This window comes from Oryzias latipes, chromosome 7 (assembly GCF_053564925.1).
Source record: "Oryzias latipes strain Hd-rR chromosome 7, Olatipes_Hd-rR_3.1".
Taxonomy (NCBI): domain Eukaryota; kingdom Metazoa; phylum Chordata; class Actinopteri; order Beloniformes; family Adrianichthyidae; genus Oryzias; species Oryzias latipes.
The window spans coordinates 24588361-24660449 of record NC_136243.1 but is presented as its reverse complement, the minus strand read 5'-3'; the positions used below and the strand labels follow the sequence as shown (position 1 = coordinate 24660449).

The window sequence follows — 72089 nt, the reverse complement described above, 5'->3', positions numbered from 1 at the left end:
CATAGGTCTGGGGAGCAATTAGCAACATGCTGCCATTAGAGGGGAGGTGTTATTCACAAGCACCTGATGTGATCCTGTGATTCACTGCTAAACTCACTGGGGCAAAAAAATGCAAATAATGCATAACAGTTGTGAGAAATGTTGAATTTTTAGGTTCTGTGCAGAGGCTCAAATATGGAGAAAATAGTCTATAAGCAGAGATAAATACGTAAAGACAACTTTGTTGGAGAAAATTGTTATGCAACCACATTTAAACGGGATACTCCTTAAAAACATATATATTTTTATTTTTTTTGTCTTTTAGCAAATTGCGTACACAAGCTGCCGGCATCCGCAGCAGACGCACGCTTTTCTCCTGCCGTTTGTTTCCACAGCAGCTCGGACGCAGCGCACGCATCAATGTGCGTGGATTCCCGCAGACATGAGTCGCGTGGGAGCACAGGCAGCCTACCTCTGGGTAACAATCCTTGGCCAAGACTTGCAGCATTGCCGTTTTTCCGCATTGAACGTCTCCAACAAGAACCAGTTTACACCTCACCACCAGCGGCTGTGTGTTCCTCCTTTCCTTCATAGTGCAGAGTGCAGAAGCCTTTGTTTTTTAATCTTCTTCTGGAAATCAAGCAGCCCTTAAACAGTCCCGATAAAAAGCGTCCCTACTTCTGTCTGTCGGAGGATGCCCGCAGTTGATCTGATTGAATTTGCCACTGCGGCTCTTTATACGGGTGAGCCGCAGCCAATCAGAGCTCATTATGCAGCATCACCTCCCCATCCCCTCCCGGAGAGCATCAAGCACTTCTATAACCAACACGATGAGGCACTGACGATGCTAAGGCTTGGTATTGTTTGCAAAATATTTACATTTCTGCACATCAATTTGCGTTAGCAGAAACATTTGTCAGTTGTGTCACTTAAGCAGCCGAAAGCGATTGATTTAATTTTCCTGGCTGGCTGGATCAATTTTAGATCTCTGTAGGGACAGTGTGGCAGACAACTAATCTAAGCTGGAGTAATTAGTTTATTTACTTCCCATGCATCTCAGTTGATTTGTTTAATGTTTTCCTCTCACTAAACAGTTATAGTATTTCGACCAAAACTGTATGTTAACAATTATTTTACATTTTATTCTGAAAGTAATTTCATTATTTTAAGGTAATTAAGTTTGAATTTTATGTCTTCCTTGGATTTATGAGGTATGAGTTATGTTTTCATTTATAGTGTCAACATTTGGACCTTGAGTGAAAACTATTCTATTCTATTCTATTCTATTCCATTCTATTCTATTCTATTCTATTCTATTCTATTCTATTCTATTCTATTCTATTGACACTAAAACACTCTGTGTACCCTTTGTAAAGACCCACCCCGATCATCTTGTGATCTATTGTAAAAGCATTCCAAGCAATCTATTAATTATAATAATGCCATTTTTAGCCTAAATAAAATAAAATAGTCATGTTTTCTAGGACATAGTTTCAGCAGAGCAGCCAGAGTTTATTAAAAATCTGCCTCTGAGTTTTTGTTTGGGACTGTTGGCATGTAGTGAGGCCGCCAACACTTTCCATTATGTTTACATTCTCACTAGCTAGCTTCCATCCCCTCAGAAACCCAACCTAACATTACCTGTGCAACAAAAATGATGATCAACATTGGGGCTTTCCATCCGTAGAATTTTGAGCCAGATGCCAAGACAGATGAGGAAAATAAAGACGAACATGGATCTATTGGTCTGCTAGTGGATGCATCAAAATGGTGCAGAGCAGGGAGCTTGTGGCTTGCTGTTGTAGCTTCTACGTCACACCTACAAGCTTTTTCCTACCCCATTTTTTTGACTGCTCCGGATTTTACAACAATTTAAATAAACTCGGAAATGCAATTTTAGGATTAATTGTCTTAACATGCATCCTCCATCATCAGAAAATTCCCCAAGAACAATGGCGTGGGTCTTAAAATCCCCAGAATTTGCATTGATGGTCCTACAAGTGGCACAGTGGTTCTCTGATCTGACAGATAAACATATGGTTTTGAATAATCATCAGGCACAAAGTGACAACTTCCAATATGGCTGGTTTGACAGAATCAAGGTTAAAAGTGGGGGGTTTCAGACAGAGGAGTCAAGGGGAGAGTGACTGCCAGCAGGATAGAGAGTTTTTTTTTAATCTTGTTATGTGTGGAAACCATCACACTTCAAAATCCACTGACAGGTCTGCTAATTAGCATCAGCACAAGGAGGAAGTGACAACAGATGGCCTCAGGAAAACAAATAATGGCTCAATCAAGAATCAGGAGGAGAGAACTGTGCTGTGAAGTCAGAAGGGGATGTTATCACACAGACTTTAGTGTAAATTTGACACAGGATGATCCAATCTGCTTCTCATACCTAATGTATGACACTTTAAAAAATGTGAATAAAGTTCATTTGAAAACATAATTTACCCATAAAATACAGAACACATGACTTCATATTTTAGCGTTTTTATTCACCCTGGCTTCACATGTGTTATTGAGAAAGATGCACAGATGCACCCAGGACAAAGATTATCATCAGACTTTGCTGGATATCACTTCTTCGTGTAATCTTGTCTGAAGTACTGACACCATCAAATAACTTGTTGAAGACTGGAAGTGCATTCAGGTCAAACTTAGAGTGTTTATTGCATTGGAAAGCATACATAGAAATGATAGTGCAATTTTACCCCATCAAAACTGAGGAGAGAGATTGATAGTCTGAGCTTGTGTCTTGTCACTTTGCATTGTATTTCACTGAAACACACACAATATGAAATAATAATAATATTTATAAAGAAGTTGTGCTTTTTGAAACCAAAACCATAACAACGTTTGGTTGAAAATTTCGGCAAAGAAAATAAAACATAACAGGTTGAAAGTTTTCTCTTGAAGAAGGAAATGTGCTCTTAGTGTTTCACAAGTTGGAAGCATCTGATCTGAAGCTGAAAGCTTCAGAGTAGAGAACAAATGTCAGCGGAAGCCATGTTCTTACAATGGTTCTGGATAATTACTGCATCATTTAAAAATCTGAGAACGCTACATATAAATGCATGCTTTCTGAGGCATTAGATACAGAATTGTATACTTTGCCAAAAGAAAAAAAATGCTCTGAGCTTCCATCATATTTGCAGCATTGTTGTGCAGTTTGTTTACCTTTATTTACAACATTTACAGCTTACCCATAAGAGATATGTAAGTGATAATGCTGATTCACTTTGCTGAGTGACCTGCTCATGTGAGGATGAGCCTAAAAAAGCCCTTCTGATAGAAGCAGTCATGCAGTTATAACTATTATTAAATGTGTGCTACACTAACAGAATCATGTGCATTAGCGCGAGTTAGAAAGTTGCATTTGTCTGATACTTTCAGAGCTTACTGAGATGCATCGGATATTGAGGGGTGTTAAGGTAAATTAGGGAGAGATGTGGTGATGTTGTCACTACGCTGTGGAATAAAATATGTTTTTAACAAAAAATAATAATAACAGAAGAGACTTAATTGTATTAAATGTTTAAAACATAGATATCGGTTATCTAATGTGTTTCAAAACATTGGCATGTAAGATCTTGGCATATAGAAATATGCTTCCCTTTATTGATCTACAAATTTTTATGTCACCAAAATATTCTAAAAGAATCCATTCCCCTTAATAAAACAAACAAATTGTATGACAATACTAGTAAACACCAACATTTGCACACTAATTTGTAGTTTTTGTCTGATTTCATACATTTTTAACATTTATTCAGAAACTTTACAACCCACTTAACAACTGAAGTATTTTTTTTACTTTTACTCAAGTATATAGTGTCATTAATAACCAAAACCAAAATCTGAGATGTGTTTTAAAATCAAAGTTTCTGTTCATGCAGCTTGTATGTAGTATTTTTGTCTTCTTTTTCTCTTCATTGCACATGAATGAATAGGTTTTTAGTATTGTATGCTGTTGATTTCTGAATAAAGACAAACACAATGAAGATATGAGCAAATTGTTCTTGAACCTATTGGCTGAAGATCATAAATTGATAAAAAATAACTTTAAAAAAGACAAATGTTAAACTGTGCTAAAGGCTTTTGAAGCCAAATGGCCCAGGGTTGCATTTCTGCAAAATAGCAAAATGGTATTGTTGCTTTCAGATATCTGCCCTGTTGCAAAAACCAATAATCCGTAATGCACATGGGAACATTTAACCTCATATTTTCATAAGCAGCAGTGGGCTTCCTCATCTAAGGAGCTCATTTAAAATCTGGCAGGGTTTTTTCTTTTTCTTTTTTGGTAGCTTAATAAACGGATCTGGGAGGATTTTTTTTTTTGCAGGTCTCTGGAAAACCTGCTTGTGCCACAACAAACTTGCTTAAACCTATGTGTCAAGATAGTTCCTGTTCTCTAAGTAAAACGCAAAGTCTTCCCCCTGAGGCAAATCCTAAGGGTTTGTGTGTTACTGTTTTACAATGATATGTGATACTGCAATATTTTTTCAAACAAAAATACAAACTTGTATACCGGTAATATCTTTAGCCTCATTTCATCAGAGTTCATGTTATTTGTCTGAATTTAAGATCTGATGTCCAATTGTTTCTTACAGGTAGAAGTAATCATCAGCTTTTCTGTCACGGTGCCTCGGTCAGCCCCGCCCCCTCAGCTCTGCTCCTGACTTCCACCAGCTGTGACCACTTCATCTCATCAACCTGCCTACACTTAAGGAGATCCAGCCCATTCATCGACGCCAGTTCGTTAACTCCTAATGGTGACTACGCCTGGTCAGCCTGCTCAAGTCCCATGTCTTTGTCCTGCCTTGCTCTCATGTTCTGCCTCTCTGTCTCAGGATTTACCCAACGAAGGTCACCTGTGTGGAAGTCTGCCGTCACTCACCTGCCGTCCTGAACCGAGCTCGGAGCACTCCAGCCGCAGTGATCCCTCCAGCCTCGCCACGAGCCACGTCTGGATTCCCTCCTGTCAATGGATTACTCTCAGCAACCCCTCCTGTGATTAAAACTCACTTACCAAGTCACTTACCTGTCTGATCATTCTGAGTTCCAGCGTCTGGGTCTGTCTCGCCTGAAAACCATGACAGAACGAACTGGCCAAAATCCAGACCCAGCTGACTCAGATGATCTGCGCCACGCCGTGAGCCAACAAGGAATCTTCCTGGGACGCCAAGCTGACGCTCTATCCCAAATCGCTTCGGCTCAACAAGACCTTTTTCGGCGTCTGTATGGTATGTCGCAAACATTATCAGAAATCACCAGTCAAGCTTCCATTCCTGCTCCTACAGTTCCGGCCGCAACATCCGGCAACAACCTTTCTTCCGCTGCCGTCATGACACCTGAGAACTTCCGTCTCCAACCGGAACCTTTCCACGGCGACACGGAAGCCTGCGGAGGGTTTCTCCTTCAATGCCAGTTACTTTTTCAGCAAGCACCACGATACTACCTTTCCGATCACAGTAAGATCACGCTAATCATCAATTCACTTCGCAGTAAAGCGCTACAATGGGCTCAGGCTTTCCTATCCGCCAATCCTATATCCCACCTACCTTTTGAACGATTCATAGATGAATTCAAATTGGTGTTTGATCAGCCCCGTAAGCAAGACGAAGCAGCACGCAAACTTCTTACACTCCGACAACGTAACCGCTCCGTTAGCGAGCATATCATTGACTTCCGCATCCTGGCTGTGGAGGCTGGGTGGTCTGACCCAGCGCTCCGAGGGGTTTTTTACCAGTCCCTCAATGAAGCCATCAAAGATCATCTATGTACCCAGCTGGAAGCTAACACTTTTGAGGAATTAGCTGCTGCTGCCTTACGTTCCGATATCAGGCTACAGGAACGTAATGTGAGTCGGAGCCATGCTGCCAAGAAGGCTACTACGCTAACACCCCTCGTCACTTCCATGGACTGTAAACCCGTTCTCCGGTCAGAGACTCCTCGCACTATTCCAGAAGAACCTATGCGTATCGGGCATTCAAAAATCACAGCCGAGGAGCGGCTAAGACGTCGCAACGAAGGTGCGTGTTTCTATTGTGGTGAAACAGACCATCAGATTAACCGATGCTCCCGTCGTTTAGACTCCAGAACCCCTCTGCTAAGAGACCGGCCGCGGGGGGACCGTTCCGCTTCGCTTAAGGATTTTTTGTTTGTCCCGGTCAAGTTATGTCATCAATCCAGAATTTTGGACTTTCAGGCGCTGGTCGACTCTGGCGCTGAACAGAGTCTAATCGATCAGAGTATCGTTGATCGTTTAACTTTACCCACCGAACAACTCCCATCTCCTGTCCATGCTGCTGGTTTAGGGGGACAGCATTTGTCCGTTATTTCACACCGTACCAAACCTGTTTTGCTTGTTACCTCCGGGAACCACCGCGAGTTCATTCAGTTTTTTGTCACTCGCACACCCCAGACTCCTGTCGTTTTGGGGTTCTCGTGGCTTAGACTCCATAATCCCCATCTTGATTGGAGCCGTGGTAATATCATGGGGTGGAGTGACTTTTGCATGGGTCACTGTCTCCAATCTGCGTTATCCTCCGTTTCCACGCCCTTGAGCTGTGAACCCGAAAATATTGATCTTTCTAATATTCCGGATTGTTACCATGATTTAAAACTCGTGTTCAGTAAATCGAAGGCTTCCTCCTTACCACCTCACAGACCTTATGATTGTGCCCTCAATCTTCTCGAGGGCGCCACCCTTCCCAAGGGAAGATTGTTTAACCTTTCGGGCCCCGAAAAGAAAGCTATGGAGCTTTACATTCAGGAGGCCCTAGCTCGGGGTCACATTCGTCCTTCCTCTTCCCCAGCCGGGGCCGGGTTTTTCTTCGTCGAGAAGAAAGACAAATCACTCAGACCCTGTATAGATTTCCGTGAACTGAACCAGATAACAATTAAAGATAAATATTCTCTCCCTCTCATCAGCTCGGTTTTTGATTCCATTCAGGAAGCACGCATATTCTCAAAACTCGACCTTCGTAATGCCTACCACCTCGTGCGAATGAGAGAAGGAGATGAATGGAAAACCGCGTTTAACACTCCGTTAGGACACTTCGAATATCAGGTTATGCCGTTTGGTCTAACCAACGCACCCGCCACCTTTCAACGCTTGATCAACGACGTACTCAGAGATTTTTTGAATCAGTTTGTATTCGTGTACCTGGATGACATCTTGATTTACTCCAAAGATCCCAAGAACCATCAGAACCATGTGCGTCTAGTCCTTCAGAGGTTAGCCGAAAATCAGCTATTCGTAAAGGCCGAAAAATGCCAGTTCCACTCTACCAGCATTCCTTTCCTCGGGTACATTTTTGAAGCTGGCAGTATTCGTCCAGACCCTGCCAAGATAACTGCCGTTTCCCAATGGGAACCTCCCTCGTCACGCAAAAAGCTCCAGCAATTCCTTGGCTTCGCCAATTTCTACCGTCGATTTATTAGGAATTACAGTTCAATTGCTGCGCCCCTCACTCGTCTCACATCAACTTCAAAACCGTTTCTCTGGGATACCACGGCTCAAGCTGCTTTCAGCACCCTGAAGAAACTGTTTGTCTCAGCCCCAATCCTCATTCAACCGGACGTTTCCAGGCAATTTGTGGTGGAGGTTGACGCCTCCGACTCCGGTGTAGGGGCCGTTTTGTCCCAACGAGAGGAGTCATCAGGAAAGCTTAAACCTTGTGCCTTTTTTTCAAAGAAATTATCACCCGCAGAACGCAACTATGATGTGGGCAACCGGGAGCTCCTGGCAATAAAACTGGCTCTCGAAGAGTGGCGTCATTGGCTGGAGGGAGCGGCTCAACCTTTCATAGTCTGGACTGACCATAAAAATCTGGAATACCTGCGCTCTGCCAAACGACTCAACTCCCGCCAAGCCCGCTGGTGTTTGTTTTTTGACCGGTTTAACTTCTCCATCACTTACAGACCCGGCAGCAGAAATATCAAACCGGACGCCCTCTCACGCCAATTCTGTGACACTGAACAGTCCAAGACGACCACCAGCATTCTCCCTGATACCTGCATCATTGGCAATCTGACCTGGGACATCGAAACCAGAGTTATTCAGGCGCAAGGTGAGGAACCTGATCACCCCACTCCTCCTAACGGCACTCTTTATGTCCCCACATCTGTCAGATCTGCAGTAATCACCTGGGCCCATACCTCTCGCATCGCCTGTCATGGAGGAGTCACCCGTACTCTCCATCTTATACGGAGGCGCTTTTTCTGGCCCTCCATGAACAAGGACGTCAGAGAGTACATCGCCGCCTGTACCACCTGCGCACGCTCCAAAACCTCTAACTCTCCACCTGCGGGGTTATTGCAGCCTCTTCCCACGCCTAACCGTCCCTGGTCTCATATCTCCATCGATTTCGTCACGGGCCTTCCCATGTCTCAGGGTAACTCTATCATCCTCACCGTAATTGATCGATTCTCCAAGTTTGTCCATTTCATACCTCTCCCTCAGTTGCCCACAGCCTCTGAAACAGCGGAGGTTCTGGTAAACCACGTCTTCAGACATCACGGCATCCCAGCTGACATTGTGTCCGACCGCGGACCCCAATTTATCTCACAAGTCTGGAAGGCCTTTTGTTCTGCCCTAGGTGCCACCGTCAGTCTAACATCTGGGTACCATCCCCAATCGAACGGTCAAGCAGAACGGGCCAATCAGGAGCTGGAAGCTGCCCTCCGCTGCCTAGCCGCCCAGAACACCTCTGACTGGTCTACATACTTGGTCTGGATCGAGTACGCCCACAACACGCATCCCTCCTCTGCCACAGGTGTGTCCCCCTTTGAAGCGTCACTTGGTTATCTGCCTCCTCTGTTTCCATCCCATGAATTAGACCTCACCGTGCCATCTGTTCAAGACCACCTCCAACGTTGCCAGCGCATATGGCGCCAAACCCAAGAGGCTCTCCGTCGCTCCAAGGACAATAACTGCCGTACTGCCAACCGCCACAGGGTGGCTGGTCCCGCTTACCAACCAGGCCAGAGAGTATGGTTGTCGTCTAAAAACATCCCGATCCAGGCCACGTCACGCAAGCTGGCTCCCCGTTACATTGGACCATTCACCATTGATCGCATCATCAATCCCTCATGTGTCCGTCTTCATCTTCCGGCAGCTCTCAAGGTTCATCCATCCTTTCACGTTTCCCAGATCAAGCCTGTTGTGGACAGTGATTTGTGCCCTCCTTCCGCTTCCCCACCACCCGCCCGGCTCATCGACGACGCTCCGGCGTATACCGTCAGCCGCGTTTTGGACGTCCGGCGCCGGGGGCGCGGCTATCAGTTCTTGGTGGATTGGGAGGGTTATGGTCCTGAGGAGCGGTCTTGGATCTCCCGTTCCCTCATTTTGGACCATTCCCTCATTTCCGATTTCTACCGCGCCCACCCGGACCGTCGGCCTCGACCGCCCAGAGGCGGTCGTTAGGGGGGGGGTACTGTCACGGTGCCTCGGTCAGCCCCGCCCCCTCAGCTCTGCTCCTGACTTCCACCAGCTGTGACCACTTCATCTCATCAACCTGCCTACACTTAAGGAGATCCAGCCCATTCATCGACGCCAGTTCGTTAACTCCTAATGGTGACTACGCCTGGTCAGCCTGCTCAAGTCCCATGTCTTTGTCCTGCCTTGCTCTCATGTTCTGCCTCTCTGTCTCAGGATTTACCCAACGAAGGTCACCTGTGTGGAAGTCTGCCGTCACTCACCTGCCGTCCTGAACCGAGCTCGGAGCACTCCAGCCGCAGTGATCCCTCCAGCCTCGCCACGAGCCACGTCTGGATTCCCTCCTGTCAATGGATTACTCTCAGCAACCCCTCCTGTGATTAAAACTCACTTACCAAGTCACTTACCTGTCTGATCATTCTGAGTTCCAGCGTCTGGGTCTGTCTCGCCTGAAAACCATGACATTTTCCCTTGTATTAGTTCACATAACTATATTTTCAAAAAAGAAAGGAGCAACAATCTAAAAATAACAGATGTTTTAAAAACTCAAAAAGAGGTTTTAAAGTAAGTCGAACGTTTGCTAAATATACATTAAATTTTAGAAAACTGCCACTTCAAAAGAGAAAAGACAGAAAGTTTAATTTCTTTGGCAAAAAAACCCTCATGATAAATAGTTTGCTCCATGAAAAAAAATAAAAATAAAAAAACTAATACAGATACCAAATATGACTTTGTCTAATTTTGTGGGATTTCGGAGAAGAGAAGCTTTTTCTCCAAGCAAATGTAACACTTGGTGTCAGTAATAATTTCTAACCCAATGGACCAGCATTCATTAACATTCACATTTGTGATAAAGATGCATGCAGACTTTGTGCATGTCTTTGTCACACACAGGTTTACATGACTGCTGAGTATAACTACGTGATCAGTTACACTGAGGGCAAAATTATTCGTTGCAGAGGGAAGTGTAGGTTGTTGTGGTAAAAAGGTAAAGATCAAAGAATGAAAGAAGAAAGTTAAAAAATGATTATTTTTCAGCTCACATGACATCAGAATGACTTGTTCAAAGTTACTGTGCCCTTCAAAAACATTTCGTGAAACATTTGGAATGACGGCTCACTTAAAGCTGCAGACATGGAAGACACCCAGAATTGATTTTTCTTCGCTCTCGTCAGCTGTCGGCTTGATTGCAAGGCGGGTGGATCAAAGGAAAAACCCCAGGAATTCTGCTCAGGGAAGATGCATGACAGCTCTGAAATGCAACAGCACCTCGGATCCACATACTCAAACTACAAAGTTGTGTAATCTGAGTAAAGTGTGAGCTGAACGAGGTTTGGACAGCCAACTGTGGTTTTAATTGAAGTAACAGTAGAAACCTGGGCTTAGGTTTTAGATCAGGGTGGGGTGATGTGGGTGGAGCAGAGGGAAAGAGGAAGAAGCTATCTGATGAGGTGGGGAAGGGTGACTGCAGTGCTGTCCTGGTGGTGTTACCAGTGTGTGTGCAGCCGCAGGAAGCTGCCCTGAGTTGTTGCATGAATATGGGAGGAAGGGGGCCTCTGGCAGAGGGGGCAGCAGTGAGGCGGGCGCTCCTCTGCAGGCACCGCCGCTTCTGCTCCTCTCTCTGTTTGCGTCTTTTTCTCCCCCAGCTCACCAGCCTTCTGCTCCTTCTTCTCAGAAACCTTTCCCCTGCTCTCCTTGATGATGCAGGTGTGGCTGGAGAAGTTGGTGGCTGGATGTGGAGAGATGAGGGGTGCTGCTGCCCCCTAGAGGCACCCCAGTCCTTGTCTTTTGAGACTCGTCTTGTCTGACTCCAGCTGACAGGACAAACTGCTCCTACAAAGAAATAAGAGTTCCCTCAACTGTAAAAGCTATACTTTTATCCATTTTGAAGTCATCTCAAGAAAGGACGTCATGTCTACTTACCCAGAAGTGTGGTGGTAATCATTCTATTAGCTCTTGCGTTTCAGAAAACTATAACAGACACGCAAAAGAGGGATGTGGTCAAATAACAGTGGCAGAAAGTTTGTGGAGAACATTGTGAGTCGCACGTTTGCCGTACCTGTTGGCTGGAGTTAGCTGAGGGAGGCGTGATCAAACTTTGATCTACTGAGGGGTTCACTGGGGCAGAACAGGGGAGATGTGTGGCCCGCCAGTAAATCTCTAGGTACTCTGCAAGGTGGTCACATGCATCCTCCAGCTGATTCTCATCAAGGATCACGTCAAACATCTCCTATTCAATCAATCAAAAAAAAGTGTGAAAAGTAAAAGGTACAAAATACATCTGACTTTTCTGTTTAAATCCTAAAAATAAAAAGAGTAACACACAGGAGGACACTGAGCCAGCTTGTCCCCAGCCATCATCTGGACATTGAGGTGTTTGCTTTGTGACTTCCCACGAGATTTAATCAACCTTTGAAGAACCTTTAGAACAAAAACAAGAGAAAAATACCCATATTTTGGAATGGTAAAAAGATGGTTCAGAGTTCCATTTAGACAATCATTTGCTTATAAAGTTATAGATTAAAATTTTTTTTTACTTTTTATGTTTTGATGAATTTTTGCTGTAAACATTACCTGTACAATTTTAAAGAGAAGAAGGTAAATGATAATATTTGTTTTAGCAGAATGGCAGAATCATTAAAAAAACGAAAACATTCAATCTATCTCCTTTGTAAAGTTTCCAAGTACTTATTACTGAGTTAAAAACTGCTTGCAGGTTTTGTGTCAACAAAAAACATCTCTGGCTTAAACTAAAATTGAAACACCTTGAATCTTGTCTTAAAAAGGATTTTGTTGTGTGTGAGTTTCCTCTTACTTTGGGGGAGGAGACTTTGACATAGACGATGATGGGAGCCAGAGAGGTTTTGAGGAGCTGTGCTGGGTGGTTGATGGTATCTGCATCCAGGACAACCAGCTGAAGAGACTTGGCCAGCTCAAAGATTCTCTCTATTTCACTCTGGACCTCAGCTGGAAACACCCAAACAACAACAGTGAGTCTTTGGAGAAGCTACGCTAGAAATCGATCAAAGTCATGTTAAAAGCAGAGAAGAAATCATTTCTTAACACCTTTGGATATTAATTTGGCAAGATAACATAAAAGAAAGCTTTCTCATTTCTCACCCAGGCTGGAGCGAGTGTTAGCTTTCTCCATGATGGCCTTCTTGTTCAGCACAGACCGCTTTGCCAGCGACAGATCAGCAGTCACCCGTGTGATAGTGATCCTGGGTAAAAACTGTCCTATCATATTGTATCCACAGCTGTTCTACTTCCAAGCATGCCTTGAACGTATACTCTCTTGCAGCTAAATATAAAAAAGTCCTTACAAAAGAACCTATTGACTAAAGCTGATGCAGAATGCCACCAATAGCTTCAGCTTTAACTAGGGATGCAACCCTTTTTGGTTTGAATCCAAACCGTCCGTTACACCATTGAACTGAATTGGGGGGAAAGTGAATTGTTGCATTCCTACTCCATACGTTCGCATATGTTCACTATTGGAAGTGTCAAACATGTTATGTACTAAATTTAATACATTCAATATTGTTTTATTACACCAAAATGAAAGTTTTTTTCTTCACTGTTCCTTATTAGCAAATTTAAAAAGGGATTTATCCCAAATTGTAGTTGTTGTTGTTGTTTTGTAAAACACATGTCATAAATCAAACTGAAACAAAACCATGACCCAAAATTGAGTTTTGAACCGAATTGTGAAAAGTGAACCGTTGCATCCCTAGGGTTAATCTCTGAGGTGTGTCTGCAGAGCACAGCTCAGACGCTCACCTGCCATCAAATCTGTGCTTCAGGAAGTCAAACAAGGCTTTCTGCATCATGTCTGTCACCTGAAAGGCAGAAAAATGGGAAAGGGTTAGGAAACATAGAACTTGTGGGGAAAAAAACACAAGCATGATTGTGCTATTTTTCTTTAACTCAACTAAAAGTAGTTTTCAGGAGACTGCTCAGAACCCATCAGAATGGAGGCCATCCCTAAATGTTACACACATTGCTCAGGTGTGTCTGACTTTTGGCACAGGTGGTGAAGTGATTTTTAGAAAACCTGAAATTTGCGTTCAACACTTACAAAACCGGCAATTAAAAATAAAGTGGTAAAACAAATTCATCTCTAATCAGAGAATAAGTTCCAAAATGGCACTGTCGAGTATGAAGCATTTAAAACATTGCAGATGAGTCTTGTTTGTTTACTCTTGTGTTCTACAGTTTTTATTTGAGTATGACTGTAATATTTGGTGTCAATGCTCTTGGGCCAGAATCTGAATTATTTCTGGAGGAAATAATTTATTAAATTAAAAAAAGAAATGCTACTGATTAAAATATACAGCTAAGTACGAGTTTTAAAATCAAAAACTACTTAAAGGTTATTAATCAAAAATCAAAGCACATCAAGTTGAGATTTTATGATTAATTTTTCTAGGGAAAAAAATCACTATTTATTTCTTAAAAGTATTGATAAAATGTTTTGAGTTAAAAAAGATTTTTTAAATTTCTTGCATTTTAAATTTAAATTTATATTTTTTACTGCAGCTGGGAATCGGGAAATTCTGTAAATGAAATACTCTTCCTTTTAAATTTTTATGATGATTTTTAAAAACAATTTTTCAGGCTTCACTAAGTTGAACTTTCCATAATATATTATGACAATTATACAATTAATTTCAAAATCTGAGATGTAAATGTTACTGTCCACCTTCATCCACAGCAGTTCTGGGGCTCCAAACACATCTTGAATGGCTGAACTGCAGCTGACTCACCTCGTATCCTTTCAAAGAAGGACCCACCAGAACCACAGGCCGCATGGAAGGAACTACGTCATATGGAGGAACGTGTTCAGTCTGCACAGACCACAAATACAGAAACAGGCTGGGATATTGAGATGTGGGTAGTGTAGCCAACACACTACAAGTTCACATCGTAAAACCTGAAATCCTTCATCGACATGGAAAAAGAGGAGAAAAGGATTTGTTCGGCACAGTAAAGTCTGTGATCTATAAATTATAAAAAGGAAAAAAAACAAAGAAGAAATACCCACATACCTGTTTCTGCTTCTGTTTGGCTTTTGAAATAAACAGATTTAATTGTAAATATTAACAATTAGTGTCATTATTATCAAATCTAATATAAAATGTAATATTAAATTATATATTATAACGATTCTATATTGAATTTCATCTGAATAATGAGGATTATTTTAGGAGGAAAGTTCCATTTTCTTTATGCTATCGAACCCTCTCTGCTTTTGGAAGATGAACCACAGCTTTCAGTCTCCAATTAAATCGAACCCAGAGAGAGTATGGAGTCCCAGCTGGAAGAAAAAAACTGTAAAACTCAGTTCAGCTCACCTGCAGACGGGGGGGTGGACCTCCAGCCTCCAGATGATGCATTCCCTCCTTTCCTGTTTTGCAGAAGATAGTAAAATTTAACTTACATTGGTGCCAAAAGCTGGCAAAGTAGTGGGAAGACTTAGAAAAAAGGGAATAACACATAAAAAGAAGACATTTTCAAAGAGAATGCTGTGGAGGAAAGATAGAAATTGAGACGTAAAGAGACAGTTATCCCTTGTGCTATCTTAGATGACCCCACCTATACATTGACGTGTTCTCCCTACCATGACAAAGGTGGATAAAGGTGGAAAGATTTGATGTAATCCATGGACACCAGTGAAGATCACAAATCATTGAAGAAAAAAGGTTCAGAGCACTGTCTAGTGGGTCTAGATGACCCAACTCCCAATGTTAAAGTGCCTAGGATAGCACAAGGGTTACAGGGACAAAAGAAAAGGAAGAAAGTCATCTTTCCAAGCTGTGACCACTGACCTTGCTGCTGCCTTCTGCTCCTGTTTTATCCTCATAGCCTCTAGTTTTACTGGACTTGGGATAAAAGTGATATCTGCCCCTTCCTTTACCAGCCGACCAATCCACCAGTCATTGTTGTACTTCTGTGGGAGAGGAAACAGAGCTTTTACTGTTAAAATAAATTAACATTCACTGAATTCTCCACATTCGATGTTAATTGCTAAAAACAAGTCAATAAGGGCCTTTGTTTCCAAGTGACAAGGCTGATGATTTTTTTAAGCCTCTCACCTCTTTTATGTGTAGAAAGTCTTTGGTTTCAAAGTTTATAGCTGCACCCTGGACTGGACAATCTTCATCGATCGCCCCGCAATAGGTTACATTGGTTTTTACTGCAAATGCTACAGGTTTGGACTGTTGAAAGACCAAGAGAGCTACAAATTATCATCTTATTTTTCTAGTTTAAACCAATAAATGCCAAACCTAAATTTTGTGCATAACACACATTACAATCTCACTGCTCTTTGGAGACTGCAAGAACATCCACTTCCATGCTCTCACCTTGGCTCTTTCCAGCTGCAGCTGAGCCTGGCGCTCGGCTTCACGCCGAGACGCCTCCTTGTCCTCCTCCAGGGACAGGTCGGAATCAGAGGGTCGACCAGTGTAGGAATCGGCTGAACCCTGAAGGAAAGTGGAAAAAAGGAAAGGAAAAAGAGGACTTTAAAATTCCTCCACAAGGCAGAGGCAGAGAAAAGATAAATCTTTCATAAGGAAGAGGGAAATTCTGTATTGAGCAATTCAGCAGCTTAAACTGTGACTGTAAATTTCCAATGTCTTTCTTTTTCAAATCTTCATTTGTTCTCCTGCAGTTTCCCAAAGAAGGTCTCTCAAGGGAACATGTTGATGAGTAACATGTGCCACAAATCATCACTAACCCATCTGATTGTATGCTTAGCCCTTTGTTGGCCATAGCCATAAGATACAAAAAGACAATAGTTTGTTAAATGACTTGCTATTCACCTTTTTTTGTGATTTTCTAATCTTCAGGATGGAAGTGCTTTTAGCAGAGGGCACAAAATAACAATAATTTCATATCTCCGCCAGCATTCCTCCATCCTGATTGCTGCAACCCAAGAAGAGCAGAGATTTCCTAACATCCATCAAGAAGTAAAGTAAGCTAAACACAGATTTCTTTCCAATTTCCTTATTTTGTTCTGTGCCACAATGAAAAGCTGTTTTAGCTGATCCAAAACAACGTTTATTTAAATGTCTAAGGCTGCTGCTGGATGTCTATGAGTGGGGAAGGATAACTAATGAAAATGCATTATTTTGGAGGTGTCTCTTTGGCAAAGAAGATTTACACGTTATCATCACCTTAAATACCTACATTTTATTTCTTGACCACAATGCATTACAGTTCGACACTAGAAATAATTACAGACATTAAATATAATAATCTGACTTTAGAACTTCACTCCTTTGCTACACCATTATACTTTGCAACATTGAACAACAACTGTGTTCAATGATGAGAAATGCATTTCAGAAACAGTAGGAATAAAAAAAACATTCAAGTGGTCTTTAGTGAGACAAATGTGTCATATTGCAGAACTTCATGATTATTGTAGATCTTCCTGCTTCTAAACCCACTGAAATCCTTTCATAGGACTGCTGGAGCCAACCCTGCTACTGTGGGGCGAAGGTGTAATCTACCCTGAACCCATCTAACTGTAAAATATTCTAATGTATTAACTTGATAACAGCTGCTAAATGGTGTTGCCTCATTATAATTTTTTTCAGCCATTGTTATGATTGGATCATCATCATACATGCACGACTGTCTCACTTTATTGTTTGTAGTTTTGGTTCCCTAGACGACCCTAAATGAGTCTGATACATTTTTTCACAAGGATAAAACATTGACAAGTTAAATTTTAAACCCCGACATCTATCAATTACTCTACAAGTGCAATATGGCACACATCCATGTTAAAAACCTAATTAACAAACAGACAAAAAAGCACTTCAAAAACAAACGTGAGTAATAAAGAAAATAATTATATAACCTATGGCCTTGTTTGTTATATCAAAAATATCACATACATTGAATAAATGTGAAGAAAATACAAATAGGTGGCAGGACAATCTGTAACAAACTGAAAATGTTGCACACAAAAAAACAAGCTACATCGTTAAAATTAGTCGAGAGCAGACCACTAAAAATACACTCCACTCTTACTATATAATTCTAAGATCGATGAAGGAATCTAATCCAATCCAAGAAACACAAGTCTCAGTGGTGGAACATCATTAATGGCTCTGAAAAACTCACAGCTCTCAGTCTTTTCCCATTTCTGACTTTACACATAGCTGTGACACACTGATTCATCATTTGCCCTGTGAGGGATTGAGACACATAGATGGCAATGAGAAAATCCCTCAAATGCTGCCCAATCCATTAGAGACTGAAACATGAAACAATGACACTGCAGCAGTTGTAGATTTTCACCAGTAGAGGGGAGCACATCCTTATCACAAGCAACTCCCTTACAGAACAACTGTGAATGATGCTCTCACTGCTTGGATCAGCTGTTTTATCTCGATACAATACATTCTAACAACCTGATGCCTTGCCAGGTTGTTACGTTTGACCCGCATATATTAGTATGTAAACTTAAAACGTGTTTAAGAATATGTGAGGTAAAGAATGAACAGATCTGGAGAGCTTAAATGGCAAAGACTAAAGCAACTACAAAGAGATGCTAAGTGACTGTACTGGAACATATAGGAAGTGACCATAGTAAAATAGAAATAAACATATGGCAAGTGTCCCCTAAAAAAGAAAGGTTAAAAAAATAGCAAAAATGATTAAATAGGTCAGAAAATAACTAAAAGTAAACCAATAACACAAGGGAAACCAAAAACAAGCCAAAGTATGATATGATATATTCAGTAATTCAAGAAAAGAAAATGCAAAGTCATGGCAGGAAAAAGATAGAATCATTCAAGTCTGACAGAAATGACTAATGAGTAAAAGAAAAACTATCAGATGAGTGACAATATCAAATATTTGAATCAAAAACTGTTTTTGTTTTATTGCCTCATTCAGTCTGAGTGTTAATTATCCAAAGAATACGTAGTTAGGTTTGTTCACTCGTGTTCTATTCATGGACTCTTTGGCAAATCAAAAACCAAACTCCCTCCTGCTCAACAGATGGATCACCATTCCAAATGCAAACTTAACCAGCAGCTCAAAGCAGAGTTGAAGTAAATAGATAAACTGCACATATAGAGAGCAGAATCTTCAAAGGAGATGGGCAGGAGGATGGAGGGAAGGGAAGGGAAGACAAGTGAGGAGATGCCTCAAAGTAAGTGAACCAGAATAGACTTCTACTGAAACAAAAAAAGAAGAAGAAAAAAACAAGGGAGAGGGGTGCACAGGAGGAGGATGTCTCTGAGAAAACAGACAAGAGAAGAGGCTGAGCTGGCATGCAGGCTGATTCATCACAGAAAGAGGCAGCATTAGCAGCATACCTTGTTACAGATGAGTCCTGTGGCGCTTGAGTCGGAGGCAGACATGCTTCTGCTGCCAGTGCTCTCTTCGCCCCATGGCAAAGAAGGAGAGGAACCCTCCTCCCCTCAGCCAGTGGGGAGAGGGAGGGAGGCGTGCACGCCTAAGTGCTTCGCAGCCATTGCTGCGCTGCCTCAACAGTCGTTTCCTATACAAAATTGATGCCCTGACTGCAGCAGCATTGTGCACATGCCTGCATGCTGGCGGGCTCTTTTGCTTTCAGCCAACCCCTCATGAAAGAAAAGCCTCTTTCTTCTGCCGATCTACACTCCATTTAGCGTTAATCCAGGAGGGATCTCACATCAGCATCCTTCCTTCTTCCAGCTTACATACAGAAACAGTTTAAACTATGTAAAGCCATTAACAAATTGGCTTTTTGTCTTAACTTCTTCTAACAAAAAAAGAATTAATTCAACTTTTTAAATTCCTTTGTGGCCTTTAAACAGGAATGTTAGACCCTGTTCTACCTTTAAAATGTGGTGTTTTGTTCAAGATTTCAGGCAATTCACAATGTTGGGTAAAAGAACATTAAATAGTAAAGAAAGTGTTTTAGAGCAAACAGTAATGCAACTTGACAAGAGAACTCCCTTCCTGTGAATAGTAAATCAGTTTCAACTTATGAACCAAACTCAAAGGAAAAAGTGAAAATCCATAAAATGCTTGAAAACAACTGACAATTAGCACTGATGCTGAGGGTCAGTAACATCACATTTAGACCCAGTGAAATGCTTGGAGTACCATTCCAATCATCTTATGCTCTATTTTAAAATCTTTCCCAGTGGTCTTTTAATTAAAATTATGCTGTTTGTAGCCAAAAGCAAAAAACCTGTCATTTTTTAGGACATAGTTTCTGCAGAGTGGCAGTAGTTTATCAGAAATTCACCTCTTAGTTGTGGGTGGAACGGTTTGCCTCAAGGTAAAGCTAACTGCCCCTTATAACCTCAAGCTAACATTAGCGGTGTAACAAAAATGGTGAGCAATATTGGAGTATTGGGTATCTATATCATTGAACCAAATGCCAGCTCAGACGAGGAAAATTAAGATGTTAAGAGCTCTAGTCGTTTACAAGTGGACGCATTAGAATGGAGCGGGGCAGGAAGCTTGTGGCCCGCTGACGGTATAGCACCTACGACCCCTCACAAGCTTTATCCAGCTGGAGTTGTTGTCTGCTTCTGATTCACTACTTGAATAAAGAACAACTCAGAAATGCCATTTTAGGCTGAATTTTCTTTATATATGTCCTCTATTGTCAAAAAAGAAAAGCCACAAAAACATGTTGAAACATCAATATACCATTTTCATTCCAGTGGGTCTTTAAAGTCCACTGCTCGATTAACCATAAGAATATTTTAATTCCGTGTGGGTAAAAAGTCAGGAGGACACATTTTATTAAATTTCCGAAGTAGCATTTGAAGCTGCCGTTCACTTTCACCACATTTAACAGTTATTACTTTTCCAGTCCCATTTGAGTTGAACACAATGAAAATGACAGAAAGCCATACTGTTATGTTGTACAGGGGCCAGGTATGAGCAGACGAAATGACTTGAGAAGACCTGATGAGAGCGGGATTGTGCCTGTCCGCTTGTTCCATACAGCAGCCTCCTGACAGCAAGGTGATGCATGAGGCATCAGAACAGAGATGCTGCGGTGAGTCAGCAAGCAGCTATATGGAGTCCATCAGACATCCTAATAAGTCGCTGTAGGGGGGAACAGCCTCATTGTTTCTGGCAGGGCTGCATGGCTGCTCGTCAGGTCGCCCCAGGCACCACAGATTCTACATTGGGGTCCATTAATGCAGCCAACATGCATGCAACTCTGGCTGCACAGGAATTAAGTGCACTTCCCAAAGGCTTTTAGCAGAATATGTCTCAGGGCAATATTTCTGCATGACTTTTTAAAATTAAAGGGAACAAACAGTCACAGAAAAAACAGATCTATAGCAAAATGTTACTAATGTCCAACATACAGATACATGGCTGCATTGTATTAGTGTTGTTCATTCAACTATTGTTTAGATAGAAATAATTCAGACGATAATAGAACCATGATAATTTAAATACAAACTGCCCTTTTTCATGCAATCTAATGGTTGTGAAATACTTCCTGAAACAGGAGAAAAAAAGAGTGAAAGAAAATAAAAGAGAAGGACTGTCAGTAACAAGACAAAAGATTAACAGGAAGAATTTTTTTTTCTTTGTTGTGTATTTGCTGTTCACTTGTTCTAAATATAGCTCTGTTCTCCTTTCCTCACACTCCTCCCATCACATACAGGGGGTTGGCAGTGGAGAGAAGATTGCAGAGGATTGTCAAAGTTCACTGAGTTTTGATAAATTCCCACTAGAAAGTGAATGGCATCATTCATCTTCATCTTCTACCGTTTATTCCCTTTTGGGGTCACGGGGCTGCCGGAGCCTATCCCAGCCACTTGTGGGCGTAGGCAGGGGACACCCTGGACAGGTCGTCAGTCTGTCGCAGTGAATGGCATCAGTGAACGACATATTTGAGCCGTTCACTGATGCCAGCTCATCCAGTTGAAAATGATCTCTGTGCTTCTGTGGAAACTTCCGCCAGGCCTTTTTTTCAACAGCTGGCAGCCTTTGGATTGTCTCTGCAGCAGACAAATCTGTCTTTAAGTTTCTTTTGAGTTATATTTTATGTACGTCCATCTATTCTCTGTACCCACCTACATGCTCATACAGGGTTATGGGGTTGCTAGAGCCTAACCAGCACTCAGGCGAAGCAAGGGGGCGCCCTGGATAATTTGCCAGTGCAACATAAAGCATTTTAATTACCTTAACTGATTTTAAGGTAAAAGCTTGCTCTCATCTGCAACCTTGTAAAGTGGAACTAAACTAAACATCTGTGTACAGTAGGAGCTGAGGTAGCAATACAGAGACAAGTATATCGTTTAGACCACAGAGAAATGCAACCAGAGATGGGCAGAGTGGATCAATACATGAGCCACCCAGATTGATGCTCTTTACTGTCCTTAGCAGCTCAAACCGTCCATCCTGTTACTTTACTTGCCTGTAATGTGACTTTTGTCATTCCCACATCACTTTTACTTTGACATTTTACGCCACACTCATTAAGTAGGTAATTTTTCTGACAAAAAAGAAAAAGAAAACAATGAATGTTGTTAATTTGAGAGGAGTGACATTAAATTAAAGAAGTGTTTCACTTTTAGAAAGGAAGATGAGAGGGAACAGGATGTAAGAGGTGAGCGTCTGTCATTGATCCCCTCTGTCAACTTGCTGGCTACATTGTGCAGACGTAAGCTTTCTTCTCTCCAAAGGATTCCTCAACCTGACTTCATCCAACTGCTTTGATGCACAGAGGGAAGTGTTGGAGCTGGAGCTAACCCACATAAAGTTGTAGACCTTGAATGCAGCACAGAGTTGCACAATGCTGCAGCCTTCATTTAATCAGATGTTTTCATTCCAAGCTGACCTGATTCAGACTTTAGGTTTGACTTGGGCCTAATGAAGCAGCTTAGGGAGCTGTGTGAGTTTCAGACTTATCAATATGCAATGATGACATACATATTAATGTACTCAAGTGTAACAATGGGATGCTTTCTTTTATTCTTTCTTTAATGTCTACAGGTATGAAACCTTTTTTCACAATTCCAGATTCTCTATATAGAAAAGTCAGAGATGTTCATTAACACACCAGAAGCATAAATGGAAACAATGCTGTGCACAAATACTTGACAGCACCTTCTTTCAGCAGTTTCACACATGAACTCATAGCTGGATCTAGGATCTCTGGTCCTCTCAACACTGCTGGTTCATCAAATTTAATCAAAGCCTGCACACTGATGCACTAACACACACACAAATGCATGAAAGCACCCTCATACACACAGAGCACTTTGCTCCTCACGGGACAGGCTTTTAGTGCTCTATCTCATGCAGTATTTAATTGACCCCACACAGGAAGCCTAGCGGTCCCAAATGCACTCCTTCCCCTCGACCAACAGAAAAAGCCTCCCACCCATCTTCATCTGTCTTAAAAGTGCTTCCATGCTGCTTTTCAGATCTTTTTTTTTTGTTTTTCTCGAGTGCAACTTAGATTTGTTTTTGACCGAAACCTTACTATTGAGGCAAGAATCATAGAGATATATGTATCTGAACATGGACTTGTTTCCTACTTCCACAGTGGCCAAAGCATTTTTTTTACTTAAGAAAAAAATGTATAAAACCCCAGAGATTTTGAGATGACTTCAAAAGGATCTAAATCTGTTCAGAGTGACAAATCATTTAACAATGCATGCACAAATCTGTCCTCTGAGCCTATAAAAGGGTGTGTCTGCCAATCGCAGCTAAAAGATAACATGTAAAAGAGATGTACTTACTCAGATGGAGGTAGGAGAGTACACTCCCGGTCTCTTTGCTTTCTCTTTTAGTCAGTCATGGTGTGTGCTCTCTCTTGGGTAACACTGAAGTGTGCTGTAGCATGCTTGTAAGCAGCCTTTTCTGTCTCTCCTTCCTTATACCCCCTCCTCTCTTTTTCTCCAGCACTGTCAGTACACGGCCCTTTTGTACGTCACTGAGGCTCTCTCTGCTACACACATCTTCCATCCCACCTTCAATCCTTGTCTCCCCTCGTCCCTTTCATCTCTACCTCCACTCTCCAATGGGACAATGCTTCACAAGCACATGCAGCTTCAGTCATGGCTCTATGGTGAGTAACTGAGGTGCAGCTGATGATGATAATGCATTGCTGTATGGAGGAAAAAAAGGCGTTTTAAACACAACCTAAAAAGAGATTCTGAGGTTATTTCACTGGAACATTGGAAAGTTGTCTGCTTTCTGGAGTCTTTCATTGGATTAAAATGGAAATTGAACACAAGTAACTGCAACTCATATAGACAACAAATGGAGCTAAAATATGAATAATTAGCATAAAGTGACAGAGAGACAGGCTTTTCCTCTGAATACCCAATAATGAGGACATTTTCATTCTTCCTACACCACATTTATAGACAAGACCTTTTCCAACTTTTTCTTCAAATCTTCTGAGCTGATTTGTCAGCTTTCACACTGCTGCTGAGTTGTACCAAGCCCTTGCTTGTTTGGTCTGCACCACCCACTCATTTCAAAATAATAAAAATCAAATATGGTGCAGACCAAAGAAACCTAGCATGAAAATGTCCTAATTATTTACCAGAAAAAAAACATATTTAAGATGTCAATCAAAAAAAAAGAGAGAAAATCATCCAATCAGGTTAGTACATGTATTGTTTAGATGTAATATTTTTCATAGATGAATACAGACTGAGCAGAGAAGACGTGTGCAAGTTTCATTAATTAGGCGCCATCAGCTGATGGAAAGAACTGTTAGAAAAGGAAGATGGTGATTTCTATACCTCCTCCAATTCTAGGATTATATAAATTTGCTTCATCCTGCTATTTTTTAAGCAATTAATTAAGATCATTTTGACAAACTTAATATGCAACGATTTAAACGTGTCAACTACTGTACAGTATGTACAGTATAGGTGCTGTCTATTTATGATTAAGAGTATTAATTTCATTGTTTATACGTGTATGTAGATGTGCGTGTATATGTGTTTTTTCCAGTCAATTCATGACTAATTAACCTAAGTTTGGTATAAATGTAGATTTCAGTTGTTTGTCTTCTTTAATTTTTTTTTGTTTTGATTGCTTAAAATAAACCAGTTAATAGAATCTCCAAAATACAAATGGCAAATTTCATATGTCTTAAAATGAGCTTTATTTGGAAAGTTTCTATAGTCAGAAAAAAGAAATTAAAATAGAAATACTTCAGATACCAATTTTGTGCCGATACAAAACTTTTTTAGTTTTATTGTAGAATAAACATAGCACAATTAGGGAGGGATTAACTAAATTTGTTTCTTCCCTCTCCCTTTCAAGCAAAAAACTTTAATTGATAATCATCATATTTATTCAATCTAATGTGACTTGTGTTTGTACTGTTTGCATAACGGCAAGCTCTTTAGTATAACACTGTCAAAAACATAGCATAATTTTCTCTCTTCGTTTATTTTTCTTTGTTTGCTAAACAATGTTATAATTAGTCTCTGAAAAAGGTTTGAAATTATCTGTTTTATTTTATTTTATTTTGTTATTCTATTATTTTAATGTTTGAAATAAACCAATAAAGTCTTAATCTAAAACATCAAAATGATCTCCTATTGATAATTATTTCCATAAAGTTGAAAGCTTATCTTCTGCAGATGTCTAAGAATGGATGCATCAAAGTGCAAAGAAGAAAATCTGGAAGTTTTTTCTTCTTCTAGCTGCCAAAACCAACCAAAGATCCCACAAGCAGATGAGCCTGCTTCATGTGCTACAGAGGCTTTGCAAAAGATGCAGCGTAAGCTTAACCACATCCATCTTAAAAACAAACCAGTCTGACTCCACTAAACCATGACTTGTGGTGATGAGAAAACCTCTGGCATGGCTGAGATTCATTATTCATATAAGATGTTGCAGGAAACACTGAGGCAGAGGGGAAAGAAACAGAACTAGAGCAAGATAGAGGAAACACCCCCAGAAAATTCTGCATGAGCAGAAGATGGAAATTAAATATAGATGACTGAATGAAAGTTAGAAACTTTAACTCCACTGTGCCTTGCACTGAGGAGCAGAAGAAGGAGGAGGAGAGAGATCTGCACCCAAGCATTAAGTTCAGATGTCTGTCAGTCTGTCCTGTATGAAGTATCTCTGCGGGCTAGGATGCGTCTGGTGCATTATGGATGAGGGGCTATTTTAAGGCACGGCACATGCTGCATTTTCATTTTTTGAGTGGAGGGAGATGACACCTGGCTGCTGCCAAATCCCTTCATGAGGTTTGTACAGTACTTGATGGATCCAGACATTTTGGTACAGAGTGTGTACCAGCGCAGATTTGATCCTTGTTTGAAGCGAACAAGGCAAGAGGGAGGGAGGAGGCAAGGAGACTGGGAGCCACTGAAGTGACTCAAAGTGTCACCAGGCAGCACTTCATACAAAATGCACGTCATGCAGTAATAAACCGCATATAAAGCTTACATAATATTGGCCTGATTGTTCGCTAAGCAGTTCATTTTACACAGAGGCTTTGTTAAACTTGCAAATTTATCGCTGTTTTTCCACAATTCTGATTATTTGTTCACTCTATAAACTAAGCATGACTGCGTTGGTTAAATCGTGTAAATTTACTGTAAAATGTGACAAGCTTCCAAATATGGTTTGATCTATAATTCAGTGTTTTATTGATGATTAAAAATTTCTTTGGCAACAGAAATACAAATCTGAATATTTCATTTGAAATATATAATATTAATATTGTCAGAGTGAAGGAAGTTACACTTCTGAGTGTCATCATTGACGAGGGAATTACTTGGATATCTCACATTTTTTATTTGATTTTTTTATTTGATTTGAAATGGTTTATTTCAAGCAATCAAATAAGAATAATACACAAAAATAATACAATCAGGAGTTATACATTCATAAAATGACGCATCAAACTTAGAATAATTAGAGATAGAATTAAATATTGCTTGAAAGGGAGTGGAAGGAAACAAAATTAAAAAGTCCCACCCTGTTCTACCGTAACCATTTTATTACATGATATATCATTATCCGGTTCCTAACTTTTATCAGACAGAATTAAGAATCCTTAGGTATCAATAAAGCACATGACAAAGATGAAATACTTAAATTATTATGTAAAAAATAACTATTTTAGAAATCAACATGGCAAAGCAGATCAGTTATCCAAAATACATGCAGATGATGTTATTATAAAAATCATTTATATGATTAAAAATAATACTGTATGAGTAAAATAGACATAAAACTGTTTCAAAAATCTTCATAGCAAAAATTGATCAAGTATCAAAAGTTAAAATATGTATAAATTATGTTGCATTAGGAAAAATCGTGAATCCATTTTTCAATTTTTGGAGCAAGTGAAGTTATATCATTACATATCAATCAATTTAACCATCTTTAATCATTGGTGAAGCATTTTTCCTTTATTAGTTATGAATAATAATGATTATTAATTATTCATAATGTATCAAACAAAAATAGCCAAAACAACTGAAGTTTTGCAGAAAGTTAAGTCAGTTCTAGATAACAGCACTGTATTTATTTAAAAATTCCTTGATTGTTCCATTTCTAAATAACTGTATTGAAATTGGGAGACATCCTTAAGTTCAATTTTTATTCTACAAAAAAGGGACTAAGAATTTTATTTGATTGTAATCACAGATGTGCATCTGATCCATTATCCATTAAAGTAAAAATATACAGATTTAAAGATATAGTTAATTTAAAAAATTAAATCTTAATGCTCATCAAAATTGACTAAATTGACAGAATTGACTAAATACGCTTAAAACCTTATTTTTAAATATTCTATACATTGTACTAAGTTTGAAGTTGTTTTAATTTATCTTTGCTCTACAACTTTTCAAGCTTTTCTCAAACTCAGCAACGTGGAGAATTTTTTTTCATTAAGAGATAGGAGCTAAGGAAATTATTATTAAAATAAGTCAAAATTCTCCAAACTCTTGACAGTAGAAAGACCTTTTAATTTGGGGAAGTTATGGTAAAACACAATATATGTTGACAGTTAGACTGGCTTTCATTATCATTATTTTGAAAACAAAAAAAATTGACTTATGTTCTAGGAATAAATGCTAGTTTTAGATTTTCTGAGGATTTATTAGATTAAGCCACCTTGTCCTAAGATCGTGTTCTTCTTTTGTTCACATTTTGTTCTGTAAAAAGTCACTTCCACTTATTACACTGGTATGAGTCACTCTAATCAAAATAAATTTTGTAGCAGAATTATGCGTATAGGATAATATACAAAGTTTTGTTTTTTACTTGTCTTTCTACGTAATGTATGTAAAAGGGGCAGAAAAATTAGTTTTCTTCTTTCTGTTCCCTTCCATTTCCCAGACATAAGATCTTGTGTAGAATCTCTTGTTTCTTTGTATAAAATGTAGATAAATAAATAAATATAAATAAAAATGGAAAACAGAGTGAAAGTGTTTTCTTATAGAAAAAGTTTTGACATTATGGAAGTTTGGACAAAATGGAAGAGTGAGTTGATTAATATTTCTCTAACTTATTTTTTTTCTCTTGTATAAAAATAGTACCTCAGTAAAAACACTGGAGAGATTTATAGCAGTTCAGCATGGGACTTGTACAATGACTGGATCTCCTGCGGTTTTCTACCAAACACACTGAAGCAAATGATGAACTTTTGCCAGTTGGCTGGTTGGCAGCATGGTCAAACTCCTTATTCTTGACTTTTTAGTCAGGTTCAATACAGTCCAGACCCTCTGGGTGGGAAAATGCTTGCCGAGATGCAGATGGATGTCCTGATGGTGTCTAGGACGGTGGATTAGGTCTCAAGAAAGCTGCAATTTTTAAAACTGCATCTTGTGTGTTTAATAAAAAAAGTGGTTCTCCTCTTCAGTGTATGAGAAAAATAGCTGAAACCTGAACTTAATCTTGAGAATCTCTATTACAGGCTGAAAAAATTTGCTTCAAACAAGCTGGCAAAAATGAGAGCATCTGGAAAAAACCCTTGAAAGGTTTGAGTCGCACGTTTTGTTTGATTTGGGATTTATTGCTTTGTAATTTCATCATTCTTCATCAAAATGAAATTATTTTCCCTGCTTTCACCAGCAAAGACCTAATAGATGTTAAAATATGCAAAAATTCAGCTCTTTTTGTTAATTGGAAAAATGGTTTGCATGCATCAACCTTTTTAATTTGCAGCAATTACATCATCAATTGCAACAGATTTCTTATCAGGGTGACAAATGCTGTCACCCTGAAAGAGGAGTTGCTTTAGATAGAGTATCATTTTTGCAATTAAATTCTTTGTAGATAGTGACACTTGCAGTTTTCTGCTCATAAGTGAGCGACCTTGGGAGCATTTCGGTAAGACAACTCAGGCAGGCTTTACTTAGGCCACTCCCCTAGGGCGGGTCAGTTAATCAACTCACTTGTGCAGCATCCTTTTTAAGTCCAGGTGTGTAAGTTGTTCATCCTTCTTTACTGCAGCACTGCGTTCTTTGCCCCACCCTCCTCCCCGGCTTCCACCTGTGAGCTCCGTTAGGGGTAGTTATTACCCAAAGGTTTATGGAAATTTCTCTCTCTTGGAATTGCACGGAGTTTTATGCCAAACCAAAGGAAAGTGAAATGCAAAGTTAAAGGAAAGTGAAATGCAAAGTTAAAGGAAAGTGAAATGCAAAGTTAAAGGAAAGTGAAATGCAAAGTTAAAGGAAAGTGAAATGCTTACTTGGAGGAAAGTGAAATGCTTACTTGGAGGAATGCGAAATGCTTACTCAGAGGAAAGTGAATGCTAACTAAGGAAAGTGAATGTCAAAGAATGTGAAAGCAACAAGTATGTGGAAGCAAACTAAAGATGTGAAAATAAATATTATTACTACTGCAGGAGTTGTCTGACTGAAATGCAGTTTGTCACAACATACTACACTTAACTAGAAGTGAAATGCAGCAGAAAATTTAATTAGTGTAATTGCTGAGCTCAAATTTGTTTGACAGGGCATTTCATTCATTTAATCTCAATTCCATCATTAGATGAGATTGGGATTAAAAATTCTGAATGTAGAAAAATGTAACAATTTAAATACTATTAAAAAATTGAATAAATAAATATATCTGAGTTTGAATTTTTTCAGTTGTTTCGACAACCAGTTATAGTTATTATATATTCAACTTTATATATGTTTGGACAGTTTCAATAGCTTCATTGCAATTAAAAGCGGCTTTAGCAATCTGTCAAATTGTGAAGCAAATTTTCAGGACCTTAAAGAACAGCATGAAAATATGTCATCAGAGTAAAGTTTGGTAATTGAAGGTTGTGTGTTTCTGTTTTGAGAGCCTCAGATATCTGCCAATGGGGTTAGAACAATGGTCTTACCAAAAATTAGTATTTTAAGAAAATATTTCTAGTCACTAAGAGATAATATAATTTTTTTAATTACGATTATTTTGCCATTGAAAAGAATTCTAGAAAAGAAAAGATTTTTTTATTTTACAAGACATAAGACAAGACAATTTTTCTTGAAAAAAATTTCTTTTTACTTTCTTTAGATTCCGCTTTAGCAGTGCATAACAGAAGCTTAGAAAGTACAGTCAGTTTTTACCTTGACACACTTTTGAATGAAGTAGGTCTTACATAATTTCTGCTGATAAATGTTTGCACTCCAGGAATTAATCTGGAGTGGACTTTCTTATATTTAAGTTACATATAACTGATTTTTGTGGATTTTATGAGCTGGTACCCAAGTTTGTAAAACCAAAAAATAAATACTTGAAATCAATTACAGAGTTAACCCAGAATCTATATTTTATGAAAGTTAAATTTTTTGATTGGCATCATGGAATCATTTTAATGTTTTTTCTGTATACAAAGTAGTCCCTAACATATACAGGAATGCATTACAGTATAAAGTCAATTTACAGCATATAAATAGAACAACAAAAAGTAACAAAACACCAAATGTAATCTTAAAGAATGTTTGCAAGACTGATTTCCCATCTGCCACTGTTTGAATTGATTTTTAAAAGTAAAAGTGAAAAAAAAAAACTTTTTAACTAGTGTAAACTTTTACTGAAAGATCACATAGACTACATAAAACTTACCATTTTCCTTTTCTTTAACACTATACCTGCACACAATTCACACACCTACGCTGTAATTACTTTGTAATCTATGTGAAACAATACTAACAGCAAAGTAAAAAAGGAGTCTCACATTTCATCTGTTGCCTTCAGTCAAATAGTTTTTCTTAAAAATGTTAATCAAGCACATTTAAAGTCCTGCTCCTCCGGTTCTAATTGCGGCGGACACTGACACACCAGTGCATGTCATCTTCAGAGGCCAGCACTGTCTACTTCATCTAGTTCCACGAATATGATCGTGCCATCGCAGTTTAAACCCTTCTGAATATTAAGATGGGTACAAAAGGCTAAATGAGTACAATAGGCAAAACGTTCACAAGTCTGGTTTACTGTCTGCTGTTGTTTACATTGATTTTTATAAGTAAAAACAACGAAAAACACTTTACTGAAATTGTATAGCTATACATGTAAAACTTTACCATTGTCCCCTTTTTTATCACTTAAAACTAGATAGTCATTTCTCAGTTAGCTGGTTTTAAAAGAAAAAAATAAGCAGAACACAACAAAAAAACAATGAGAGCCAACCTCATTCATCAAGAAGACGGTTGAATTTGTCTGGGATATCCGCCCTAGGCGAGGATCTCGTTCAGTGCAGACTAACTTTGCGAGATTTTAAAAGAAAAAAAATAGTTATAAACAGCAAGGAGCATCCAAAAGCCCCAGGCTCTCCCCACACAGTTTTCACAGGTTCTCCTCTTCGTGTGGATTTGGTGCTCCAGCAGCATCTACTTGGCGAAAGCTCCACCTTCTGGTTCATGATCGATGTGTGTTCACAAAGCCACGCACATGGACAGATTACAGCCTTCCTGATAAATTATGCAGGAACCGCACTTTTCTCACAGGGGCTTTCTATTTTGGAATATGAATATCATCATTATCTGCAACTTCTGTCTGGCCTGTTGAAAATGTGCCCCATAAGTCATACAGACACTCCAAAACTGCATGCCTTTTTCTTCTGTTTGGAGTCAGTTATGCTTTTGACCCAGATAAGCCTCTTTAAATGTGTTCAAAGTTATTGAAGCCCCTGAAAGCTTAGTCCAGATGATTTAATGCTGGGTGTGAAATGAATTAAATTGAGGCTTTTTTCATGCCGTCTTTTTTTTTTAGATAAGATCTGAGAAGAATAACATTTATGTGAGCAAATGAAACCTTATTAATCTATTTATCAGGTGGACATTGTTGTTCAGACAGTAGTTGGATGCAGATCTCGATTTTCATTGATTCAGCGCTTTTGTATCACCCCACCACCCTGACCCCATTCTATAAATATTCTCCTGTAACCCAGAGACGACTGACCTCTTCTGTCAGGTATATAGAATATACATTGTCTATAAACAAAGACAGTAAAATGTAATTCACACTGAACATGGCAACTACAGTTTTATTTCACAATGTCTACCATTCAAAAGAATGGGACAAATTACAGATACAGAACTAATTATTGCAGTACGAATTACTTCACAGTCCCACTTGGATCATCTTTTGATCTATTGTCAAAGCATTCCCAGAGGTCTTTCAATGAATATTAAGCTGTTTTTAGGCAAAATAAAAATACATGTGTTGTTTTCTAAGTCTGCCCTCACTTCCCCATATCCCTTTGTTTACACCCTCTCCTGCTAGCTTACAGCCCCTCACACCCCCAACCTAACATTACCGGTGCAACAAAACTGGCGAGCAATATTGAAGTTATCCAGTTTTACGGTTTTGAAACAGATGCTAGCTCGAACCAGTAAGACAAAGATGTACATGGATCTACTTGTCTGCGAGTGGTTGCATCAGAATGAAGTGGAGCGGGGAGCATGTGGCTTGTCATTGTAGGTCCTATCTACAATGACAATCATATCTACAAGCTTTTTTCAATAGCACTTTTTCGTCTGCTCCTGATTTACAATTATTTGATTAAGAAAATACTCAGAGATGCAACTTTAAGCTTCATTTTCTTTGTATATAGCCTCCACCATGAGAAAAAAGCAACAAAAAACATGTTAAAAACACAATTTTCATTGAAGTGCCACTATAAACGGAAACACGAAAGGATTAAATCTGGCACAATCCAGAAAGCATCACCAAAAAGATGAACCATGTTGTTTTATTAGAATACATTCTCTTGAATAAAATTCATGCCTACAAGCAATGATTTCAATTTCAATACAATCTATGGAAGTTACATTTAGCTCAAAATGTAATGAATTCATTGCATGAGCTGCATGGTTATGGTGTGGAAAAGACCATAGACATGAAGGACTATTTATTCCAAACTGCTGTCAGCAAACTGAATGTAAAAATATGTCTTTGTTGCATGACTGCACTTGGCAAACATAATTTGCATGTTTGTGCTGAAAGTTTATTGACTGCAACATCTCGTTCCTTTGGAGGACTGTCCTTTTCCAGGGGTGTCTGCCTTTTTAATAAAACAGTATCGAATCATATTCTGCCCGCTTAACAAGGACACGATTGCAGAGAACGTGATGGTGAATCACTGCTGCAAAATGAACCAAACCTTTTTGCAGAAAGAACAGCACAGTAGGATGCTTGAAATGTTTTATTAGCTCAATTTCTTTTATAGTTTTCTCAGTTGCTTTGGTGGATTTCTAAGATCAGAATTGGACTCGCAAAATTCAGTCTTTGTGTCATTGCGTCACTTGTACAGATAGAAAAAGCAGCTTTTTATTTCTTTAAATGAAGAGCAACTTTCTGACAGCTATAACATTAACCATGTAGACTTCTGTATGGTTTCCTTCATTATCTGTTACTTATGTCATCTTGAAACTGCATCATATTGAATCTCTGTTGATTGACCTGGGCTTTAGTACACAGTATGTCTTACATGCAAAATGTAATGCAACTTTGTTTTTTTATGCATTTTCTGATGTCCTCTGAGTGCTTTGTCCCGTCATAATATGGTTAAATTTTTCTTCCCTCCACTCCAGAATTTTCACACAATGTTTTTCAACCCACTACTGGATCTTGATGGAATTCCACTCCCGGAATTTTTTTCTCAGCCAAAAAGATAGTTCCCAAAAGAAAGTTTTAGCTGGCATGGATTAAGATTGAGAGATGATGTCAGAGTAGATGTCTACAGAAGCTGGATAAGATGCACGATATGTGATCCGAAAGATTATTTTCATGCTGCACTATGAGGCTAGATGATTCTTGGGATGTGGAAGAGAAATTTGTGGACCAACTAACAGGTCAGGATATGTTAGGCAGCACAATTCTTACAACTTTTTTTTCTGCCAATTATTTTCCCATGTTAACTTCCCTTTTTTTCTTTGTGCTATGCAGGGCTGCCTTAGCTTTTCTGCATTGCTCTGGTAATATCTGTCAGCAAATCACAATACAAACAATAAAAGTGAACATTTAAGTTTGATCTAGTTTCTTGCTATGAATCTTAACCATCCATCCATCCATCCATCCATCCATCCATCCATCCATCCATCCATCCATCCATCCATCCATCCATCCATCTATTTTCCTAACTCGCTGTATCCCTTTCAGGGTCACTGGGCTGTGTGAGCCTGTAGCGGCTACTGATGGGAGAAGGCGGGGTACCACCCTGGACAGGTCGCCAATCTGTCGCAGGCCATTACAACATCCCTCCAACACAGTTTTGTCTTTTGGATGACACATTCACTGATAAAGATGTTTCCTTTTGAGCGATGAGCTGTGGGTTTTGAGCAAGACCCTGGCTTTTCCAAGAAATCGATGGTGGTTTTATTTTTGCAAAGGTAGTTTTGACAAATGTAATTACTTATTTGCAAATGCCAAAACTGATTTGAAGAATGTACCACAGCAAATGTGAAAATCCTTATCAAATCCTTTGCGTTGTGGCCTTTAAAACTTTGATGCATTATAAATTAAATTCAGTGAATGGAACAAAATGTAAAAACTTACCATAATTTTTCATAAACGTTTACCTCTGAGTGCAGAAAAATGATATTCAGGTCGGTGAACAATGGCACCCACTGCTGGACAAAATGACAAACTTAACAACGCCACATCACTGCCAAAGAAAAATAAGTTTCACACAGTTGCCCTGTGATGCACCCTTCTTTGCAGAGACACCGGGAGAACTAGGCTCCTTAACTCTTGCTGTGAAAGGTGTGTTTAAAAAAATTATTTCCATCTCAAGAGGTTAAATCTAAAAATTTGCTCCGTTGAGTCATTGTTCACCCAGAAAACCGTTGTGTAGAAGTTTCTTACTTAACTTTTGTTAAGTAAAAGGCATATTTTATGGATTTCATATAGATGTACTGCTTTCTTATGATACGACAAGGATTTCTGACAAAAAATACTTTCAAGTATGATTAAACTTTGCTTTATTAAAGTTTCAATTAAACATTAATTTGCTGTTGCATAATCTTGGGAAATGTATCCATGTAGTGTTTACCTGTCCAGAGCACTGTGGGGAATGAAGTCACACAGCGTTTATTTCATTTGATGTGACCTATATACAAGTTTAATTTCTATGGATATGTTACTGAACTGAGAATTAGGGTATTATTTACATTTTGGCCAAATATGCATGTTATCATGAACACCAAATGCATAATTTAGTGGATTAATGTGAGAATAGAGGAGTGAATTTCGTTTCATGGTACATAATGAATGAATAAATGTAAAACTGCACAATTTTGTGTGGGGCCAAGCAATGGACCTGACCTCAGGAAAATAAAATCAAGAATAGAAAATAGATGCATGGATAATTGTGATAAGTGAATTTAATGGACCGCTTTGAGTTTTTAAAGAGTAAATGAATTAAATAGAGCCGCCAAAGCAAATTCTTGGGGAAGACATTTCCTCAAGTTTGTTCTGAAAAAATACAGATGAAATCCTTCAACATCAGTTCTAAATTAATTTGAATGTAAGAGTTAATGATAAAAAATACTTAAGAATAGCTAATGTCATGGATTTTCCACTTTAAAACAAATCACCAACAATTTTGAGTCACTTACCTCGTGATGTTGACTTTTTTTTAAGAGCACGAACATTTCCTGGTCTAATATGTGTTATCTTTAAAATCTTCAAATATGTACCAATATGAAAAAAATAATCTAAACTACTTTAGATGAAATTGTGAAAAGGTGTTGCAGTGTTTAATGTTCCAATTGGGGTTTTTGAAGGTGTGTTCTTGTTTAAAAAAACCCAAAACAAACAGTCTCTGTCAACAGTAGAGTTGCCCTTCAGGTTTACTGTTTAAACCTAATGTGATCTCCTCATGGGTCAACTTTTTTGTTTGTTTGTTTGTTTTTTTGTGTGTATCATTATCTGTTGCAGTAATCCACATGAGTATTTACTTTCAATGTCTGCGTTTGACTGATATTACAAATTTTTCCAACCAGTAGGTGGTGCTACATTGTTTTGTTTTTTAATTTATTTAATGCCTTTTGGTCTGTCAGGGATTATTGTCTTACATTGTTTTTATCTTTTATGATCAAATCCAATTTTTGCCTGAGTTTTTAAGGGGAATTTTTTGCATTATAAATGAGAGCGTGAGTAATGTTGTAAAGTTAAGATAAATGTAAAAGAACCATTTAAAACAAGTCAAAAAAGCCATTCATCATAGAAAATAACGACAACCGGGCTCTAGAGGGCGCCTGGGAGACTGAAAGAGAAAGGGAGGGAGGGAGAGAGAGAGACCTAGACACTGACTGGGCTGACAGGAGTGAGTGTTGTCCTGCTCATTTTGCAGTTTTCCCTCTTTCCCCAAGCCCTTTTCTTTGACGGACAGACCCGCATCTGAACCGCGCCGAGCTGCTGCGTGAGCGCCGGGGTCCCTGCTCCTCTGCGCAGTCAGACTCGTTCCTGTTGGATCTATCGGACATACATGAATATCCGATGGTGAGTACAGTTCCCCTGTCCGGCTTTGAGGGTGGCCAACCGCTCCGCACACTCACTGGCCATTCAGTGAAGGGTAAACTGAACGGCAGTTAGATGGAACAGCGTTCGGAAATAAACAGCCAACAGCTGACGCGTTAGTGTGCAAAGGGGTTTGCGCGTGGAGCGGCCGCAGCAGTTCTGAAGACTGCGAACTGAAACGTTGCCCCACATGGAAGAGAGTGTGAAGAAATAATCAGCCGTTGCTTATTTCGCCATAATATCTACTAATCTGACATATGTTTTGGGCTGTTTTGTTGGGGTTCACGTGATGCCAAATTGTGCATGTGGACCACAGATTTGATCAATTAGAGGCTGGACTGCGCAGCACAGCAGAGCAGAGCACAGATGCGGAGCTTTACGCTGCCAGGGCTGAAGTTGAAAGATGTTTGACCTCTTGTTTTTTGTCTTGGAGTTTAGTGTGCCGAGCAGCAGTGGACTTTTGTCCGGCTCTGTCTCTGTAAATGCTGGTCAAAGAGCCAACATGTGAGCACGGAGAGCTGAGGACTTTCCATGCAATGCCTGCCTTCATGCGTGCAGGCAGGCAGGCTGCTGCTGCTGCTGCTGCTGCTGCTGCTGCTGGCTGCTGCGTCCTGTTATGTAATGGGCTTCGACCGACTGCCCGCAACCAGACCGCGAGGGCCTACACGTGCAAGAGCCAAACATGTTTTCCAATATCACGCCTGATGATGGCTGATAAAGGAAAAAAAAAAAGATAAAGGCTAGCAAATCAAAGTTATTTGTCCATTATATACAGAGTGGCTAATTGATTCATGTGATCCAGATTGAATTCTTGAAAACTGTCCGATTCCTGCATGTGAAGGCTGTGCTACATAAGAAATGTTTGACCTGTCTTGGGTGTGCATAAAATGTAGGCGAATGTGACTCATTTAATTCAGCTTATAACACACACATAACTTTAACTGATTGTCACATTAGTTCATAAGTTGTGTAGTTGTTTAAGTTTAGGTCTATGCATTTCCTTCATACAGAGATTTGTCTTTTAATCTAAATCCTGTGATAGTAACCTAAAGTTACACATGTTCATTTCTCGATCTCTTGACAACGATCTCTTGATCGTTAATGGAACCCTCTCAGTTGGTCTTTCCTGTCAAATAGAGCATCTCTGTACAAATAAAGGTTTCAGTACAGGTAGATATAGCATAAACCTTAGGGGTGTAACGATTATTCGATTTAACCAATGAATCAAATTCCTATTCCTACTATCTAACCAGAGTGATCTGTCTGGGGCAAGTTGTTAATCAAATGGACCAATACCATTATAAAATCTTTCAAAATTAAATGAAGTGATATTGATATTGGAAAATACCATTTAGATTTAGAAATGAGAACTGTATTTTACTATAATGTAAAAATGACCAATTGTACCACAGTGCACAACAGACACGTGATGACAGCAAAAAATGATCAATCCATCATTACAGTCCAATGCGTGGAAACACTTTGAATTTTTAAAGATAGAGTGTGTTTCATAAAGTTCAGCCCATTGTTGTTTTCCAGATCAAAATAATACAAGTGGAATATTATTAGCACATTCTAAAGTGCTAATGCCCGTTCAGTACCCAGGTATTTATCTCTGAGTCACACTGGTTGAATTTTAGGCTATAGATGTCCTGGACCGATTCTAGGTCAGTGAATTGGATCTTTCAAAATGAACCAATATTGACTATAATTGCAATCGCCAACCAAAAATTATTACATGAATCGAGTCTTTGTTAAAATAAATCGTTACACCCCTGATCGCCCTGTTTATTAAATGTATGAAGCTAAGTATGAATATGAAGAAAATCTGTTGCTTAGCGAGTTTTTGAGAAAAGATAGTTTCTTACATGATGGTTTAATGTCAAAATGACAAGTGGAAGCTGCTGCACGACTCATCTTCATGTTTGCTAAACAACATTGCATGCTTTGTTTGTGTATGTGTGTGTCTGTACTTTCCTTCAGGAAAACAGGTGGCTGGTAGAGGTACAGGCCTGTGTATAGGGTTGATACAAAAATAGAAGAAGTGCACTTGAAACACAGACACGTACGTCTCTGATGCCTCTGGCCAGTGTGAGCTCATGGTGCCTGCTGGCTTGGATAAACTAGTGGAGAGGCAGAAGAGTGCTGTGTTTCTTCACACAATAAAGGCCACACAGGTGAGAGGACGCTTATCTTTGTGCTTGAAAGAAACGTTCCAATATGCATTGCTTAAAGGTTAAAAACTCTGCATAGTTTGCGTGATGATTTTTGTCTCCTGGATTTGTTAGGATGTCGTGGGCCAGAAGTCTCTTTGTACACAGAGAGAACCAGCAAAAGTCGACATGGGGAGAACACAATGGCAAAAAGAGGAAGGACAACTCGTCACTATGCAACCCACGTTACATGAGCTGTTTGAGAGACCAAGAGGACTTAGAGAGCCCTAATGTGGCCCCCCAGCATAATTCCTGCAGCGCAGGTAACAGTGGGGGTAACTTTGGCCTGCGTTGTGGTTGGCAGGAGAACCACTATGGAAAAAGGGTGCTTGGTGGCACTGATCTGGACTTTGAAGATGGCGACCTGAAGAACAGCAAGGTGGAGGAATTAGAGGAGTCAGCAGAAGGCAGCTGCAAAACGATGACTGCAGCAGACTGCTGGATGCGTTTTTTGTGGGTTTTCCAATCCAAAAAATTTCAGTCTACCAAGCTGGAACGCCTCTATCAGCGCTATTTCTTCAGACTCAACCAGAGCTCTCTGACCATGCTGATGGGGGTACTGGTGGTGGTGTGTGGAGTCATGCTGACTTTCCATTGTATCCACACAGCCCTCAGTGTGGCCTACATCTCAGTGCTCTCTGTGGCCATGGCTCTCTTTCTAGCAATGATGGTGGTGTGCAATCGCAACGGCTTCCACCAAGACTACATGTGGATCGTGAGCTACCTGGTGATCGGGTTGCTCATGGTAGTTCAGGTCTTTGGTGTGCTCATGGTGTTTCCCCGCAGCGCCTCAGATGGCATCTGGTGCACAGTCTTCTTCATCTACATCATCTACACTCTGCTGCCAGTTCGAATGAGAGCTGCTGTGCTTAGTGGAGCCGTCCTGTCCACCATTCACACAGTCACCGCATGGCAGATTAACCAAGAGGACAAATTTGTTTTCAAACAGGTAAGCAATGCATGCTTTACATTACCTTTGTAATATGAATGTAAATGTACTGGGAGTGTTGCATTTTTGTTGGCTGGGTAATAGCTTCTTTCTTGTGTTTTACATCATATTTAAACATCACATTGAAGTTTTAGGTTGTGGTTTAAACACATTTATGTTTGTCATTTCTGGTCTGGCTCTGAAAAAGTTTTTCAGCTGGGGATGGTACCATTTTTGCAGGATTGCTGCTTTTGCACATTGAATAACTTTCTATTCAAGTGAAGATGCAAAAAAACAAACAAAAAAAACTCTTGATATATTTACTTTTTGGGAAAATCTAAAAGGTAATAGTGGCAACAACAGCTGCCGCTATTGCCTAAAACACTTTTTTCATGACATTGTGAATTACCTACTTATGTACAGCATGTATAAAATCTCTTTGCTGTGAAATAAGATTCTTTAGATTTTTACTGCAAGGCCTTATGTTGCAGCAAATATGCAGGCAATTTTTAAAGCTGAAACAAGTACAAAAAAGAAGTCTATCATGTATTGTACTATTTACTATACAGTTGAGTACAATGTTGTTACTGTATTCACCAGTTGAAATGTCCTACTTTTTGTTCCAACCAATATAGGACAAACATTGTGCAGACTCCTTAGCCACTTTTCCATGTCAAAGGTGTCAAACTAAAAGTAGATGATGTCGTGGAGCTCAGCAGCTGTCAAATGAGATTTTTAATGAGGCTCTTTTGGTGTCACAGGGACGCTACTATCAGGTCTTTTTAGGGGTTTGCATAGGGTCATCTGGGTAGAAAGAGTCTGTTTAGCTGCATTGTGAAGGAAGATCATGATAGCATAATATGGTGCCATCCAGGCCAGAATCCTCCACAACAACGAGACTATTGTAGTTTAATGAAACAGGGTGGGGTGAATTCAAAACTTCGATTGCGCTTAAGATTTTTAATGGAAAACAGAATGTATGCGTCTTCCTTTTGAGCATCGTTTGTCATTGCTTAGCTTGCAGCATAAGATGTTTTCATAGCTTTTATTTTATGTTTTGTGGAGGTTTGCATTTGTTTTAGGATATTGCAGGACTGTGTGAATGAGATGTTTACCAAAGCAGCCTATGACAATAAATTGAAAATTGTGTTTTTAACATGTTTTTTGGCATTATGTAAGGATGGAGGACATATATTAAGAAAATTAATTAAGACGACAAAAAAATGTTTAAAAAAGAGCTTATTTGTGATGACGAAAATACAATGGGTGGGCTAGTAGTTCCGCTCCATTCATGCAGAAACTATTTTCTAGAAAACAACACTTTTTAAAATGAATTTTGACTATAAACGGCATAATCACAATTAATTATCCACTGGGAATACTTTAAAAATAGCTCAAAAGTGGATTAGAATGGGTCTTTTAAAGCTAAAAAGTTTTTGTATATTAATTTTCCTGTGATGATAATATAATATATTCACAAGTTATTCAACATGCCTTGAACTCCTAAAAAGATGATTGTATAGTTTCTCTCCACATAGCCAGACGGTCCTACTATTGTTCTGTTCTGCATCTGGTCTTAGTTTACCCCAAAATTAAATCAGACCCATTGCTAATGATAGTAAAATCTGTATTTTTCAGCAATAAATTTAAACTCCGCGTTCTGCTCGTGTGTTGTGCAGCATGTTTTTCCACCCAACATTTCTTGTCTTTTATTTGATGTCGAATGATAAAATTACAGCTGAGAGCTGCACAGGGAAGTAGTTCTTGTAAGTGTGAGAATGTCTTTGCTTCGTCTTTGAGTGGGGAGTTGTTCTGCTCTTTTTACATCCAACGTGCTTTTTTTTTAGGTCGCTGACCTTTCTGAACATTTTTCCTTCCCCGGTGGAATAGAGTGTTTTAAAAAGAACTGCTGGGTTGAGATAAGTTGAACTGGACTCTCCTGATACAATATTGGATTTGTCACATCTAATCAACCAGGTAAATGTGGAGCCACAATATACAAGGCAATATTGACAAAACTATATTATCGGGTAGCTGAGCTGCTCAAACTAATTTTTTGGTCCTGCTGGTTGTCTGAGCATTTATTGCTTTTACTTGTATTCTACTTTCGTGAGAAAGATAGCTCTCCTCTGTTCTTCATCCTCCTTCAGTGAGGATGAATGTACTGACCTGAGATTTGCATCGGGCATGTGTGACATTGATGTTGTATAAACACAGAACGTTTCATGGTCACCTTCCAAACTCAGTTGGCAGCTTCCTAGGCTTCCAGCTTCTCACACATGTTCAGAATCTGGGAGCTGTATTCAGTTTGTGTCACACATGTTTAAGTCAGCACAAACTCTGTGGCCCCGAGAGCTGCTCCTCTTCTGGGACCTTATCATCCTCCAGCTCTGTGTCTGTTCTGGTCCTTTCTCCTTTTGGTGCTTTCCCTGCAGCGATATTTGTGCATGATCAGAGCTGAGAAGACGTGAAACTAATGACAGCAAGGACAATGCAGTCTTTGTAAAGAACCTCTGTGATAGAATAGGGGAGGTGGGGGTGTGCGGGGTTTACAGTGTTGACAAGGGGACAACACATGGACGGAGAGCATAAAATAAAGAAAAGAGTGACTCATCCTGTTGTAAAGACCCACCAGTATCCTTTCTTTTTATCTCTATTTCTAATTTGTGAGTCATAATTCCATTCTCTCAATCCCCCTCTCAGATGGGATGGCCTTTTACTTTACTATTGGATGACTGAACCACTCATGGGAATTGTTTGTATGAATCCAAGTGTTTCACCACTTTGTGCTTCTCTGCTCTGAGAACTACAGAGACGCTCTGGTTGTAAAGATCTCAGAAACAGAGACCTTTTCTCTGCTACTCTCCATGTAATGTGCGCCCACCACCCAAATGTTTAACCCTCATCTTTTGTGCATGTGGGGGATACTGTCAGGATTTCATTAAAAAGAGCTGCATTTTCAAACTTACTCCTATTGAAAAACTGTCCCTGTTGTTTGCTAATAGAGCTTAAATATTTGACTCTTTACAAAATCTAATTTATCGTATAAATTTATGTTTTTTTTATTCATTATTGCATGAGTACAAAGGAGTTTAAGCTCAGCACTCTGAACAATGTCATTCTAAAAGAGTCTCTTAGACAACCCCTGTAAACCAAACCATGCCCTAAAATAGATTGGAAAATGTTAAAGCTTTTATTGCATGATAAAGGGGCACATGGCAATAAAATTAGCAACTATAATATTAGAATTAAAAGTTCAAGGATAAAGTGAGGGAGCACAATTTAAAGAGGGGGAATGCGTGAAAGTTACTCTCTAAAGGTGGAGGGGGGAATAATCAGGGGTAGCCTAAGAAATTATGATGAAATTTATGTTTCACAAGTACAAAGTTTTGTGGTAATGTACATTCAATAAGATCACCAGCATATTTTTTTACCCTTGTTGTTATGAATCTTTTGTGTCAGAAGTGTTGTGTCTCTCAGAAAACAACACAAAATGCACCATGACAACCTCCTACTTTGGTGCCCTCCCCTGAATTCAGAACTTTGACCGTGGCACCAAAGATTAAGATGTGGACTAGAAGTTGGACACAGTAAATAGCAGATACATTTAGCTGTCAGACACCACCTCTTATATGTATTTGTGTGTTTTCATGTGCTTTAATTGACCAACTTTTACAATATTTAAATCAAGGTTTGAGAGATCTTTCTAGATTTTATCTGCTCCAGTTAATTGGAATCTTAACGTCTATGCATTTTTATGGCTAAACTATTAAAAACTGGTGCTTTTGTCATGTGTGGGGCTTCATTGGAAAATCTTGTCCACACAGCATAATCTCAAAAGAGCATCTAGCCCTTGGTTGGTTGTTGTGTGCTGATCATGCACTAGAAAAACCAGTTCCTGTGCAGATTCCTGGCAGATTCTTGTGGGGGTCAACAAATAGAAGGCTCGTAGAAACATACCACTTGTTCATTCTAACAAAGATTAAAAAGTTACTGATAAAAAGCAATGTCAGAACATGCCTGAGGGAAGAGTAATGCATCCAAAGCTTAAAATTACCTGAACACACACATGGATGCACATGTTTGCCCTTCTGCCATCATGAAAACATTAGATAGACTTCAGTTGATTTGGCCAAACAAATTCCTGATTCTATGATTAACCAGGTCACACCTTATTGCTAAACCTAAGCAGCAGTTGAGAAATTTCATTTACCAAATAAGAACTGATGATATGTTCCAATTAGTCATTTGTAATCCTAATGCTGAAAAGGTTCTTACACATCTAAACTAGCTATTTGGTTAATCGGTCAGTGTTTATTATGGTTTGAATACATCATTTCTTCCGTCTCATTACAGTGGATAAACAGAAGGAGGTTTAATATTTTTGTTACTAGCTGAATTTAACAATGTTGCATTTATTGTCTTAATAACATTTATGTTTTTAGGCCATTTCTTCTTTTTACCCAGATTTACTTAATAAAGCAAATGCAAAAGTAGTAATTAGTAATGCTTTAGAAATCATGAAGATCAGAATGTGTTAAAAAAAATATATGCTCAACAACTGTGTTTACAGACCCACTCCAATGAAAATGGTGTTTTTGGTGTTTCTAACATGTTCTTGTGGCATTTCTCTCACAGCAAGCGACAAGCACCCTGCTCCGCACCATTTTGATCCATCCACTAGCAGACAAATAGATCCATGTTCGTCTTTATTTTCCTCGTCTGAGTAGGCATCTACCTCAAAACTGTAAGGCAGGATAGCTCCAATATTGCTCGCCATTTTTGTTGCTCCGGTAATGTTAGGTTGGGGTTGTGAGGGGGCTGGAAGCTAGCGGGTGAAAGTGTAAACAAAGTGATGATGGGAAATGGAGGGAGGCTCACTCCACACCAACAGTCTTGTCTACAACTCAGAGGCACATATCTAATGAACTCCTGCCGCTCTGCAGAAACTGTGACCTACAAATTTACCGTGTTTTTTTTAATTTTGGCTAAAAAATGCATAATGACAATAACAGACCACTCAGAACACTTTTACAATACTTTTAGAAGCTGTCCATTCATTTGATTTGATTCATTTGATATATACTACCTTAAGGAAATCTGTCATTTAGTGTGCAGTTACTAAATGAGTGATCCTTTTTCTTAGGAGCTGCTTGGAGTGCAGGGCTCCAGACTAACTTTTTTCACTAGGAGCACAGTGGCCCCTAACTGAAAATTTTAGGGGCGCAACCAGAAAATTTAGGGGCGCATACCGTAAATCAACATTCTAATCAAATCTACTAATTTCCACTGTATTACTAATAAATACTTTAATAATAGATGCAGAAATTACAATGTGCTGTTTCTAATTCAGTGTCACATTTTATTCTTCACTTTTGAAAATGCAACAAGAAGGTAAAATGACAGCACCATCGCTGTCATGACAGTACAGATAAGTAAAGAAAACGGATGGAAATTTATCTTTGTGACACCAAATAGGTGCAGCCAAGATGCACAATAAGCGTGTTTCAGATCACCCAGGTGAACTCAACGCTGCGCAGATCACCTGGTGTGTGACATATATTTTTGTTTTTGCTCCAACATCAACTGTCAATCATCACAAAAATATCGCGAGAAAGGGGTGGGAGCAAGGGGCAAACCTACCCGGACACAGCTGGAAACTGAACTGACTGAAAGCTGCCCTACAGACTACAAAACAATGCATTATGGGACATGTGTCCTGATGGTTTTTGTAGTGGAGTGATTAATTAAAACAATTTAAAATACCAATTCATTAAAAAAGGCTACATACATCACAAAACATTAAAATAATCATAAAATATGTAATAACACAGATCATACTAAGGGGGAGAAGAATATTGAAACTAAATTGAATGTTAAGGACAACTCCAATTTCCTGTCCTCCTTCAGTCTTGCTGCAGATTCGCCTTCATCTCACAGCCCCCCCCCCCCCCCCCCCCCCCCCCGGTCTCCCCAACGATCCAGGCGAGGTGCCGGTTCATCTCAAACACGTCTATCGTTGCATTTTCCCCACGTATTTTCAGTGAGTCTAAAACAAATGTTGTTTTTGCTCGAGCGTGTTTAAAGTTCAAGACCCGTTAGCTGTCACGCATGTAGGTGTGGGACATTTATTCTCCTCAGCTGACCCGACTCCCGCGGGAGCGGTGTGCTGCCGTAACGGCCGTGCATAACCCTTTGATGCGCCGCCGTAACCGTAACCAAAACCTAAACCGGTTCTGTGTGACCCAGAGAAAAGTTCAGCACGGACTGCATGTATTTAGAAAATTACGAGCGAATAGATACGTTCTAAAGGAAAGTAAGGAACTCCTTAATGTGGTCCGGGGAGGGAGGGGGCTGTCAGGTGTCCTGCTTTCAAACCCTGTCATTGTCACGCCCCCAAGAGTCATATACCCCACTGTGATTGGTTGGTCAGCTCCGCGCACAACAATGAAAAAGTGTCATTCATACAAACTGGCGGTCTGCAGTAACATTAAACCTTCATATTAAACATTAAACCTTCAAAATATGATCTTGGGGGCCGCAAATAGCCTGCGGGCCGCGAGTTTGAGACCCCTGCTGTACACTCTGGCACTGGTACACTAGCCGCAGGTCGGAAGAATGAATCAATAGTTCGCTTACCCATAGTTCAGACGCACATATCAGGTTGTGATATTTGTCTCTCCGTTTCCTTCCCACAGATGTTTACGCGCACTCGATTATCTCTAGGCCCCGCCCCCTCCACGCATTTTAGCCACTCACAGTGGCTTTCCCTATTCTTCTCACACGCAGTGGCCGCCTCACAGACAGGTATCACGCGAGAGTGTACGTGTTCGCGTTTCATGAGTATGTGCGCGAGTGTGTGTGTCTGCCTGCGTGCGTGTGCGCTCGCGTCTCATTGATTATTTCATTGATCATTGACGTGCCCCTTCCACGTTTAATGTATAAAAAATACGAAGGGTGGGGGAGGCAAATTTACTGGTCGCGCATGTGCGACTGGATGTAAAATTCAGTCGCACACTCTCAAATTTTGGTCGCAAAATGCGACCAATTGCTCGCAGTCTGGAGCCCTGGAGTGGCTTGGCTCTGTGTCTCTGAATGGATGTTGTAAATCTAAATGTTTTAAATCAAGCCTTGTGGTCTGTTTGAAGTCCACATTAACTCAGTGCTAGAAAAAATCATCTCTCTTACAGTAAGAGAGCAATGTGAAAAGACAGGCTTTTTCAACCTAAACCACATAGTGTGTTACAACCACAGGAAATGATACGAACTTCCAAGAGGAAAAATTATTGTTAGTGAAAAATGAAACCTTGGTCCTAAAATATTGCAAGGTGATAAGGTAAATAATAGGCAGCCTAATAATAGCAGTTTGAATCAAGCATAAGGAAATGCTGGCTTCCAAAATTAGATCATGGTACACTAGCACTGGTTGACTACAAGCAAACACACGTACTTAAAGCTAAACTGCAGTGATAATCACCTTGCAAGTATTTATAAAGACCTTGTGAGTTGTGTTGTGTTAAAATATAAACATTCCTTATTGTTTAGTGTATGTTTATTCAACTTAATGTCAATCCTGGAGCAGGTGAGCTGGAGATGACGAGCTCATCGTCAGAGGTCAACATCACACCAATCAATGTCTCTTTATTTCCACTGTTCCACATACAAGCCCACAGCTGAACGTGACACCATAAATCAGATTGGCAGGAAAGCACGTTATAGAAGTGAGGCTGTAACAACATGCTCATTATCAGTATATAAACAGGCAGCACTTTCTTCCCGTTGAAATGTACAGCACTCTGTCTGGCCCATGTTCTCCTTATTGTCAGGGACATTATAGAGCCTCTTTACCCGTCCAAATCTCCACACTGTGTACTTTAAATGGAAAAACAGATCATTGTAATGATTTTGTTCAGATGATATAGATGTTTGTTCTGGCTGCAAAGCTTAGGGGCTGAGCTTTTTGTCTCACACTATGCCTTTCTTGCATTTTTGGTGAATGATGTCAGATTTAGTAACAAGACTCTGGCCTTGTGGCTAGAATTTCCTACACCCCGGGCCCATCTAAAAAGGTGTTTTTTTGTTGTCGTAGTTTTCGTCCAGCAAGTTCTCCCACTGAAAAGCGCATACAAATGAGTGTTGATAATGGATATTACTAATACTGGTATGAAGCTATACGCAGCAGAGTTAAACAGGACAGCGTAGATAATAGGTCACACTGCCAACATTTGCTGTTTGTCTTATTTCTACAATACGCACTGAAATCCTACACTAGTGACTTTTATTCTCATTAACCACTGTTTATATATGGTCTTCATAAACATGTCACGTGACGCCTGCTGATGTTGACCCAGTAGGTGGATTTGTCACATGCATGAGTTCAGTTTCAACTCATCCTTGACTGAGCAGCTCATAAAAACAAGTATTTTGTGCTGTTTGAACTATAACCTGTTTGTGTCCTGGTTATTGATCTGTATGCTTTGTAGTTAGAGCCAATATTGTTCATGGCTGAAGAAAGAGAACAGGGCAGGACAGCAGTTAAAATTGCAAAGACTGTAAACAGACTCTTACGCAGCCAGACAGTCTAAACAAAGCTCTCGTGAGTTTTCATTGGCGTTCATCACGCACGTTAATGCGGTGTAGTTCACTCCCTGAGAAAAGTCACTCATAGGAGTATGGATTATGTGAACATGGAGAAACTGTGTTGCATTGTTTCCTGCTGCAGAGCTGTCTTCAATGTTTACATTGCACTGTTCTGTGTTAAATGTAAATGCTAGCCTTGGGATTCGGCTGTACGTTACGCTTACAAGAAAATGCATTAGCAGCAGATTGAGGAACTCTGGGATTCAGGCGTATGTTTGCTGTTCAAGATCCAGGCAAACCGCTCAAATTAAAAACAAGAGTTAGTGTGGCTTCTCGCCTGGTTGTTCAGGCTAATTGAACTTGTTTAGTGTTCCCTCAGTCTCTGTGCTGTAATTGCAGCTGTGCCTGTGTTGGTGTCAGCGGGCAGGAAGTGGAAGGTTAGTAAGGACACAGCTGGGAGGAGAGTTACTGTGTCCAGTCCTGCCTGTTCCCTCCCTCTGTCTCCCTGACCAGGAAAAGCCTGACCCCACACAACTGAGTAGTTAAGAGCTCTGACAAGGAAAAAGTTAGCAATGTTTTCGATCCAAAAGCGTGAGCCAAAAAGAAAAAGAAAGTCCAATTTCAATTACACTTTTACTGCCTCCCTATAGTTTTTAGAATATGTTGAAGCCAGAACCATAAATTCACATTTGCAGGTGTGCATACTTAAAAGAAGCAACGTTGGTAATTCGCCGGTCCGTAGCTTTCAGTGTGAGCACTGGTCAAAGATACAACAGAGTTTTATGGACAGTTTACAAACAAAAACATTTTTTTTTAAATTACAGTCCTAAATGTTCAAGAAAAAAGTCATAACTGTTAAATTACAAGAAAAAAGTCATATATTTGTGGCTTTAAAAGTCATCGGATAAATTTATGACTTTTCTCTCATAAATTTATGTTTTTTAAAGTCGTACTTGTATGACTTTGAAACAAGTAAATTTACGAGAAAACAATCATGAATGTACGTGACAAAAACACCAAAGTTGTCTGCGTATCTGAGCCATGCTGAAAGATGAAAGATATGGAGCGTTTTGTGAAGCTTTATGTCCAGATAGATTTAAAAAACAAAAAAGTTACGAACTTTTAGACGACTCTAAACCAAATAATTATTAGTGTTGCTGGCTTTCTTGGGGTTCGGTGTGGAGTTTCATAAATAAAATAAGGAGCTCAGAGATACGTTTGGGTGTAGAGGACTGCTACTTTATTCTGCCCTTTTCATTCACATCCAGAAGTCCATTTGTCACCTTACGTCATGTAACTGTCAAGCTCACAAGAAACACCAAAGAGGAATGAAAATAGTGTTACATACGTCCCCTCCTCCAAATAAAGTATCTCGAATCAGAATCTTCATTGACAAGAGGGAATAACTGTATAATGTCCTTCCAGGGGACATGACATTTTAATATATTTTTTTAATAAACATAAGTTAGGCTGTGAGAATTTAATTATTAAACATGATGCAAATCACATGCTTTAAGACAAATAAATCCAGAAAGCCTTTTTCCCTTCCTGTTCCTTGCTTTTGTCAAAGTCTTCATGGTCTCACCGGTCGTATGAGACTAATTTTGGTTTAAACCACGTCTTGACAAAAAAAAAGAATTCTGATTTTAGATGGCCGTGACCCAAGATGGTCAAGTCATGACCCAAGTCATGCACCCCCCACCCATCTTTAAGACATATCTTTATAAGGGAAACCTACTTCCCTATGTCAGTAATTACACATCATATTTACCACCAATTAGGTTGGAACTAGTGCAACAAAATCCCATAATATTTGCTATTTTTACCGCTCCAGTACAATGTTTCAGTCTGTGGACCACAGCTTGGGACATTCATTTTTGTCAGACATTTTAAAAGCTCCAGATGCCTGTCAAAGGTCATTTGCCTTAGAGTAGTCCTTATGTCAAAAGCAGGCAGGCTCTCAAGAGACTTTGTGTTGACTTATGGGATGTAGCACTGTGGCCTTTTAAAGTTTAAACTCCAGCTTTTCTGGCGCTAAGTGTTGTTGGAATGTCTTGTTTCTCGCCTGGTTATATTTTTCTGAAGAAATTAAATCTAAAAGATTTTGGAATGATTTCATTAAAGGCGGTAATGTCAGATATATGAGTATTTAGCTCCTATTTTGTGCATTGTCTCTGTTTGGATATCCGACTCAATTTAAAATCATAAATGTGTGACCTTTTTCAGCTCTGCTCACAGACTGACCTATCACAGTCAACTTGAGTTAGTTATTACAGTGCAGCAAGCCTAGTGTTGCATGTCATTAAAATACATTTTCCCCATTAACATACAGGCAATTGCATTCCTCATTGTTCCCAAATGGATCACTGAATTTGTGCACATGTACATTCCAGCTTGCTTGTTTCTGAGGTTATTGTCCAGTGGGATATTACTAAAAGCAGAGTGGATTTGCTGTGTGTTTACCAAGAAGAGATCTTTTCCATCCCTTTCCTCAGTTTCTCCTTTAACATTCGATCCCTGTGCCTCACTTCATAAACCACCATTCTGTGATCCAGACCTTATAAGCCGATGTTTGGCCTCTTTTCCTTTGCAAAAGCAAAGCTGAGACAAGCTAGCTCCACTGAGGCAAAATCTGCTCAACGAATGGTCAGCAGACATCAATGGGAGATACTCTTAGTCAAGATTAGTGGTTAAAAAGAGAATAAAGCCAACATCTTTGAGGCGTTTCTTCGCACTACATCAATGTTTAAAGTTAGGAGACTGTGCTAAACTTCAGGCTGTAAAGCAAGTTTGTAGTCATTTTTCTTCAAATCCACATATGGAAAATTATGTGAAGGTGTGAAACCCTCCTTGGGGAGATGTTGGAACTTGAACAACTTTCCTTTGGAACCTTAAAAATCAAAAGCTAACCATTTTTAGCTTCACTCATGCAAACCTGTGCTTACAGACTTCCAATTTGACTCAGTCTATACTTTTTTTTTTGTTTATTTGGGCATTTCGTCTTCTCAATTATTCTATTTGCTTAACATATGTGCATCACAGCATACGTATGAGAGATGTTATTTTACTGATGAATTATCCCAGAAATGTACAATAACAGCCTCATGTGTTTCATAAAATATTTTATCATTTTTTTCACCATTAACTTTATGTTATTACAATTTTGATTGATTTCATATTTCGATTGCCAGGAAAAATGTCTTTTTTATCAATGGTTTGCCATTTTCTTTAGACTGATTTTGAGAAAACATTTATTTAAAAATTGCAACCTTTTTCTATAGATTTAAATGTTATTGCTAAGAAATAAACCACACTGTGATTTTTCCTGGAGAGGATGCAACGTTAAAAGTCTTTGGTCTAAATTTGGAAACTAGTTAGCCTGCTAGTTTAACCTCTTAAGACCCGAGCTAATATTTGAGCTAACCCTTGAAATATGCAGTTACAGTGCAATTAACTACTGTGGTAATATGACCCAAAATGTGATGTTCATGCATGTGGACGCCAGGTCCTAAGAGGTTTAAAGGGAAAAAAAGGAAGAAACCTGGGAAGTATGATGACAGTTAAGTGTTAAAAGTGTCTTTATCACAGTTTTTTTGCAAATATATGCATGCGTGTGTTCAGGTAATGATGCAATAACAGTATTTCAAAAAGGCAAAGATGATGTGACAGCTGAACTTTGTATATCAGTAAAGTTTCAGACCACTTTACCTGACAAAACACCTTCAGAACAGCTTGACCTTGATTGTAAAAGTTTCTGGCATTCTACTCGACACAGTAGTAACACGACATTTACTTTTACTGGCATACAATTCCTGAAAAAAGCATTCCTATCAGGGTTGTCTTTATCTTTGGTAAATAGTCCTCATAAAACTCAAGCCAGCAAAGCAGAAATTCTGACTAACCCTCTGGAAAAGATAGAACTCCAGTTTTACATTGGAAATTAAAACTTTTCTTTATGAAGATGTTGTGCTGAGCATTATTACATTCATATATGTTTAGCTTTTTGTGAACATGATGGCAGGTTTTACACTTGTTGGTTTTTATAAAGTTATTTTAATTGCTAAACATTTTAGATGCCAACATAAAAAAGTAAAGGTTTTTAGTTTTAGGATATTAGGTGAAGGGATAACAACATTTGTAGAGGAGCAATTATTATTTATTTAATAACTTATAAATGAAGACATAAATAGATAAAACAATCAAATAACCACTGGGGATAATAATTTAGCCCATTAATTACATATGCTTTGCCTACATAATTACACTCTGACTATTTATCAGAATACAGATTTTTTTTTAAATTGCATTTCAGGGTCTAGTGTTACAGAGATTTTGTTGAACTGTAAAGCTATGACTTGTAGTCTGATTCAACTAGCACATAAATGTCTAAGTATAGCCATCTGCCTGACAATATATATTTATCAGAGAATGGGTAATGCAACCACTGTGGGATTCAGAGCGAGCACAGCTGCAAATGAACAACAGAAGGGATAAAACCTGCTAGATCTGTATGTTGCAATAGCACAGTCAAAGTCCAGATACCAACCAAAACAAAGAAACCTAGATGTATGTTTTATTTTAGAGACTTATTTGGGGTTAAGGTGACCAAGTTACCTTTCTCTTCTTTATCTGTTTGAGCTCCAGTTCCAGTGGTTATTCATAAATTAAAAACATGCTTAAAATCCAACCATCACAGTTAATTTCAGCAGTTTAATTTACTCCTAATTTTATTGAACCACGTGCTTTTAGGTTTAAAGGCAACCAAAACAGATCATAGTCGGTACTGTTGTGATGGTACTCAGTTTCGAGCGCTGGTTGTGAGGTTATCTTCACCCTTGTTTTGACAACAAATGGCGTGTTCTTGTGAATACAGTGTAAACTTTTTTTACAGGACTGTGTGGAAGGCAGTGATAATTCAACAAATTTAATGCCACTATACCATCTTTGCTCTGTACCAGTGTGTATATTCTATAGATCAGCAGCTTTAGTTTTCCTTCTTTAAATGTATTTTTATTTACATTTTGAGAAAGAACTGACAGATCCTTAAAAATAGGCAGGAATTGTACTCATGGAAATAACCATCTTCAATCTACAAACGAACATTTCTCTATGGTCATCCTTTTCATGAACGCAAACTACTGCTCAAGCATGCACACAAACACACACTGGTTTAGCAACATACCAGACCTTCCTCAGACATGATGGTACGAGGTGATAAGGTTTTTCACCTTCTCACCTTAAGCCATAATGCTACTGTTTGGAAAAATATTAATTTAGTCCTTGTTTCGTGTGCAAGCATGTCTTTTTCCTCATTAGAAATGATATCAACTTTGGAGGAAACACTCTGGAGCTCTGGTCATGGGTCAAGTGACATTCCCAGGCTGGAGTGTGTTTCTTTACATGAAGAATCTTGAGTGTGCGCATGTCCGTGTGTTTCTGCGCTTCGGGGAAGCTTCTGATGTTGAGTTTTGGCTATGGGCTAGTGAGAAATTGCTAACAGACTCAAATCACCAGATGGGTCTGATACTTCACAAGCACCCACAAAAAGAGACGGAAAAGAGGAATGCCTTTAAGGTCAATGACTCCACTAAGCAAGCTGCGCTCAAAAGCTAAACCTAATTTACTCAAGGAACAGATAATGATGTTCAGGCTGTTTTTCAAGCTCACAATGCAAAAATGAAGTACCAATGTCTGCTTTTACTTCTGTGCAAGGAAAGACGTGTAAATAAACTACTAATTACATTATCTATGTGGTGCCCACACTTTTTTTTGTTGTTGAGCCACTTTTGAGACGACAAGTTCCAAAAGATCTACATACGTCTGATTTAATTGTGATATTTATGTACGGTACTTAAATACACTGATTCTAAAGTGGATCAGACAATTATTTTAAATTAAATAGATACATTTACATGAAAATGTAGGATTACAACATGACAAAAAGTTCCTGTCTTTTTTACTTTTAACAGCTTGTTGAATTGTCCCAGTGTGTTCGTTGTTGTCATGTCAACGGCGCAGCAGCACATGGTGTACCGACAATAGAAACGTTCTGTGTGTGTTCTGTTTGAGTTTTTTTTTTTGAGCGATTGTCAGTCGATTAGACACACTAGCTACTACATCCACGGTTTAGGAGTCTGACACTGAACGCTCACACCTTTCTGAAATTTGGAGGAAGAAAAACTAGTAGTTAAATGCTGAAATTTAAATATATATATATATATATTTTTTTTTAGTGTTTTAGTTAATTGGTTTTCATGGCCCGCGATCCACCCACCTACCCCATTCGGGATCAACCAGTTGATCACGATCAACGTATTGGGCACTCCTGATTTAAAGTATTGTTTTGCTAGACCATTTAATGTTTTTTTCTTCGAAATCTGTCCGTTTCTTTTACAAGCTAAAGTCAACAATTAGTTCAAATTCCACTCAAATCCATATAATTTGGGATTCTTGTGACCATCTCATCCATTTAGGTATCTTGTTTGCCTTACACAACACAAGCTAAAGAAAATGCCTTCTTGCAGAGCAACCATGCTTATCATCTCCAGCCAGATCACTGCTAATGGCTCCTCAGATGTTTGAGGAATTTTTCGCCTTGCAGTTGCTCTTATGACACCGAATGTTATCAATTTTACTCAATGACCTCACCCAGGTCAGGCCTAGTTCAATGTACTGTTGCGTTGCGACTTGTGCATACTTTGCGTTTTCCTTTTTATGCCGGATCTCACTTGTCTATTTTTTTTTGTTTTAGATCAGCGCCAACATATTAATCTTCCTGTGTACTAATATGATTGGAATCTGCACCCACTACCCCGCCGAGGTCTCCCAGAGACAAGCTTTCCAGGAGACACGAGGATACATTCAGGCCAGGCTACACCTGCAGAGGGAAAACCAGCAGCAGGTACACAGACTGAACACAGACACCTGCAAGCCTAAGCAAAACAAGGCCTGAAGGCAGCCGTGCCCAAGATCTGCTATGCAACATATGACCAATGCAAAACAGGAGCAAATGGGTGTCTCCTTCTTTTACTCTAATTTGTTGTCTCGGTTTTTGAGGCCAGCAATATGCTATGGAGTGTAAACACGGATCCCGGCTTCTCTCTGTTTGACTAACACATTCCTACATAGATACCTACCAGGCTTAATGACTCACCGAGCATTCTGACTGAAAAGGGACAAAAAGGAATGTGCACTGTCGTCTGCCTGCGTGTCTTTCTTAATTTACATCTGTATTTGACTCTCTTAGGAGCGATTACTGCTGTCAGTGCTGCCAAGGCACGTTGCCATGGAAATGAAGGCTGATATCAATGCCAAGAAAGAAGATATGATGTTTCACAAGATCTACATCCAAAAACACGACAATGTTAGGTAAAACGTAACACCAGTACATGTGTTCACTATAACATTTATTAAAGAAGGCACTGCTATGACTTCCCTGTACAGGCAGTTGTGTTATGTGCAGTGTGACTCCAACAGTAATTCCTCTGACAGCATTAGTTTTCCATATTGTTTTGTAGTTATGCTGTCAGAGCCTTAATGTATTTAACTGTTGCACACCTCCGTTTAACATTTTATCTAACCTTTGTATACTCTGCACTGCTGAAACAAATGCTGAAGCTTTGGCCTAAGGTGTAAAGATAAGTTATAGCTACAGTTGGGCAATTACAGGGCAAAGATAAAAGCTTTAAAGCCTAAAGAAAACATCAAGAAAAGTAGAAAATTATCTAAAATTTATTTAATGACAATCTATCCACATTGACTGTATTTTCTTACAAAATGTCAGGTTTGGTTAAACATAAAAGTTTACAGAAACAATTTTATGTTGATGGCAGTGTGCAGATGAGCCAAACTGTCCAATCACAAGCCGCCTAAAATGCCCTCTGAAAACATTATCAAGCACATTGTCAATTCCTCCTCAGCCTAAAGTTTGTCTAATTGCTTATTTTGTGGCGCCATCTGTCAAATCCCACTGGAAATTGAGTTTTGTTGTTTCTTTTATTAATACTTGGAGTAAGAACCATGATTGACATTAGCTTTGATAATAAGAGGGAAAGCTAAACAGATGTGTGGGTTTGAATGTTTTGCACACTTGGCAGACCAAACTTGTCATGGGTGGGAGATATTAGGCCCATTTGACTTGTCCTCTGTTGTACTTGGTGGTGTAGTTCTCAGACTCTTTCTAAGTATTCAGTGGTCTCTGTGATCCTTCCCCTCTCCACAGCATTCTGTTTGCAGACATCGAGGGATTCACCAGCCTGGCATCTCAGTGCACGGCTCAGGAGTTGGTCATGACGCTGAATGAACTGTTTGCCCGCTTTGACAAGTTGGCCTCGGTGAGACTCCCGTGAAACTATTGCCTCTCTAGCCTGTTATGATGAATCTGTTGCTTTTTGTGTTTGTGTGTAGGTTGTATTCTGAAACACCTGTTTACAGAATGATTAAAAATGATGCATCTTTTCTCAAAGATCCACTCTCATCATCTTTGGATTTATTTAAAAAGTTTTACCAATTTTTTTTTTTAAATAATGATTATGCTGTTTTTAACCATAATTAAAAAGAAGAAAAAACCTGTGTCGTTTTCTAGGACATAGGACTGTAGCAACTCTACCCCCTCCCCCTTCATATCACCCATAACAGAGGGCTCTGTTTACACACTCTCCTGCTAGCTTACAGCCCCTCACACCCCCAACCTAACATTACGGGTGCAACAAAACTTGCGAGCAATATTGGAGCTATTCAGCTGTACAGTTTTGCACCAGACGAGGAGAACAAAGATGCACATGGTGTTAGACGTCTACAAGTGGATGCATCAGAATGGAGCAGAGCAGGGAGCCTGTGGCCCGCCTGGTGTACTTTCTACGTAACAAATGCCAATAGCATTTTATCATCTAATTCACAGCAATTTGAAAAAGAAATACTCAGAATTGCAATTTTAATCACAATTTTCTTAATATATATCCTCCATCATGAAAAAATGCCACAAGAACATGTTAAAAAGACCAAAAACACGATTTCCAACGGAGTGGGTCTCTAACACAACAAAGCGCTCGAAAACTAGAGGTCTAATAATTTCTGTGCGTTTGTGTGTCTTTGTCGTACAGGAGAACCACTGCCTGCGAATCAAAATCCTCGGGGACTGTTACTACTGTGTTTCAGGGCTGCCTGAACCTCGGGCTGACCACGCCCACTGCTGTGTAGAAATGGGAGTGGACATGATTGAAGCCATCTCGTGAGTGAATTTAAGAGTACCCTAAATAATCGGTCACTGTCTTTCAGAAGGTTAAATAAAATTATTTTGTGTGGTGTCCTCTTTTGTGTGACAGACTTTTCTAAGGCAAAACCGTGAAGGTGAACGTATAGAATTTTTCCAGACTGCATGTGTATTTTTATCTTTGGATTTTTATGTGCATCTCCAGGCTGGTGAGAGAAGTGACAGGTGTTAATGTGAACATGCGGGTGGGCATTCACAGCGGGCGTGTTCACTGTGGGGTGCTGGGCCTGCGCAAGTGGCAGTTTGACGTGTGGTCTAACGACGTGACGCTTGCCAATCAAATGGAGGCGGGAGGGAAAGCGGGGTAAGCCTTTCCTTTTCTGCCCAGTACCCCTGTCAAGAAAAGTGTCACAGACTACAAAAGATGTCTAAAACTTTTGTGTTTGTTAAGACGGATCCACATCACCAAAGCCACACTGCAGTATCTGAACGGGGACTACGAGGTGGAGCCAGGGTTTGGAGGAGAGAGGAATGCTTACTTGAAAGAGAACAACATTGAAACCTTCTTGGTGCTTGGCTGCAGCCAGAAAAGGGTTAGTGCAAAACACACACAGGAGTTATCTGCTCAACAACTTCAGAGTATCAAACAAGTGCCGTATTTCACACAAACAGTATAATGGCTTGTCACCTGGCTCACACGGCGTTATTTTAATTTTTTTCACCACCAGAAAGAGGAGAAAGCCATGATGGCGAAGATGCAGAGAGTACGTGCAAACTCTGCAGATGGGCTGATGCCGCGTTGGGTGCCAAACACATCATTCACCAGAAGCAAGGAATCCAAACTTTACAACAGAATAGTGAGACACACTAAACCATTTTTCTTTTTAGTGTAAATGAGTGTCTGCTTTCTGTTAGATCAGTATTGTTTTGTTTTTATTTAAACATTTAAAGTCCTCCTCCTTGTGGCCTGCTGATTGTAGATTTTATGGAACAACTACAAGCTTCTTCAAACAGCATGTTTTTGTCTGCTCCTGATTAACAACAATTTGCTCAGAAATGCAATTTTAATATTAATTTTCTTGATACGTGTCCTCCATAATGAGAAATATGCCCTAAGTACATGTTAAAAACACAAAAAACATGATTTTAATTTAAGAGAATTTTCAATCATAAAGAAGGGATAATAATTTGAAACCTCAATTTTATTTTTGATATTTGCATATTGTTGCTTTTTAAGCAAATTTCTAAATGTTTAATAGTAACCATCAAGTGTAAAGTTCTGAGCTGTTAAAAGAGGACACCACAGTTCCTTAGTAGCTGCTTTGCCTGCATTGACTTTGATGGTTTTAGCTAGAATAAGGATGACGTGCTGAGCTGAGTCTACAGATTATGAGCTCAAAATGGCACAACTGCAGTGCAAACTTTCATTCTACAATGAAGTGAAATGAAGGCATGCAGACAGTTTTAGCTGTCTGCCTGATCTGAGGCTTTGCTGTCTTTTTAAAACTGTTTTTGCATTTTTTAAACACTCCTGACAGTTGTTGAATTCTTGTAGAAAATCATAGAATATATAGGAACACAACCATGATGATTTGTAGAATTGGTTCAGTTTAACAAATAGTTTAACAAATTAATTGCTTATTTGACAGTAAATTAATGTTAGTGGCGCATTTGGATGGAAACTTTTGATTTAAAATAAGTCTGACATAAACTGTTTTAATCGGAATTCTTTTCACCAGAAACAGTTCTCTGTTTCAAATGGAAGGACATTGTGAGAGAACAGCTGTCAGCAAGTATTTTAGGCTCTTCTCTTATCTGGTTCCATTACAAAAATCTGAACAAGCGAATCATGTGATATCCTGATTAGCAAATGCCTCAAATATAAGTGAGCATTGTGAGCTTCCCTGCTTGTTTATGCTGGAATGTATGTGTATGCCAACACGCTGACATGTCCACAGAGTTTAGGTAGAATCCCAAATTAATGCTGGAATAGACTACCACGGTCTTATCTTGCACACATGTTTGAGAAATATCTTTGACTGGAATTTGAACCATTTCCAACCAAGAATGGGAATATAAATAGTACTTATTTCTGGAAATCTGTGTTGTTGTTTTGAATGGATGATGTTCAAGAACTTTACTAATACAGGAGATGAGACAATCCCTTAAACAAATCCTCCTGTAAAATGAACTTGCAACAGATCTAACCCTCCTGTCTTAAATCTGAGTACGGCCATGATTTCTATGATAAATGATGTGGGGATCTTCAGTTCTGGCTGAGTGTTTCCCTCTTCTCTGTCATCCAGGGGAGAGCAGAGATTTTGAGTTAGAGTGTGGATATGACCTATTTAATGTTTTAAAAGGAATTTGAAATGAATTATTAGGAGTTCTTGGATTTTTGGAACAACATATTATTCTTTTTGAGCAATATAAATGCTACATTTTACAAATGTTCAAAGGTTTTTTATTACTTTATTTGTAGATCTTTTCGTTTGGTTTTAAGCTTTAATCCTGGTTTTAACAGGCATTGTCTATTTGGGAAAGCCACTTAAATCTTCATTTTCCTCAGCTGTCAGAAGCCATTTTATCAGCCTTAGCCTGGAAAAATGATTCCACAAAACTCTTTTTTGAATTAAAATATACCTAATATTTTTATTTTAGAAGTTTAGGTGAGGCAAACATTATATTTGAAAATCATGGTTTAAAGAAAATACCTTCCCTAAGGTTCAACCTTTCATCTGAACATGTAGGTTTAAAGACCAAGTAGCTCCGCAAATCCAATACATGAAATGTAACATCCTTTCACTTTGACAGGGAAGGATTACAGTCCATCTGCACAAAGCAGCTAGACTAGCTGCTCCCCTGCTCCGTTTTAGGGTAATTTTAGACAGCGCTCTTCAAATGTGAACTTTTGAGCTACAATGTGACATAAAAGGAAAGGATGTGCAGCACTGGCCTGGAAGAGACAATAGAAATGTGAGATAAGGTATTGATTTGTTCCATCAAACACAGCAGTAGTGAAAAGGCTTCCAGGGATAGTTAGTTTGTTATTTACACCCCCAGAAGAGGCTGCAGATATTTTCTGGCCCTTGAGTTTCTTCTCCCTCTCCCCTTTTCTTTTTGTAAAGTCTCATTTCCTTTTCTTTCCTACTCTCCTCCCATCTTTTTTCCTCCCTTGTCCTCTCCCTCTCATAGGGTTTGAGCCCCAGGGGCAAAGAGGGTGTAATTTGAAGCCTCCAAGCATTAATTAAAACATCAGTCTGGCTCACAGGGATTAACTGTTCAGATGTCTGAGTCTGTCTAAAATAATGTATCAGTTTTCTACGCCTGTGTTTTTTTATTTCTTCTTCTAATAAACGTGCTCTAATGTTTTTGCCTTTCCTCAGGGGCTTGTTGCGGCATCCAGCAAAGAAAAGTGAGTATTTTGACCTTAGTTATTGTTGTTAGGGCAGCTTTTGTTATGAGAAGCTGACTGGCAGACTGGATCTGTAGCACTTTGTCTTCAGAGCCCACTGTTAGTTTTATTCAGTTAAATCCAGTGCGGCACTAATCCTACATTAGCTCTGAGCCTTGCTGCCTGTCATAACACAGGCAAAATCTCTCCCATAAACATTCACACAGATATGAGCTCTCAGCATGCAGTTATTTTCTGTTTCCTGTGCCTCACAGTCGATGCACTCAGGAAGTCTTGAACCCTGAAGAAGAGGTGGATGAGTTTCTTGGACGGGCCATCGATGCGCGCAGCATTGACCAGCTGAGGAGAGATCACGTCAAAAAGTTCCTGCTCACTTTTCAGAAAGCTGACCTGGAGAAGAAGGTTGACTTCACAATGAAACGTGCTGACTTGACAAATTTTCTCCTGAGCTGAATCCATTTCTTTCATTTTAGTTCTCCAAAAAGATGGACAACCGATTTGGAGGATATGTGGCATGCACACTTCTTGTGTTCTGTTTCATCTGTTTTATTCAGATGATTATATTTCCAAAGTAAGTGGGCTTTCTGACAAATTGCATCTTCCTAGGTACTAAATTATCCATAGAAAATGAGCTGTGTCTTATGAGCTTGACTTCTTCTTTTCCACAGAACAGCACTTATGCTTGGCCTTTACATCAGCATCTTCATCATTCTCTCAAACATCCTCTTCCTCTGTGCCATCTATTCCTGCATCAAAGTAGGATTCTTGCAGATTTCTTGAGATAACAGTAATTGTTAAATACATATGTCTTCAATCAGCATCATTCACAAAGTCTTTCTTCTCTGATCTCTACTTTGCTGCCTGTATGAAAGCTCTTCCCAGCTGCCTTGCAAACACTTACCGGAAAAATAATCCATTCTCGAGCAAACAGGACATTGGTGGGGGTCTTCACCATCCTCCTCCTCTTTGTTTCGTCTTTTGCTAATATGGTAGGCATTGGAATTCATGTAGTTTTTCAATCACCAAACAGTTGTGTGTAGACATGTTGAAACACAATGACCAACAACAAAAAATAAGAAGGTGGGCGTTGGACGTGCCTGGTTTCTTTGTTTGTCCATATTACATCGTGCATTTTCTGAAAGATGTCTCTTTTAATGTGAAAAAAAAAGGAATTCTGCACAATTTGTGCTTTTAAATTGGATAAGTCGACATATTTAAAGATATGATTATGGAATCCTGTAAATCACGTGTCAAACTCAAGGCCCGCGGGCCAAATGTGGCCCTCCATGTCATTTTATGTGGCCCGCGAGAGCATAAAAGTTTTTAATTTCTTAAAATAAAAAATAAAAATTGGTGTGCATTTATTCACATCTAGGGGCAATTGGACTTGAAATATCGGATTGGGCAACTATACATTAGGACTTAAACATTGTCCATATAACCTAACCTGACAGAATCAAATTTAAAAGGATTTATGCTAGAATAACAAGCAAACATATGTTTTCTATACAACTTTAATTGTAACTTTAAAAAGTTGTAATAAATAAATAAATGAGTTATTTAAAATTAAGGAGTAGTTACGTTTATTTTTCATTACATTTAGTTTCATGTATACGTTATATCTGGCCCTTTGAGGACAGCCACTATGCTGATGTGGCCCTCAGTGAAAATGAGTTAGACACCCTTTCTGTAAATCATCAAATATACTTTTATCAACATCAAATTTATAAATGCACTCGGACTGTAGAAGATAGAGACCATAATCCCCAGTTGCTATATAGACATAAGCAAATTTGTGAAAATTTCACACATTTTTATCTTTTTACCTCATGTTTATCATTTCCAAAATGTGGTCTTAAGTTTTGTTTAAAATAAGACGTTTTATCGGTTTGCTGGTCTGCAGCAGTCTGGTGTCCATTAACAGCAAAAAGAAGGGGGAGTTATAAGCAGGACGATTAGAGAAGCATTTGTTGCTGCTCATTAACCTGGAGCGGCTCATAAAACCGTTTCCAAACAACCAGAAGGTCAGTTTTCTACTACACTGACAGGGATTATTCACAAGTGGAAGAAATTCAAGACAGCTGCCAATCTTTATGGATTGAACATCCCAGCAAATTTACCCCAAGGTCAAAATGCACAATCTGTGACCCTAGAGGCCCCGCTGAGTATGTTTAAAGGTTAAAGTCTTGAGTAGTTATCATTTGTTTGGAAGGATTTTAAGTTTAAATCCTTAATTTTTTATTGGCCCTCATCACCAACCCAATGTTTTACAAAAAACAAAGACAGCATTTCAGCATTCCACGTCAAGCATGGCAGTGGAGTGGTCATGATTTAGGCTTGTGGCAGAATCACATGGCTTGGGAATATTGCAGTTATTCCAATACCATAAACACCTTTGTATACCCAAATATTTTGAATAGATAATTGAATAGACTGAGAAAGTCAGACATAAGAGACTATTCAAAGTTTCTGCAAACAATGACCTAATACTCAGATTTCCCAATAACTTCACTAAAACCAACATTTAAACATTGTATTATGATTTTCATACAAAGATTTTTAATTTACTCCTGTACATGAAAATATAAGTAAACATATAAGGACATTTGAAAAAGAATGAGATTTTTTTCAAGAAATAGAATAGTCTTTATATGCATTTTATTTTCCAATTCTTTTAGAAAACAAACCAAAATACAAGTAGAGGGGTTTAAAGAAAAAGAATATGACATTAGTTAAACAAATAAATTAATCGATCACAATCAAACTTAATTAATGGCCTGAGCTTGCTGCTTGATTTGAATAAAGCACAACCAATTGGAATGCATTCTAAGTATATGATTGACATGTTTCCAAAATGATGTAAATATCCTTGGCTATCATCAAAAGCTTTCAGCTAGAGATAAACCTATGGCCTCATGCTTGTACACATAAAGGTTAATGATAAACCTTTTTTTTTTTGTTAGCTTGTTGGTCATTTTAAACCTGACAGGCTTATATTGGAGAAGTTCCACATGTCAGGGGTCCTCCATAGCTTATTACGCGTAAAAAAAAAGAAGAAGAAACCCCCAAATTTATGTTTATACAGTTTCAATTTTGCTTAAGGCACTTGGTTTATATGGATCATGAAAAGCTTGCACTTCTCCATTTGTAAAAAGATAATTTTTGTACAGCATATTTAAAACTTACCTGTATTTTTAGGATGTATAGTTTTTTTAATCATTAGATAAAATTTTGTTAGCCATAAACTTTGTCTTTATAAAATAGCAACTGTGCGCATGCAGCTTAAAACAACAGACTGTTTTTTGTCTTTTCTTCATAGTTTGCTTGCAGCAGAGAAAAACTGCAGGAGTGTGTCGCTGAAGAGCTGAACACATCAGTGAATCTCTGCGTGCTTCACAACTTGACCAAGGCAGCAGAGGACGGTTTGACTCTGTGTTTACGTCAAACCTTGCCCTGCCATTTCCCTGAGGTTAGGCTTATAACATTTAAGTTTGCAGGTGTATGAGCAGGTCTTTGCTCACGGAGTTGAATTCACGTTTAATTTAAAGTACACTGCATCAAAAACCATGTTGGGATAGCCACATTAAGCCTTGCTCTTCCTCCCCTTTTGTTCTCTCTCTTTTTTGCTGCAGTATTTCAGCTACAGCGTACTGCTGACCCTCCTGGCCTGCTCTGTGTTCCTCCACATCAGTAGCATAGGGAAGCTGGCTCTGATGCTGTTCATCCAGATCACTTTCCTTCTACTGGTGGAGTGGCCTCAGGTTGTTTTGTTTGACAATGCAGACTTGCTGCTGGTAGCTAACACACTGTGAGTCCCTTCACATAAATACCCAGTTTCATGCAACCAACTCCCCTCAGTACTTGTGATCTTCAGTTTGAATATTCCAGCTTATGTTCTGTGTTTCAGATTGGAATTGACCTATTTTGTTTTACAATTATGTTTAGTATTATAGACGACCTATTTTCTCCAATTAAACTCTATTTTTTTTTAACTTTCTCATTCTTTTTCCTTAGGCAATTATCACCTGTCAATGACTCCTTACAAGAGTAAGTTCTGTGTTTTGTTCTTGCCTACATGAGAGGCTAAGCTTCTTTGTTGGGATGACCTTTTTATATCTTTATTGCAGAATTGGTTTCAATGAAACTCGACAAGAGTGGTGAGAACTTTTATTCGTCACATGTTTTTTTGGCTCAGTTAACTCCAAAGGCTCATTTCATTCTCTTTTTTTTTTCTTCAGCCTGGATAGTGTGACTCAGGTACCCCTAAAGGTCATGACCCCTGTAGTCCTGATGGTTTTTGTGCTGGCTCTCTACTTGCATGGCCAGCAGGTGGAGTCCACCGCCCGTCTTGACTTCCTCTGGAAGCTGCAGGTAATTAAAAACACAGTATAATCTAACAGAAGTTATCTTTCACTGGAGGCTTTTGTTTTAGCGTGACATAGAGAGCATTATGGCAAACAAGCCTCGATTCTAGAGTGCCTGTGAGTCACTTAGTCAGTCTGAACAACATGAACCCTGAAACTGAAGAAGCAAAGTAGAATTTTACCATCTTATATTTTACCAATTGTCCTTTCTGCAACTTGTCAGAATGTTTTCAGCATTAGTTTTTAGCACGACTTTATGCTTCTTCATCCCACCAAAGGCAACGGAAGAAAAAGAGGAGATGGAGGAGCTGCAGGCATACAACCGCCGCCTTCTCCACAATATCCTGCCTAAGGATGTGGCGGCTCATTTTCTTGCCCGGGAACGCCGGAATGATGAGTTATATTACCAATCCTGCGAGTGTGTCGCTGTCATGTTTGCATCCATCAGCAACTTCTCAGAGTTTTACGTGGAGCTTGAGGCCAACAACGAGGGGGTGGAGTGTCTGAGGCTGCTTAATGAGATCATTGCTGATTTTGATGAGGTAAAATCTGGAGTCATTAATACAACTCAAATGTAGGAAATGTTTCACGACAGGAAATGTAATCTTGTGTTTCATGTAATAAATAATTATGTATGCTTTTTTTTAATTTAATTATACTTTGATTACATGTGACTAATATTTGAAATGCACTTTTCGTGATATATGCTTCTTTCCATGGTTGTTGACTCTAGATCATCAGTGAAGAGAGGTTTCTTCAGCTGGAGAAAATCAAAACCATTGGCTCTACCTACATGGCAGCCTCTGGCCTCAATGACTCCTCCTATGACAAAGAGGGCCGCTCGCACATCCTGGCTTTGGCAGACTATGCCATGAGACTTAGAGAGCAGATGAAATACATCAACGAGCATTCCTTCAACAACTTCCAGATGAAGATTGGTAAGCCTGGAAGAGAGGGGAAATAGTTCCCTGAAACATAACTCTTTTTTGATAGACTTTGCCTGATCCTTCAAAATAGAGCTTTAGTTATGATGAGACTAATCGTTAATACCTAATTTTCTTTAAATATAATTAATCTGAATCTTCATTGTCCTTCTATGTGTTCTTAGGGTTGAATATGGGGCCTGTTGTAGCAGGGGTGATTGGAGCCAGAAAGCCACAGTATGACATTTGGGGGAACACGGTGAATGTGGCCAGCAGGATGGACAGCACAGGAGTTCCAGACCACATTCAGGTGTGTATATATAATTATCACATTAAACAACTGATAGGGCATTACATTTAAAAGAGTTTGCCAAGTCAGTACAACTTTTTTATTTGTCAACAGTACTTATTATTAGACTATTAACGGAATAAGTAAGAAGGCCCTGGTTAAAATCCTGGCTGCATTCTTTCTCTGTGGAGTTTGCATGTTACTTGGGTTTTTTTCTGGGCAACCCCAGCTTCTTCCCACAGGCCAAAAGCATGATCTTTAGGTTGTTTGGCAATACAAATTTTTCACTGAGTTGTGATTGTGGATTTCTGTGCTATCCTATGATCGACTGGCATACTGTCCATAGTGTACCTCACCTTCACCCACAGTAGCTGGACAGGCTCCAGCATTCCTATGACCCTGCATGAGACTCCTCCAGTTTGGAAAAGGAATACATTACCAAAACAAGGATAAATCGTCAAGTATAAGTACTAACACCAAATTATTCTTCAGAATAATTATTTTATTTATTTATTTATTTTTTACTGAACATTGATTTCTTAGACAACAAACCAACAGCAGTTTCCTTTGTCTAAAATCTGCCAGCACAAAGGTTCCAAAAGCTCTTTTTGGGTGGACAGGAAGCCTTATTTGAATATCTTGCAAAGATCACATGACTATGAAAGCACAAGCATCTTCTGTGGTGATACATTACTCCATATCCCCCGGGGAAGCAAAACTGCAAACAAACATCACAGCAGATGCTGTCAATTATCCTGATAGGAGTACAGCAGATAAAGTCAAAGTTAAATTGAAAGATTAGAAATGCCTATGCCTCCATCTGCAGTACAGTATGTGTCACTACAACTTAATTTAACTTGAATTTGAACGTTTTTTTTATTGTCTAATAACCTGTAAACGATCAATTTTTATACCGTGGTCCGGATGAAGACTCGATGCTTATTGGCTGTCGAATGTCCATTAAAAAGTGATAATAGACACTTAAGAAAGAATTTAAAGGCTGAATGTTCTATTTTATTTAAATGGGGCAACAGAAACTTGGAACAAAGGTGGACATACATTATTCCGCAGTTTACCACAACAGCAAGACAGTAGAAAAGATTTCTGTCCTACAAATGGCACTATGATGGAAATGCCAGGATCTCTATCAAAAATTACAAATAACGACAATGTTACCTTTAATTTTAAATAGTTCGTCGTCTGTCTTTCTGTCTTGCTTACCTTACTGCTTAATAAGGGTTTATAAATAATTTTTATTATTACTTAACAAAAGAAATTATCTGTTGATACCCATCTGACATTCTGAATGTTTATCCATTTCTTCTTATAGGTGACTACAGACTTGTACCACATGCTGGTCAACAATGGATACCAGCTGGACTGTCGAGGAGTCATCAAAGTGAAGGGGAAGGGGGAGATGACCACTTACTTCCTCACCAGTGGTCCTGCAGGCAGTTAACAACAGACCAGCCAATCGCTGGGTGACTTCCACTGCGTTATTTCAGCAGACAAACTGAGAGTTCAGCTTGGCAGCGAGATCTGAGGCATTTTGCTGACACATGGGGACAAAACTTGGCCAACAGAGACAAGCCAGTATTTTGCCACAAACTGACTGTAATTCGCACATGTTTGGTGTGGTTTATGTTTTAAAGCTTTTTCCCAAGCTGCCAGAAAGAGGATTAAACCCAGTTGCCTTAGGATGGAGCTAAAATGGCTTTTGTTTCTGAGCAATACTAGTTTGTCTTGATCTGTATTTCATTTGAAGTCGTTATTTATTTTTATGAAAACAAAGTCTTTCTTAAAAGGAAATATGCAAAGAGCACATGAAGGAGAATAACCAAAGAACAACTGTTTGTTATGAAACACATATTTATGATTCCGTTAAAGTACAAATGACCTTCTTGTGCTATTCCTCTTTTGAGAAAACAGGCCACGGCAACTTCTCTGTCAATGACAGAGACAAATTCCTTATTTTGTGAAATTAATAATGAAGGAGAACACAAATATGCAGCATAAACAAAGCACAATAACCTTGACTTGGACTTCTCTGTTTCTTATCAGGTTTGTCACTTCTAGCTTGTGAATCATGCAGTTTGTGGTCCATTCAAACGAATGACTGAACTCTTGTTCTCTGCAATGTGCTTTAATTCAAGCCAAAAACGTAAAGTAAGAAATGAAGGACTTGTGCTAATACCACGGATATGAAGTTAAACTGCTACGAAACCTTTGAAACAAGTGTGTGTGAGCTCTGTGTGTGATGACGTGTGGACGTGAGCACATGAAGCTGAATGCTGTTTTGGTTAAGGGGAAAACTAACTTTTCACTGTGAGGTTTTTATGATACTGTATGAAAGTCTTTTCCTTGCAAAAGTGGTTACAGTGAGGCATGTTTTATACCATCCTTTAGAGTTATGTTTTTAATTCTTCTTTTGTGTATACATGATTATTTGAGGAACAATGCTACTACTTTGCCTTTTACTGAATTCTGATTTTGACTGATTTCATTCCAAGTGAAATGAGCAATCTTTTTTTTCTCTTTATTATATTACAACACGTGAAAGTAAACTGATTCTTTACAGTTTAAGGCTTAAGTATATAAGAAGTCCTTTTTTTATTTGTAATGTATTGATGATGTTAAACACTGCAATTGTCCACATGTCAAGAAGCAATAATCAACTTTACACTTTTGAATCTTAATTTATTCAATTTGAAAGCTTGTAACCCCCCCCCCCCCCCCCATTTTAGCTGCTTGAAAATATTGTTGGTTGAATGTATGCAATAATGAGAATTTCTGTCATCAGTAAGAGAACAGGGAGATTGTAATGTATTTTATAAAATAATAAGCTGAATTGTTGTTTTGTGGTTGGACTTACCAGCCAAAGGAATATTATTCCCAATGTAAGTATTTTAAGATTTCCGTCCATGTGGACAGCTGTTTTTGAAGGCCTCTTAAAAGATTAGATTTGTCTTTTTTTTAATTCCCTTATAGTCCTTACAGGAGCAGTAAACACTGCTGCATACAGTAGTCCTTTAAAGATAGGTAAGAGAGAAGCAAGTGCAGAGGCTAGTCTGCCCAAACAAAAATCTCCACTTATTCAGAATTAATAAAAGCCTGCTTTTTTTGCATTGCTGTGCTCATTTAGATTTCTGCCTCTTCATATATACTTTTGTTAAGGCAAATTTCTAATCCGCCAATCACATGGCAGCTACTCTATGCATTTCGTCATGTCGATGTGGTCAAGATGATCTGCTGCAGTTCAAATTGAATCAGATGGGGATAAAAGGTGAATTTAGACTTTGAACGCGGAAAGTCTGTTGGTGACAGACGGGCTGGTCTAAGTATTTCAGAAACTGCTGATCTACTGGGAACTTCACGCACAACCATCTCTAGGTAGAATGATCCGAAAATGAAAATACTCAGTGAGCGCCAGTTCTGTGGGTGTAAATGCCTTGTTGATGCTAGAGGTCAGAGGAGAATGGTCAGACTGGTTCCAGCTGATAGAAAGACAATATTAACTCAAATAACCATTTGTTACAACTGAGGTCTGCAGAAGACTATCTCTGAGCCCCCAACATGTCAAACCTGGAAGTAGATGGGCTACAACAGCGGAAGAATTCACCGGGTGCCTCTCCTGTTGGCTAAGAACACAATTCACACAGATTTTTTACCAAAATTGGACTAAAGAAGATTAGGAAAATGTTGCCTGGTCTAAAGAGTCTCCATTTCTGCTGTAACATTCGGATGATAAAGGGAGAATGTAGTGTCAACAACATAAAGGTATGGATCCATCCTGCCTTGGATCAACGGTTCAGGCCTTGGCACACTAGTACCAATTGAGCATGGTTCCAACGCTACAGCTTACCTGAGTATTGTTAGTGTTTTATATATTTATTAAGTTTTCAGTTTTAAAACATAATACAAACAAATTAAAAACCCAGTCCCCAGTCACCAATATCCATTTAGTAAAGAAAATATAAAGGAATAAAATGTTACAAGTGATAAGCAAAGAGAAACATGAATATATAAAATCAGTCACAGTATAGGTGAAATAGCATATAAAATAAAAAAACAATAAGTAAGAGCAAATATATCAATACACGTAAAGTAACGATAGAAAAAGGGGCCTCATTCTGTCACACTTGTAGATGGTAGACTAAAAAAGTTGAGAAATGGTCTCCATACCTTATAAAATTTATGTTCTCTCACAGTAAATCTTATTTTTTCAAGTTTAAGATGGTAAAGCACATCTCGAATCCAATGTGATAAAGTGGGTGGGGCAGCATCCTTCCACTTAAGAAGCATCGAGCTAGAAAAGTTGAAAAGGTAATGATCCTCTGACCACCTGCAAGCAATGTCGGAGCCCCACTGTTTATTCCAAACAAAAATACAAGTGGGTTTAAAGTTAATTTAACTCCCAAGATGCAGCTAAGTGCCTCACAGATATTTCTCCAAAAGCACTGTATCTTAGGGCAGTACCAAAAAGTGTGGATTAATGTGGCCTCTGATGATTTGCATCTGTTACACAGTGGATCAATTTGTGGATACATCTCAGCTAATCTTGCTTTACGGAGGTGAGCACGATCCACAATCTTAAACTGTAGTAGACAGTGTTTTGCACACATTGAAGATAAGTTAATGTTCCTCACAATATTTCCCAGTCTGTTTTACTAATGGTTTCAGTAAGGTCCTGCTCCCAAGATGTTTTAAGGGATTGCATCGAGGGAGACTCCACGGCTGAGATCATGCTAAACAATTTAGACAGCGATTTCCTCCGAGTGGGATTGAAGATCAAAATATTATCCAGAGTTTTTTGAGAAGGTTTGATAGGGAACCCTGTGATGGAGATACCTGACCATGCTCATCCATTTATGACCACAGTGTGGCCCCCACAGTCACCAGACTCAACCCAATAGAGGACCTTTGGTATGTGGAAGAAAGAGAGATTGGCATCATGGATGTACAGACGACAAATCTGCACTAACTGTGTGATGCTATATATGGGTATATATATATATATATATATATATATATATATATAGAGAGAGAGAGAGAGAGAGAGAGAGAGAGAGAGAGAGAGAGAGAGAGAGAGAGAGAGAGAGAGAGAGAGAGAGAGAGAGAGAAATATCTATAAATATATCTATCTATCTATCTATCTATCTATCTATCTATCTATCTATCTATCTATCTCATATTCTTTGTATGACTGAATAGCATGTTTAATGGTGATGTATTTGTTCATTTTCATTTAGCTCTCATGTCAATCAGCAGCCTGCAATCAAGACTGCACTGTATGACAGTAACCTGAGAGACATGTCCTTCTCCTTTTTAGAAAAACACGATCTACGGTTTCAAGACAGCCACACAGCAGGCAGTATTTAATTGCTTAAACATAAATAATACATTTTTGTTGAAGTTATTGCAGTGTTAATTTACAGAGCTCCCTACTGAGCATTAATTAAGTGACAAACATTCCTTCTAATCCCTGTTGAAAAAGCACTAATGTTACTATAATTGATACATGATCCAAGAACATGTGTTGCATTCAACTGCATAATATTCACAGGTGTTTCAAATGTTCTCACACTTTGTTGTGTGTAAGCAGATATGTGCTTCATCCTTTGATGGTATTCCAGTGTGGAACAAAGTACCTCTAAATCTGGTCTTAGTATTAAAGAACAATATAACTATGATATAAAAATAACCAAACTTTTATAGAACATATATTGTTTACATTTACAAAACAAAAAGGCTTCATTGCAAGGATTTTATCCTGTGTTCATAATGCCATCCTCTCCTCAG

At 39.0% G+C, this 72089-nt stretch overlaps 3 protein-coding genes across 4 annotated transcripts in view; 1 reads left to right on the top strand and 2 right to left on the bottom strand.

The window, feature by feature from the left end:
* rnd1b (Rho family GTPase 1b) overlaps positions 1-767 on the bottom strand; it is a 13501-nt gene extending 12734 nt beyond the window's left edge. Inside the window, exons 1-2 of the mRNA XM_023956575.2 lie at positions 452-767; positions 1-7 (exon numbers count right to left, since the gene is read on the bottom strand). The exon at positions 1-7 is cut by the window's left edge and continues 81 nt beyond it. Of these exons, the coding sequence (XP_023812343.1) occupies positions 1-7; positions 452-571 (127 nt within the window). The 5' untranslated portion in view covers positions 572-767. The remainder of the gene's footprint in view (positions 8-451) is intronic.
* Positions 768-2456: 1689 nt separating this feature from the next.
* Positions 2457-18917, bottom strand: cacnb3b (calcium channel, voltage-dependent, beta 3b). The gene is made up of 15 exons (XM_023956576.2): positions 18763-18917; positions 15790-15909; positions 15520-15642; positions 15253-15374; positions 14779-14831; positions 14473-14492; positions 14191-14271; positions 13205-13263; positions 12545-12645; positions 12240-12391; positions 11750-11845; positions 11484-11654; positions 11348-11395; positions 9888-11257; positions 2457-4609 (listed from the first exon to the last, which is right to left on the bottom strand). The coding sequence occupies exons 1-13, from the start codon at positions 18805-18807 to the stop codon at positions 11366-11368; spliced, it is 1173 nt and encodes a 390-aa protein (XP_023812344.1). The 5' UTR covers positions 18808-18917; the 3' UTR covers positions 2457-4609; positions 9888-11257; positions 11348-11365.
* A 17232-nt stretch (positions 18918-36149) lies between these two features.
* On the top strand, positions 36150-69415 carry LOC101169035 (adenylate cyclase type 6). 2 transcript variants are annotated; one of them, XM_023956577.2, is made up of 24 exons: positions 36150-36349; positions 38351-38544; positions 38656-39529; positions 54840-54989; positions 55335-55456; positions 56310-56421; positions 57190-57317; positions 57505-57663; positions 57751-57892; positions 58028-58156; positions 60686-60714; positions 60969-61116; positions 61188-61285; positions 61383-61470; positions 61587-61703; positions 64034-64183; positions 64347-64522; positions 64729-64761; positions 64842-64871; positions 64953-65085; positions 65357-65620; positions 65812-66016; positions 66187-66311; positions 67621-69415. In XM_023956577.2, exons 3-24 carry the CDS (start codon positions 38657-38659, stop codon positions 67747-67749), a joined length of 3540 nt encoding a protein of 1179 aa, XP_023812345.1. In that variant the 5' UTR covers positions 36150-36349; positions 38351-38544; position 38656; the 3' UTR covers positions 67750-69415. The 2 variants fall into 2 exon arrangements, with proteins under 2 accessions (XP_023812345.1, XP_078806786.1); XM_078950660.1 differs by having other exon boundaries at positions 36188-36349; positions 38359-38544.
* The last annotated feature ends 2674 nt before the right edge of the window (positions 69416-72089 follow it).

Bases quoted from the DNA above. Each gene is read 5' to 3' on its own strand.
- cacnb3b (XM_023956576.2), bottom strand. From the start codon at position 18,807: ATGTCTGCCTCCGACTCAAGCGCCACAGGACTCATCTGTAACAAG. The intron at 14,832-15,252 runs GTCAGTGGTCAC...TCTGCAAAACAG, and splicing joins GAGCAGAAGGCAGCAGCAAG to GAAAGGAGGGAATGCATCAT. The intron at 12,646-13,204 runs GTGAGCGTCTGA...GTTTTTACCCAG, and splicing joins AAGCACAGATTTGATGGCAG to GATCACTATCACACGGGTGA.
- LOC101169035 (XM_023956577.2), top strand. From the start codon at position 38,657: ATGTCGTGGGCCAGAAGTCTCTTTGTACACAGAGAGAACCAGCAAAAG. The intron at 57,893-58,027 runs GTTAGTGCAAAA...TTTCACCACCAG, and splicing joins TTGGCTGCAGCCAGAAAAGG to AAAGAGGAGAAAGCCATGAT. The intron at 64,762-64,841 runs GTAAGTTCTGTG...TCTTTATTGCAG, and splicing joins GTCAATGACTCCTTACAAGA to AATTGGTTTCAATGAAACTC.